We start from the raw sequence: 72,089 nt of genomic DNA, 5'->3' as shown, positions 1-72,089 counted from the left end.
GATTCCCTCGTGATTTCATGGATTCATTGGCTGCAAATGATTTCATTGTGACTTCAAGAAATGACTCCCTGAATGGGAATAACGAGATTTCTATGATTTCACTGATGTCAGCGATTTCAGTGATTTCATGGGTGACTCCAAATTGATTTCACCAGCAAGTGACACCATGATTTCAGGAGTTACTAGCTCCTCGAGGGGGAGTCTGGGGAAATTTGAAGGGCTTCGGTTAATGAGAATACCTGCACTGGTAGAAAATAAGTTTTTTAATAAGTTTCTTTGTAATTTATACAATTTTTTGCAATTTAGTTGAAATATTATTGCAATAGAACTGTTTGATTTTGTTTTGGTTATACACGGAGAGAAATTTTTTAGAAAAATTCTAGTGCTAGCACGGGAAAAGAGGCGCAAAGTGACGGCCAGGAAAAAATTCCAGTGCCGGCACTAGAAATTTTATTGGGGAAAACGTGAATTTTTCCCCGTATCTCTGTGAAAATGTCATAGAAATCCCCAGAAATTTTACCAGAAACACCAAGAAATTTTACCTTAACAACACTAGAATTTTTTACAGCCGGTGGATTGTGATTTTTTCCAGTATTCGGACTAGAATTTATCTAGAATTTCTCTCCGTGTAAAGAATAAATTATTGTCCTGATGAAGGACACCTTGTATGTCCAAAACGTTGGCAGAAATGGAAATCTTTTGGGATCTTCTGTTTTTTATAAATTGGAGTGATTAATAAAATCGTTTTAATGACCGTTAAAGGCTTTCTCAGGCTTTGAAATGATCTCAGGTTGGAGTTTTCTGGAAAGATTAAGAACGGTTGAATGAATTTACGTGCACTGGTAGAAGTTTCTTGAAATTTCAGCCACAGCGTCAGCTGAATTTTCGATGCTGTGAGGTTGAATTCAGTAGCGAAATGGTAAACTGGTTTAAGTCGATTTTGACTATTGACCAGTATTTAGTGAATATCACGGAATCGAAGGGAGATAGCTAAATTTTTGTTAACACCTTTTTTGTAGCACTCAATTTGCTCTAGAAAAAAGGTTATAACGAAAATTTCATTATCTTCTTTAATTCGGAGATATTCTTCAAAAACTCAACTAAGAGATAAGTCGACTTAAACCGTTTTACCACTTTGCTACCGAATTCAATTTCAAATAAAAGCGTTCACTGAGTTTCTCATTCGTCTTGAAAACTCAAGAAAATTGGGTTTTTCATGGTAAATAATGATTGAGTTTTCAATGAAAGCTTGAATTTCCATCAGGACTATGTGATGTTCAATTTTAAGGCCCGGGTGGATTATCTTTCGCTCGTAATCTTGGTTGTTTTTTTTATTTTGAAAATTTGAAATGATCTCCAATTGCTATTCAGTTTTAGTCATCAAACGCGACCCTGAGATTGGTTACTTCCGCGGGGATTCCCCGCCGTGTTGTTTAGGCTTTAGCGTTGCCGAATTCACTCTATACTGCCCGAGCGTATTTAGCGAGTTTTCGGCAACGTCGCACCATGGGTAATTTATTGAACATGGGAAAACAACTCATCTGTCCGAAATGATTTATTTTCTTTAGGAATTTTGGGCAATATGTTGTTCTAAATACTACTATAATTTTTTAGACGCTTCAATTGACAAAGTCAAATTTTTTTTAATTTTTCTGGTTAGTCGACTGTACTTAAAAAAATCCGACGCGCGGCGGAGGTTCCCTCATACGGGGACCAATCTAGGGTTAATTTCTATTAAAAACGCTCTCTGAAAATGTTCAGTTTTTTTTTACGTGGATACGTCTATGAAACAGTCCTTGTGTGGAGCGCCATCTATCGGAATTCTAGTAAATTCTAGATATTTCGAGGTAATTCGAGAAGTTTCTTGAAATTTTGAGAAAATTCAAGGAGTTTCTAGGAATTTACAAAATAAATTATCAAAGATACAGCCGCCTGCAATTTTCTCTACTTTTTTAAATTGTACAGTCATATTTTTTAGGGACTCCTGTGTGATCTAAAATTCAATGGAACTTGGCATATATTTTAAAGACATTATGAAGATGGAAAAACAATCGAGATAACGTGCGAAAGATAATCCACTCGGGCCTTCATTAAAAATTTACAGTTCCATATTATTAAATATTTAATTAATCATCAATTGGAAATTTATATTATCAATTATTTTACCATTTATAAATTTAGATTATTATATTTAAACCTTAATCAATGCAAGTCGGAAATTATTTTAATATTGAAGAATCGGAGGATTGATGACCATCCCTATTTTCTTCTAAACTAATATCGAGAATCATCCCCGTTCCCCTCCTACGTACTTCAAAATCCTATTCAACAATATCCTGTGTCCACCGAGAAAATAAATTATTTTTGCCAAATATTCATTTACTTGAGGGAAGGATTTATTTTTTAAAAATCGGATTTCTCAGTCGAGTCATTCCCAGGCGAGTCTGATTAGATTTCAATTATGATTATATTGTTCTAGAGGATGACTATGTTTCACATGACTTTGGATGAACTCCTCTAATAATTATTCATTTTTCCTAAATTTATTATTTTCCAGAGGGAAGGATTTCGATCAATTTCTTCATGTTGATTATTTTTCCAACCCAAATATCGGGCAATATAATTGGTCCATTCGACATCACGTGGTACAAGCTACAGGGTTTTCAACTGATAATTTTTTGATAATTTTCTCTGGTAGTTGCTATATAAAAAACAAAACATCATGCAGTCGAATTAACCCCTCGTCAAACTGACAGATTGAATTCAATTGTGATAATCCGAGGATTTTTATTCGAAATGAGTAGATTCGGAGTTCATTCCCTGAAAACCATTGATGAAAAAGTAAAAGGGAATATTCCCGTCAATACGGAGAAAACGAAGAAGACAATTTGGAATCAATTTACCAGTTTTTGTGATGAGAGAAACTACACATTGAGTGCTGACACACACATTAAATGCTGTTGTGTTAATTATACAATTTTCGTTTCTCAATTGTGAGTTTCGTCTCATGGTCCAATTATATTGCCCGACATTTGGATTGGAAAAATAATCCCCCGAATACCACACGAGTTTCAAAATTAATCGGGCATTTTCCTCAAGGTTCTCTGCATACAAATGAAGTCAAGTTTTTCAGGAAAAATCACTCGTGCTTCGCAACAAAATACCTGAATAATAATACCCGATAATATCCGAAAATACCCGATAATTTTGAAGTTCTTGTGGTATTACAAGTGATAATTATTGAAGGAGTTCACTCAAAATCATACCTAACATGATCATCTTCTAGAGCAATGTAATTGGCATAATTGAAACCTAATGAGGATTGCCTGAGAATGACTCGAATGGAGAAATATAGCATTGAAAGAATATTTATTATTTTTTATTTATTTATTCATCTTTTTCGTGTTACAAATGTTTTTCTTTGTTTTACACCTATGTAGTCCTCTTCCTCTCCTTAATAATTGGTTTGCTTCAGTTATATAAAAGTTATTCTATGTTAATTTTCTTTTGCCCTTTATTTTAACTCGGCTTGAAGGGGAGACTACTGTGAGTTTTAAAAGTCGTGGATTATTGGAGCTAGCTCACTTTTCATACGTTGAGGATCGATTATATAGATCTGAAAACGAATAATTAGTGCAAAAAAAAAATTTTTATTGCTCGTTTGCCCGAAAACGCTTAAAATACCAAAAACAATCCAGGGCCTCCAATTTTTGAGCTACGAAGGATTTTTTTTTTTCAAAATTTGCGGAAAAATATGTGGAATAACAATTACGAGCTATTTTTTCTTAATTCGACTCTTACATGGCTAAATTTTTTTTTTGTATTTTTTTACACAAATAGTGGATTTTTTATATGAAAAAAACCGAAATCAGCTGTATAGGAATCGCATTCCAAAAAACTGACTCGTAATTGTTGTTCCACACCTTTTTCCGAAAATTTTGAGAAAAAAATATCTTTTGTAGCTCAAAAATTAGAGGCCCTGGACTGTTTTTAGCATTTTAAGCGTTTTCGGGCAAACGAACAATAAAAACATTTTTTTTTGCACTAATTATTCGTTTTCAGATCTATATAATCAATGTTCAACGTATGAAAAGTCTCACTCCAATAACCCATGACTTAAAACTCATAGTGGTCTCCCCTTAAATTAGTAAATATCTAGTATCACTGTTAGTCCTCACGCATTGAAAAAATTAATACTTCTCTCAAGTAAATGGATATTTGGAAAAAATAATTTGTTTCCTCAGTGTCGCCACAAGACGTGGAACGCTATATAAACTCGGGCTTTCAATGAAAAATGAAAAAAAAAACAAATTGAATTAAAGTAAAATTAATTTATTAAATTGGAATTTAATCTACGGAAGAATCCATCAAATTCAGAAGTAAAATTGTGAAACGAAATGTCGGAATTTTGAAAAGGACCTTTCACTCCCCTCAGCCTTAAGGGTCGTCACGACAATTCTCCCTTCGCCCTTAAGTATGAAGATATTCATCAAAAACACCGCTGAATTGATTTTTCCATCAATCTAAGACTCGCGTTATGAATTCAGGCGCAGAAGTCTAAGCTTCCGGATGTCCTTGTGGAGCACAACTCAGTGATGCGAGGGGCAATTCCGTGTCTTCCGGTGCCACTAGCATGGTTCTGCCTCGTTTGGAACGTTCTCCTACCAGGAACTGGTTAGTAAAAATACAGGAAACAGTGCATTTTCGAAGCTTCGTTGGAAGAAATGAATGGGAAATAAATAATTTACATTATAACTGTAGTCGTTGAGATTGAGATTTATATAATAAGAGTCTAGGCTTTTGAGTGGTGTTGAAAGTCTTTATTCATTTTTAAAAAATAGAATTTTTTCATGTTCAATTGAATTTAACACTGATTTGATTCCATTCCTTTCTTCATTTTCATGATAAAAAAATTGATTGCAACAGCTTTGGGACAAGGAAATGAACAAATTTTGTTATGAACGGGTTTTTATGAAATTTATTTCCGAATTTATTATCAACCTGCTAGAAGACTTCAAAAATCAAAATGGATAATACAGTAGAGGCTTCGTATAAGATACCTCGCGCTCGGGGCCTACCCCCACTCTCGCCTTCGGCTCGGCCTGTAAACTACACATTCGTTGAAAACGAAATTCGTGCCCTTGTACTCTGATGTACTATTTACAATAACTTGAGTTCTACTCATCCGATTTCGAGTTATTAGGTATCAAAATTTTCCATTTTTCACCACGTATAAGAATGTTTCTTGTCCAAATTTTTTCCAATCTCTAGATGCTCGAAATAACGAATTTTTGAAAAAAAAAAGTTGAAAAACTTGAATTTGGCTAATTACGTCACGATTGATTATTTTATTTTTTTTCAGTAATTCCTATAATCAAAACAAAAATTTTGAGCCGTCATACATGTTGGGTTTCGTCTTAAATCCATTTTATTCCCAATTTTTTATTCTCAAAATTCCGCGAATTCTTGACTTGGATCATAAGAATCTTGAAGAATTGACTTGGATCATAAACATTATGGAGTAAATTTGAATATATACCTATATATTACATATTTTTTCGATACATAATTAAAGTCGTTCTAAGGTGTTTTCACTAAATTTTCGCAATTTTAAATAGAAAAAATTAAAAAAAAAATAGATCCTGGATGGAACCCAACATGTATGGCGGCTCAAAATTTTCTTTTTCATTATAAGAATCGGTGAAAAAAAAATTAAAATAACCGTGACGTAATTCGCAAAATTCAAGTTTTTCAACTTTTTTTTCGAAAATTCGTTATTTTGAGCATCTAAAGACTGGAAAAAATTTAAAAAAAAACATTCTTATAGGTGCTGAGAAATGGAAAATTTTGATTTCTAATAACTCGAAATCGGATGAGTAGAACTCGAGTTATTGTAAAGAAACGAAACAATTTGAAAAAAATCATATTTCCGAACTGGGCTGTCAAAAAAATCAGAAAAAATTTGAGAGGGTGAGGGTTAGCCGTTCACTCATTTGGCATGGAATACTTCATGTAAATTGATTAGTTATCGATATTCATTCAGTAAAAATGAAAATTTCATTGAATTCGGGTGCCACGAGCGAAGTATCTTATTTGAAACCCACTGATCTCTATTTTTCTCCTGTCTATGAGCGCACGTATTACAAAATAGTATATTTTGATTCCAGTGCGTAATAGTATATTTTCCACCAAGGGAAGGAAAATAAAGGAGTCGTGCCTTACCCACGCGCAGAATTACACATGGGTAAGGGTCCTTTATTTCCTCCCGTGGTGAGAACGTTATTTTTCGTCACGGCGTAGGCGGAAAGGCAGATTGTCCTTTTCGCCCGCCGTGGCGAAAAAGTGTTTTTTGACCCTTCGGAGGTGTGTCATATGACGGTTAGATGACGAGGCGTTCATGACGGCTGTCACAATTCCCCCTCCTCTTTCTGTGACCGTCACAACTTGTCAAGAAAAAATGACTATATATAGATGAAACTTTATTTTTTTCTCGGTCAATTTTCAGTTGAATTCCTTTTGTATTGGCCTAATCCGCATTTTGAAATGGAAATCACGTTTTTTTCCATCTATATAGATGAAACTATTTTGTTTTATTCACGACCGTCACAAATTGGAAATTAGTTATGACCGTCATTATGCAACTATATAGATAGTTTGACAACAATTTGGTTACAAATGATTTGTGACAATCATTTGTAGTTGGAAAATTTGTGCGTCACATGACCGTCATTCTTTGGTTATATGACGCGATCTAAAAAATGACGGTCATTTTGCATCTCTAGTGCCACCCTCCCAAAGGTCAAACATTTTTTCCACGAGTGTGGAAAGTGGGATTTTGCGCACGCGTAGCGTGCGTAAAATTTCACTTTACGCACAAGTGATGAAATAGCATGTTTCGTCAATAGACCGCAAAAAAACTTTTCTGGCGAATATGAGTTTGCAGCCCGAGCCGAAGGAGAGAGTTGCAATCATATGAGCTAGAACAGTTTTTTTAGGCCGTATGTCGAATGATTTGTTTTGTCATTGCGGTCGGAATGACGAAAAAAATGTTTTGAGTTCTCTCGTTTTTGGATAAACAACCTAAACCGTGAAATGGTCTTCACAGGTACTGTTTGGAGCGGTCTGTTTAATTTATGCGTCGGACAGCCTCGTTTCGCCCAGACTGCCAGTGGAAAGAGTCGATTCGGCGCTCTGATTGTCAACATCATTGTGGGAGCGAGCCAGGCTTTCACCGTATTATTTTGCCTCGTCGGCTGGGGGTGGAGCATCTGGTGGGCCGTTACGATGATTCGCTTAGCGAGTAAGTCATTAAAATGCTAGCCATTAAAATAAATCCCTGAAAAGTGGAAAAGCGGCTCTGGAAAATGTAAACGTGAAGTTTACATGGGGGAATTTTATACGAATTTCACGTTCTGTGTTTGTTTTAATGAAGGAAAGTGGAAGCGATTCAAAGCCGCTGAGGCAACGAATGGTGATCCGGAGGCTCGTGGTCCAGAGGGTGTCTTACCTGCGCCTGGTGTACCCACTCAAGCACTCAGAGGCGTGGAACGGGCTCGCTGAAGCCTTCAAGGAACAAAACAACAGAACAGAACAGAACAAAACATTTCACACTTCTTCCGTCAAGCTATTTCTATGCTTTTTTACGTGAATATAATATTTCTGTCGTGAAGTGGTAAAAGGAGATTCATTCGCAAAACCGTTTGTTCAGACCAAACAAATTTTTTCTGAATTCAAAAAATCGTTATTTGACTCGAAACAACTGCTGTACAGGATCAGTTGACGACAGATTATTTGGAAAATATCGTGGAAATGAAAATATTCATGAGAATTCATCACGAGATCTTTTTTTAGTATCTGGTACTTTCTGTAAAAAATCGTTTGCTCATGGATTTTTTTTCAAATTTCTTCGCTTTTGAGAGAGTCATTAAATACTAAGAGTAATGAAGGGGTGAAATGAGATGAGTCAATTCCGCTTCGAGACTAGTGCACATAGAAAAATGGTTTATTTGAATTACATAAATTTTATTTGAATTAAATAATTTGTAATTTTTTTTTATTGAATTAAATAGATTTTATTTGAATTAAATTATTTATTTATTTAATAAGTTATTTAATTCAAATAAAATTTATTCAATTCTAATAGAGGATTTACTTGATTCAAATAAAGTTTATTTAATTCAACTAAACCATTTTTCTAGGTTTATCGGTGATGAGGTCTCTAAGATAAATTGGATGAATTCGATGTTCCTTCGGTCGATGATTCCCAATTTGTTTGTTACCCGGCTGAAAAATTAAAATTGTTATTAACACTAGGCGTGGTATTCTGTCTTTGCGAAAAAAAATATATATATTTTTTCAATCAGTTGATTTATCGAAATTTTGCGTAAGATAAAAATTATCCTGGACTAGAGCGACATTTTCCGGCTTAATTTTTTTTTTCGTATGTACCATAGGTTGTGAGATAACGCAACCTATTAATTGTTCAATTGTTTTAAACAATTAAATTGTTAATAATAATTGAGAGGCCTCGAGAGCATGGAAAGCAGTTATTGAAATAGTCTTTTCGATATCTAGAAGTTGACGACAGCAGTTGTGCTACTTGGCTTATCCTACTCCATACAAGCCCACTCCGGAAAAATGTTGAGAGCGAAGATGATTACGAAAATTCATTGAGAACTTTTCTGTAGTCCTTCAAACTCCCTATAAAAAAGATCTTATAAACTTTCATTTTTCACTTTCTCATTTTCAAGATATTTTCAAAATAATGTCAGAGATGAAGTAGTAAAACGTAAAAGAACAAGTCAACTCTTCACATTTCGTTGAAGATTGACTTGTCTCCATAAAACGTGATGGAAAATGTCAAGTGGCACTTTTTGTTGGAAATTTTATCATCTCCAACAAAATTACTTTAACATGTCCCTCTTCATTGGGGGTCCTGCAGAATTTTTTATTGCTGAATAGAATAATTCAATGAAAAATATCAGACACGCACTTCCAAATTTTGATGAATAATGAAAAAATAATAAGTAACTTCTTGATTTTGAAAAATGAAAAAAATGCGTTTCTAACGTTTTCCATCGAACTTTCGTAGAGGGGGGTAGGCAAAATGGATATTTTTAACATTTTTCCAATACTAGCGAACGATTGGTTTATGCTATATTATTTCAGTCTATTTTTTCGGCTGTTCCGTCTTCAGGATTCGATTAATTTACTTCGATTCATTCTTATTCTTGGTATGTATATTTTTGGCAACTGTAAAACTGCATTTGTTACGGCCCTACCGACGAATAAACCCCTACAAATGTCTTTTCAAATAATGAAAGAATACCCATCAATTTGATTTCTAGTCTTGTCTTTTGATAGAATGATGAATGTAATGAATGTCATTGAATAGCAAAAATCACGAATTGGAGACTGAAGATTTTTAAAAAGGGATAATCGGTTAGAAAATGGAAAAATCTGTTTTTCTTCATTTCATTAGCGAAGTGGTAAAACGGTTCAAGCAGTGATCGGCATCAATCATTATTCCAGAAATATTAAGAAAATTATTTCCCCAAAATAACCGAATTCATTAGTTTATCATTGGAACTTAGAAAATAATAAATAATTGAGATTTTAAATTTTTTCAATAACTATTAGGTAAATAATTGGAAATTTTCAAAAAATATTAGAGATTATCAAATAATCATCATTCTTCCGAATTCGATTATTGATTGGTACAATAATTCGGAATTTAAATATTTGATTGTTGATTAATTTAATAATTGAAAATTGTTGAGTTCTATTACTTGATTATTTATGAAATTAATGGTAATGATAATTTATGATTATGCCTATCTCTGGGTTTAAGTCGACTTATCTCTTAGTTGACTTTTTGAAGAATATCCCCGAATCTAAAGGAGATAATGGAATCTTCGTAATAACCTTGTTTGAAGCGCAACTAAAATTCCAGAACATTCTGGTCGACTAGCTCGGCCTACTTCGAAAATCCCCGGGACCCTTCGGATCATCAGTCATAAGTGACCGGAACACGCACGAATCAGTTTAGGCTTAGCCTCTCACCGTATAAGTCTATCTCGAGCAAATCACCTGTAGACGTCGTATAGTATCAGTATAGTTCCGATCAGTACATCAACTCAGTTCATTTATTCAGTTTTATAAATTTAGCCTAGAGTCAATCAACGCAGTTGAATAATTATCAGTATAAATTCAGTAAATCAATTAACAACTTTTTGAGACATTCAACCGTGTATAAAGTGTACATATTTTCAGACTTTGGTGGCTGTTGGCCACCAATAAATTGTGACTTTAGAAAACTCAGTATTTTTTCTTTCACGGCTCATCCTACTTTAACTATCCTCTAACACCTCCCACAATCCACCCAATTTACAGATCCTCTCCTCAAACAAACCTTTTTTCTAGAGCAAATTGAGTGCTACAAAAAGGTCTTGATAAAAATTTAGCTGTCTCCCTTAGATCCCGAGATATTCACTAAAAACTGGCCAATAGTCAAAATCGACTTGAACCGTTTTACCACTTTGCTACTGATTTGTATCGGTGGAAACTTGAAATTACTGTTTTTTCTCCAAATATGGGAAGGATATGAATATTTTCAAGTTTTATGATCTCATTTTAACGAGAAGAAATTAAAAATGCGAAATAACGTCGGCGCATTTTTCAATGTCTCTGGAAAATTTTAAAATCGATATATTTTTTCGAATAATGAAAGAATACGCATAAATTCGATTTCTATCCTTCTTCTAATCCTAATGGCTTTATCCTCTCACTCTTGTAGAGGCAAGTGCCAATGATTTCTATCCTCATCTTCCGACAGAATAATTAGAAGAAATGACGAAAATTAAGAATTGGAGACTCAAAATTTTATGTGATTATTATTACACAATAATTCATAACTCAGTAACAAATTTATCAATTGAGGTGACTCTAGGTTCATCGCAAAGCAGAACAATTGTCCTGTCCACGAAAAAAATTATTCCATTTCCGCGAAAACTAACTGAGCCATTAACATTTCAAAAAGAGTCAAAAGTCTCCATTTTGTCCCACTTGTCCCTATTTCCTCATTTTATTCAGTAAAAAATCCTCGTCACAACCCAATTCTCTCGCTCTCGAGATGAATGCAAACTTAAGCGAATGAGATCTGATTAAATTATCAATTGATTTGAATAAACTCGTCCTCATTTAAAGCCTGAAAAAAAATCACTTCACTTGTAATTCATGAAAGTATCTCATCTCACCACTTCACGACTAATTCGTTGCTTTCAGTGAAAGCATCTCCTGTAAATAATCAAAGTGCCCTTGACTTTTTTTTACAATAATCTCAACAAAAAATACCAAGAAAACAAACACACGCTTGATATTATCATTTCCTAGTGAATGAAGAATGATGTATCGTGTAGGTAAATCTTGTAAATATTTGTTAAAAAAAAGGAATAAACGAAAAATTGAATAAATTCAGTTGCAGTTATCGAGAAAAACTCTTGAGTATGAATAATCATTCCTGTTGGTTATCATGTGGGTGTCAATTAATGAATATTAAGAGTATGTATTACATGTTTAATGATGTGATTTTTCTCCATTATGTTAATTATGCACAAGTATATATTGTTAATATAATATGAATGTTACAGTGTATATGTTGGTACGGTTGCATGTTCATAGTACTGATTATATCGTCTTTAAAACTTATTGTTTAGACACACAAGAATAATAGTTGTTCACTAGTCGCTAGCAGCTAAAGCTTCATTTGCATTTCGTCATTTATTTTTTGTCCTCACTTTTGTTGTTTCTCCCTTGACTATTTCATATTTTTGTTGAGTGTCACTGTGTAAATGTCCCTTCCATCATTGATATTCAATTAAATATTTGGCGAGTGAGTGTAACGAGTGGTTAATAAATGCCAGATGAATGGTCACAGAAATGTGTTAATTCGTAAATAATAAACAAATGCGGATAAATCAAATCATCAAATCAATGGGAAGTAAAAAGTTCACAACGATGATAAATAAGATAAGTGAATCAATCGAGGATTAACTTCACCTTTTTATGCTCATTCAAATTATTATATTGTATATATATATATATAATTTTTGTTCTTCGTAAGTTTTTACTTCATTCATGTATTTTTTAGTCACCTAATCCATAGGTATACATTTCTTTTAATTCTTGGCAAATCCGAAAAAAACTGTTTCCAAAATAGGAACAGATCATTGTGCTGACTATGTATAGAAGGTGCAATTCTCATTACCTCATCAGTATCTTTTTCTCTCTCTCATCATCATCTCCCTCGAGAACACAATTTCCTCAGTATTTCTTTAATCTCATTTTCAGTTTTTTATTCCTTCAAATCCCCCTCAATCTCTCGCTTCCTCTCGTAATTTATTCTCGCTCACTCGCTCAAGTATTTATTTCATTTAAATTTATTATTTTTACTTTTACGTTTTTTTTTTCATTTTTTTTTTTCATTACTTGAATTATTATTTTTTCTTCTCGTCTAGACGGTGGTACACTTGGTAGGGTGCTCAGGGCTGCTAGGCACAGATAATTGACTCGCAAATAACTCTTTAAACAACATTAGAGCGTACGACATCCAGTACAATGCAACGTACGTATATGTATTTATACAATTTGTTAATTTTTCATTTTCAAATTCATTAAAATTTTCATTTCAATTTTTGGGAGATGTATAAATATATATACATACACACATTAATCCAAAACTTTTTTTATTCGTAGAGTTAATTAATTATTATTAATGCATCGCGCAATTGTTAGTGAAGTGACTGTGTTTATGCTTTTTTTTTAAATCTCAGTAATGTCTGAAATTTCATTAAAATCATTCAGTGAATTTTAATTAATCATTTGTTCCTGCATTGTTGAAGTGTTTTTCTGTTCTCTTATCTCGTCATTATGAACTATATGTAATATGTATGAGCGAATTGTTATTGTACTAAATATAATTCTACCGCTTTTGAAATACATTCAAATTTATTACATACGTAGATATGTACTGCGGCACAATGGGCAATCATTTATTTTCACGTATTCTCATTGAATTTGTCAATTCCAACAAACTTAGAAACGTAAAACCACATTTACCAATTAATTAATCGAATCACTTTTGATGATGTGTATCATTGTAATGATCAGAGCCATCGGAATGGCTAATTATCACTAAAAATTAAATCACTATTATTTATTTAGCCCATTATAACACGGTACTTGGAGTTTTCATGTGTTGATTAATTATAATTTAATGTATAATATGTATTTTGTATAATCAACAAATTATCGTTACATCTAGTTTATCGTTTTGACGCAGCGATGGGAAGACAGAGCATAAGACCATTATTTTTTAATTTATTTCATTAAATCGGGGTCTGGGTTGTCGAGGATTCAAGGATATCTGGGAGAATAGGGGCTCGAGGACGGGGTTTTTTTATCTTAAGCTCAGGAACACTTCATTTTTATTCTCTTGCCTCACCAGGGACACCAATTATCCCCCGTTATATTCATAAAATGGTTCCTGAGGGGAACAACTACAACTCTTTTGATATTCACCTAAAAAATTTGGTGAATAACAACCTAACACCTAAGAACATTGATATGACACAAGGTAATTTCGGATTCTTACAACCTGATATGTAATGGGAAGGTGATTACAAGAGAAGGGGGGCGAGGGAGGGGTGGCAGGAGGGCATGTCACCGGTAATACTTGATTTTTGCTAAAGGCTAATGCGCTTATTGTTCTCGCAATTCTTGACCAATTTCTTATTTTTCTTCTCTCAATGTGTCTTCGTTATTTATTTACAAAACGTCTAAAGACGTTCAAGTGCATCACATTAAATTTTCCAATTGCCTCGGAGTATCAACAATTGTCAATTATTACGAGAAAAAAATTCTTCAGCAGTTCTACGCTTTTTACGCCCTCGTCTCTCACAGATTTAACAAAAAAAATGGGAACAAAACAATTTTTATGAATTGAACAAGAGTGATGCAGTAATAATGAGAATAATTGAATGATAACGTAACATAATGTAATGATAACGATATGTTTTCTATCGGCTAGTTAATTCTAGTTATTTTTAAAATCTAATACCGTATTTTCATTAAATTTTTAATCAACAAAAAATGAACTTCACGTTTCGGAAAGATCAATTGTAAGATTGTAATTGTCTCGCAATTTATCATAAAATTGGAAGTACTAAATAATAAATTTTGTCTTGTCCTACAATATCATTTGATGAAACTGTACCACTTGCATTCCATTGAATTTATCTTGCAAATATATACATACAGATGGGGATATGTATGAATTATAATTTTAAAGAAATTTCTCTTTCATCCCATTCGTTTATGTAATGCAATTATTGACATATTTTTTTTTTACTTTTTTCTGTTTTCTGTTTACAACCCTAATTCGCAGTACGTGGGTGTGTACCTTAATTACGTCGAGAAAAATCATGTCTTAAGGTAATCAATATGACATACTTCTAATATATATGTATATATAATTTTTTTTTTCGATACCACGTGTGGGATCGCACCTAATACAATTAAAATTTGATTTTGTACATAGTTTTTATTCCATTCACCGGGAGACGAGCTCATTAATACTGGAAGTAACTGGCGCGATATTATTTTTTAGTCAACAAACGACATAAATTTAATGATAAAACAAAGAATTCAGCAGATAATGAAAGAAACAAAGGACAATTACTACGGTACAACGTGGGTAATAATTAATGGCTGTGATTAAGCCTCGGCGCAGGTCTTTAACAATCGATTACGTTCTTCTACCGGTGAATGATATAGTCTTTACATGTTTACATTATCCCATTTTCTTTTTTCCTGAATTTACACGCTCTCATCACATCGTGACTCCCCCTTTCAGTAGGAGTTCACTTTGTCTTTTTCACTGATTTCTTTAGAGCAAATGCAAATTCAGTGGTATGATTTTTAATCATTATTTCGTCATTCTTTTCGTCCTAAAAGGATTTTTTTTAATTACGGAATCGTTGGAGAGACAATTGAGTTGCATGAATTGATTATTTTTGTCATTTTGCATAATCAAGGAATTTAAGTCAATTAAAATAATGAAATAATGAATCAATAGAAGAATTCCATGAAATCTCAATTGCACCGCAATGTCAAATCAATTTCATCCTCAACTCTCCCCAATGTATCAAAAATCATACATCAACACGAGCTCAACGGTTCGTTGTAATACGCACTACATTTTTATAATTCCTAATTTCATTTTCCTTAATTAATCGCACTGAATGTACAAGTAATGTTTATCAGAAAATAAGCGACAGTCTGGCGTGCAAGTTTTATTAACTTTTATGTACTCATTATTTTTTTTGTCCTTTCAATGTTTATTTTTTCTTTCATTATGTATCTTATTAATTGAATATATCGATGCGCATAATGAAAAGCGGGCTCTAATGTATATATTGGAGAGTGATTTTAATCACGAGGGCATCGTTATTTATTTCTCTTTAGTCTGGATTTTTTGTTCGGTTGATTTGCTTTTTTTTCTTCTACATTGCCTTTCTATCCGGCGAATGAAGACACCCACCCGTAAATCAAGGGGCTTTTAAGCCGGATTTCAGTGTACACGCAAATTGAAAATTCTTTTTTTTTGTTCGAGGAAAAAAAATAGATTTATGACCACATTTTTGACACAATTTGCAGTTTGTCTCGTGAACCTGGCGGATTTGTTTCACTTTAAAGTGTCACATTTGTTTTTTATCGATACGATACCAGGTGATAAATTGATTAAAAAGACTTTCGGTCTATTGGATTATTTCATAAATTGTTACAAAATATTTGTCGATTGATAAATTGATCAGTGATAAAAATTGATAGATATAAATATTGTCGAGCGAGTTGTAAGTCGAATGATTATTTTTTTTCATCATCTTTTACTTCGAAATACTCTTGCCAAATGTATATATCTCACAGCCGTATCCAAATAATGTTATTCCTACATTAAGATATGACTCGAAAATTGTCAATATGCGAAAAAGGGGTTTTTCGAATATTAATTTAATACCAATAATGATTTTCAAAAGTAATGATTAGTTTGAATAATTAACGAAAGAAAATCATGAGCGAACGAAATCAAACATGTCCATGAATTTCGATAAATTACTCAGGGACAGCCACATTATTCAAACGGTTGTGACGATACTCTCTTGATTGAATTCCCAAAACTCCTAAACACATCAATTTTACCTACAATTACTCGATATGATAGTTTCTTCATTTAATTTACATGATCTAATTTATTACTCTTCTCTTCTTTTACGCTTAATTCACTACGTCGACGTCAAATATTTTCTGTTCCGTTCCTCTTTCATTTCAAGTTTCACTCGCTACACTAGGATTTATGGGACTATCTCATGAAGATAATTACGAATGACAAAGAACCCTCAGATTATTTTTCGTGATATTTAACTCAATGCACACGAACTCAAGTCTATGAAGGGATGAAAATTATGCGGATTCAGTGGAGAAGTTGTTAAACTGGATGAATTAACTTGAGGATAAGATGCTCGCTGATTAATATCTCTGAATTTAAAAACGATTTCGAGATATTCATCGAGAACTCGTCATAAAGTGGAATTATAAAACAGGATAAGTCATGTGAATTCTATTGTCAGTTCTGTCCAGATATCTTTGAAAAAGGGAATAATGAGAATTTGAAAAGGACTTTTGTAGGGCCAAATTATTAATTAAATATTGATTGAAAGATTCCATCACCAACAACATAATTCGACTTGATTATGATTTGTCATTAAGCATTTCCCAAAAAAAAAATTCAATCATTTGGAAAAAAATTTCAACCATTTCTTGTATTCCAAGAAGTGAAGTGAATTCATTCTGTTATATTTCTGCACTGAATAATTCCATATTCAATTTATTGCACACGAACTGAAGTCAGTGAAGTGATGAAAAATATGTGAATTCAGGGGAAAAATTGTTAAACAGGATGAATTAACTTCAAGATAACTTCCTCACTGATTAATATCTCTGAGTTTCAAAACGGTTTCGAGATATGCATCAAGACCTCGTCATAAAGCGAAATTATAAAACAGGATAAGTCATGTGAATTCTACTGTTAATTCTTTTCAGATATCTTTGAAAATGAACGGAATAATGGGAATTTGATAAGACCTTTTGTAGAGAAAAATTATCAATTAAAAATTAATTGAAAGATTCTATCATCAACAACATCATAAATCAACTCGACTTGATTATGATTTGTCATTAAGCATTTCCCAATGTTGGAAAAAAAATTCAATCATTTCTTGTGTTCCAAGAAGTGAAGTGAATTCATTCTGTTATATTTCTGCACTGAAAAATTCCATATTCAATTTATTGCACACGAACTGAAGTCAGTGAAGTGATGAAAAATATGTGAATTCAGTGGAAAAGTTGTTAAACAGGATGAATTAACTTCAAGATAACTTCCTCACTGATTAATATCTCTCGAGACATGCATCAAGAATTCGTCATAAAGCGAAATTATAAAGCAGGATAAGTAATGTGAATTCTACTGTTAATTCTTTCCAGATATCTTTGAATGAAAAGAAAAAAATTATTAATTAAAAATTAAGTGAAAGATTCCATCATCACCAACATCATAAATCAGTTCGACTTGATTACGATTTCTCCATAAGTATTTCCCAATGTTGGAAAAAAAATTCAATCATTTCTTAAATTCCAAGATATTTCCTGGCAACAGATCTTCAAGTGAAGTGAATTCATCCTGTTATACTTCAGCACTGAATAATTCCATATTCAATTCAATGCACACGAACTGAAGTCAGCGAAGAGATGAAAATTACGAGGATTCAATGGAGAAGTTGTTGAATACGACGAACTAACTTGAGGACATTGCTCACCCATAAATATCGACCGAACTAAAAAAAGATTTCGAGATATTGTGAATTCCACTGTCAGTTCTTCCCAAATATCTTTGACACTAAAGAAAAATAATGGGCATTTACCAACAACTTTGGTAAACCAAAGTCATTAATTAAAAATTGATTCCAAGATTTTCTTTAAAAAAATCATAAATAAATTCGACTTCACTCTGATTTCTCAATTAATATCTCACAATGTTCGAAAAAAATTCAATAAATTTTGATATTCAAAGATATTTCTCAGAGAAATATCTTCAAGTGAAGTGAAATCATCCCGTCATACTCCCCCACTGAGAAATCCCGCTCAAACAACGAAAAGAACACAACACCATTACGACCAGAAATTCAAAGCGCCGGGGAGTCCGACGAAAAGTTAGAATCCCCCAATAAACCGAGAATTAAACCGTTTTTAGGCTACTTAAGCACTTTCCCCAGAACAATTCCATTAAATTGTAATATCGTGAGTTCATCGTTGAAGCTTCCTATGTACAATTCAGGGATAAGACGCAGGCCGCATTGCATGCACTCGATGTTTCCATTTGTTTGAATATCGATCGATTTTTGACCTGTCAATGACAGAGACTATTGTCTCACCAAATCGTTCTCAACACAATGCAAATCATTCTCGTTTATAGTACAACTTATTGGCTAGTTGTATCGTTACAAATATTGCCTCAAATATAAACACTTTTCTCTTAGTCTATTGAATCACTCGTTCGTTCTCACAATTGTTCATCCATTCACATTTTGATCAATCGAACATACAATCAGTGGACAATTAATTCGGGCCCTACGTTTATCGACCACGTGTGTGGCCACAAAATGACCCTCGCACTTTTATTATCTTACATTTACGTATGGCCGAGGAGTCAAGTCTAATATTTGTTCTCATAATTCTCATGTTTTCACAATCTGCAGGGGTAAAGTATGTCATGTAAGTTTCATTAGCTTGGTTCACGTTATTCGAAAATTATTCAGAGATGTAAATGAGGTAGTCCATGACAAATGAGTCAACGACTGACCCTCAACCTTTTGGAAATTGATCTCGATTTTTTCTACGATTGGGGGGCTAGAAAAAATATCTCTCAATTTTTTTCAGATTATGATTTTTTTGTTTTTTCTTTTTTTTCGATAACTCGAGTTCTATTCAGCCGATTTTAGTTTATGACGACTCAAAATTTTCTATTTTCTGCCATCCATAAGAAGATTTCGGGCAATTTTTTTTTCAATCGTTAGGTGCTCGTAATACCGAATTTTTAAAAAGAAAAAAAAAAGAAAAACTTGAATTTTCAAAATTATGTCACCTTTTATTTTTCTCATTTTTTTGAGTAACTCTTATAATCAAAACAAGCATTTTGAGCTGTTATACAAGTTGGGTTTCGTCCTGGATCTATTTTCTTTTTTCTTTTTTCTTTTTGAAATTCTGCGAATTTGGTAAAAACACCCCAAAACGACTTCGAGTATATAACATATAAATATACATTTAGATTCATATCATACTGTTTGTAATCAAAGTCAATCAACGCTATTTTGAGGTATTTTGACCAAATTCATTGAATTTCGAGTAGAAAAAATTGAAAATAAAAGAGATCTAGGACGAAACCTAACTTGTATAACGACTCAAAATACTTCTTCTGATTACAATACTTCTTCTAATTTACTGGGGGAAAAAAAAACAACAACTTTGAAAAATTCAAGTTTTCAACATTTTTTTTTTAAATTCGGTATTACGAGCACCTAGGAGTTGGCAAAAAAAATTACTCAAAATCTTCTTATAGCCGATAGAAAATGGAAAATTTTGACGTGTCATAAATAAAAATCGGATGAATAGAACGGAGTTATTACAAAAAAACGAAAAAACAAATAAAAAATCATATCCCTGAAATGGGCTGTTAAAAAAATCTGAAAAAATCGAGGGATTGTTTTTCTAGTCCCCCAATCGTAGAAAAATCGAGATCAATTTCCAAAAGACTAAGGGTCAGTAGCTGACTCATTTGACATGGAACACCTCAAACGTTAATCCCCCAATTTTTCTCTCTCTCTTTATCTCTCATTTTTTTTACATTTATTTTCATTTTATAAAAACATCCCTTGACCCGACAAAATATTGCCAAGGGATACTAATATATTATATCGTCAAGGTCATTGCGTGTTTTCAGTTAATTTGTTTTTTACTTTGTTTTCTCAATATAAAATTCAATTCACTGTTCCGCATGTCCGATAAATCGAGTACTCGTTTCATAATATAAATTTTTTGTTTGAACACTGCAGCCATTCTCTGGACTGAGCACCGAGTGACAAATTTTTAATTGTTCTTAATTAATTAGCAGTCGAGATTTCGTCAGTTTTGTTTGTTCAGGGGGAAATTAACACCGATTTTGTGACGAGTTTCATTATCACCCGGATCGATTGATCAATTAATCATCAGTGGATTGGATTTTTCATTCGATACGTTGTCGGATTGTATCGCCGAGTCTACATCGCCATCAGATAATTGCACAGTGAGAAAAAAAAATCCTAATAAAACCGAGAAAAAACCACGAGTAGTATAACCCGAGAAACAAGAGATGATTCGAAAAATCCACATTTATTATCCCGTTTTCAATCAACCAATCGTGCATTGAAATACTTCCAACAAAATAATTCCTCTGATTTGAGTATTCCCCCGGAAAACATTCCCCCGATGAAAACCCCAATAGCACTCGGCAGTTGTCCATTCGAGTCACGTGTCACAGACGCTGACTAAATATTAAAATATTCATTTCACCCAGGTTCACGGAAAAATCGAGATTAAAAAATCAGGAAACATTCGTTGTTTCGGATTCTATCGACAAAAGTTATTCGTGAGAGTGATTACCATTGATATGTATATTTAAAAAGACTCGCCACTTATCGTTTGGCAATTTCAGCCTCTAGTCCGTGACCACAGAGCCCGAAAAAAAACGTCAAGATATGAACGGGGACTCGACCCACTGGGCGGTTCTCTACGACGATTTTGGTCCAACCCTTTCCCTCTCTCTCTCTCGCTATCATATCCGCTCTTTCCCAAAAAAATGAAAAATAAACTGCAGAGAGGAAAGAAGAAAAAAAAGTATATCGAATATAAACGTTACTCTGTTTTACGCTTTCAGTTGCCTGTTGTTTATTCATCCATAGGGCCAGAATGTGGTCAGCGGTTGTGAGGATAATGGAAGTTGTGCACGTGGTAATGCCTGTGGTACAGCAAGTGGTGGTGGTGGTGGTGGTGGCGGCGGTGGATACAAACTCGGTGTTGTGATAAGAAGATGACAGGAAGGTGGTAGCTGTGCTTGCATCACTGGCGATATGGCAATGGCAGTTGCACCAGCTGTCGTTGAATGTACACTAGTATCATTTAATGCCGCCTGTGTTACCGTATTCATGCACAATTGATGAATATTGTAGTGTTGTTTGCGCTGACGTTGATTCTTGTAGTATATTTTTTGGCCCTGGATTACCTCGACGTTCTATTCACCGTCTTGCTGCATTTTCGAAACATGGCCATTGCCAGCTGAACTGTTTGGTGAATTTTGTCCAGCACCACCGCCGGGTGGAAAATTCGCGGGTATTGTGCGCGACGATGAGAAACACAATTTCATTATGTACGGAAATTTACCGTTACTGTTTTCAAGCGCTGTGTGATTGCACTCCATTATAGCAGCAACTGCTATACCAACGCTGCTGAATTCGATGAGACCCGATGACGATCTTTCGGACTTTAGGGGAAACAGTTTGACGGTCGTTGGGGCCTCTATTCCACGCTCAACGAACACACGGTTCACTGTGTCCTCGGTTAGATCTGGTGGTGTGTTGAAGAAGTGGACTATCTTCGAGGGGGGCTGTATCCTATTTTTGTTGGCCATTGCTGGATTTAGAAACCTTTGTTCAACATGAAACAAAGAAGTTTTTTATTGGTTTTAAATGGTATAAATGTAAGTTGGATTTTGAAGTTTTGAGGCCCGGGTGGATTATCTTTCGAACGTTATCTCGATTGTTTTTCCATATTCATAATGTATAATATATAGAGATGCGAAGGCGTCATGTGACCGTTCATAAAGTGGTCATGTGACCGTCATTTTTCTATGACGGTCACAATTGGCCGAAAAACTGTGACGGTCATTTTGCATCTTATAGATGAAACACTTTTTTGCTCATCTATTTTTTTTTTCTAATTAACTAGAACTCTTGACTTCGTTTATTTTGTTCCAAAGATGAAAAGTGGAATCATTCTCTTATGAGTATGCCAAAATATGTGTAAGCACATGTTTTATAATTTTATAATTAAAAAAAGCTGTTGTACAGTTGTACACATATATTTCGAGTCTTTCATAAGAACCTTATAATAAACGGTAATTGATAATCAATAATAAATTGAACGAATAAACGATGCCAATTATGTAGAAATTATATGACCATCACAAAAAGCAATATATTTATGACGGTCATTTTGCACCTATATAGATGGTTTGGTAACGGAAATTACTATTTTACTCTTTTGACGGTCAAAAAAAAACTCTTTTTTAATTCTTTGTGACGGTCACAAAAAATTTGTGACCGTCATTTGCCATTAGAAATTTCGGGACGTCACATGACCGTCACAAGACTGTCATTTTTTAGTCACATGACACATAGAATGACATTTAGAATTTCCTCGGGTCGAATTTTCCAAGTTTTTTCGTTTGATTTTCTTGATGAGAAGAAAAGAAAAATAGAATGAAAACAACTTGAGTCGAACTTGAAAATTTGAGTCGAGCAAATTCTATAGAAAAATCGAATTCTGTTGACTTTTTCTATTAAATGTTTTCTACTGAACATGTCAATAGAATCAGCCAAAAACTAATAGAAAGTTTGATAGAAATTCAATAGAATTTTCTAACGAATTCGATAGGTTTTTCTATGAAATTTTTTCGTGCGTGTAACGATCTGACAGCCATTGACTACTGTGACGAATGGCGACCTAACAGCCATTATATTAGATACATCAAATTATTAATTTGCAATTTCCTACCTGTTAAGTTTATTTCCCAAAATTATTCAAAAACGCTCTTTGAAAATGTTCAGCTTCTTTTCAAAGTTTTTTTGATTGTGCAATCTAAATTTTTGGAGACTCCAGGGCTATGTAAAATTGAATAGCAATTGGAAATCATTTCGGATTATCAAAATGAACAAAAACCAAGATCACGTTCGAAAGATAATCCACCCGGGCCTTAAATCTAAAATAAATTCTAAACGGAAGTTAAGGGGAGACTTCTATAAGTTTTAAAAGTCGCAGGCGGCTGGAGTGAGATTTCTCATGCATTGATTACTGCACGGATTATGTTTGTCTAAAAACGAATAATGGTGCAAAAAAGTTGGTTCTGTATTGTTAGTTTGCTCCGCACGCGCTTAAAATGTTAAAAATAGTCCCGGGCCTCCAGTTTTTGAACTAGAGATTTTTCCTTTTACTCCTCTTTTTAGAGGCGACTACTATGAGTTTTAAAAGTCACGCCGTATTGGAATGAAATTTCTTATACATTGAAGGTCGATTATATATGTCTAAAAACGAATAACCAGTGCAAAAAAACTAATTCTTCATTGTTCGTTTGCCCCGCAGACGTGTAAAATGTTAAAAATAGTCGAGGGCCTCCAATTTTTGAGCTACAGAGGGTTTTTTTTCAATTTTTGAAAAACTGTGTGCAATAACAACTACGAATTAGTTTTTTGAAAGTCAACTCCTACAAAGCTAATTTCGTTATTTTTAAAAATAAAAAATTGCAACATTCATGTAAAATAGCCCGAAAAATGTGTCTGAAAGAATCGAGAATATATTTTAAATATTTCAAGGATAATTTTTCTGTCTACTTCATGGGAAAGTGGTAATCGCTGTACAGGGTTGCCACTGAGCAAAGCACCCTAAAGTCAAACGAGAGACTATTGTTCGAACAAATAATTCGAAGGAACAATTTGATCGATTCATTTCTTACATTCACAAAAGCTAGAATTCACAAAGAAAATTATGAATGATGAATAATTATGTTTTTGGGAATTTCGAATTTATCTTTCGTTGTTTCATACTATTTTAAATGTGGGTTTGAAGCATAAATTTTTCATGGGAACTAGGGTGTTCTCTAGAGGCTTCGCCAAATATCTTTTTTCACTAGCACCATTAAATATTGACAAAGTGAGGATATTCAAGTACTTCTTACAGTTTGTAACGATCATCGAATTGCATGAGGAAAATTTAAGAAATTTACAAAAAGACCTTTTTTCTGTTTTACAGATAAATAATGAAAATCGTTGGAACTTTCGACGATTTCACTTCTTTTAGGAAGAACTAGATTTCGGAAAATTTTTAATGCGGAAAAATTTGTTATGATTCTGAAACGAAGGGATTTTCTGGGGAAAAACCGATTGTTTATAAATTAAAAATTTTCTATGAAGAAAAGTCATAAACTTGAAAATTTCCAATTGTTCAGATATTCCACGAATATCGATTCATTTTCATGTTCATCTTCATTTTCATAAATTAAATTGTAGATGATGGAAAATTGGAAAAATAATAACAACTCTCATTAGCTCGTCAGGGATGCGACATTTCGCTAATTATTTTAGCCTCATCAGACTCTAGAAAAAACCCATCGTTTGCTTGTTTATATTGATTTTTCACTAGAAGACTGATGAAGCCAAAATAATTAGCGACAGGTCGCATCCTTGCCGATCTAATCAGAGCAGTTATTTATTTCTCCAATTTCCCACGATCTTCAATTTAATTAGTCTATCCAGGCTAATCTAAACCTTCATCAAAAAATTATGGCGATAAACTGGTAAAATCATCGGCGTTGCACACAACCGCGTGTACTCGTAGCAACTTCAATAATCAATTGAACACTAAAAACAACGATAAAACTCCTCTAGATATCTCAGACAATTTCTTTCATTCATGAATAACTATTATTTTGAAAATTAATTAAACTAGCATGGTTCCGCGTTTTTAAAAAACTAATGAGAGACTCCTTAAGAGATGATGTATTTAGCTGAAAACATTAAGGTGTTTCATTTGTAAATCACTTAGAGGGGGTGAAATGAAAGGGGAATCTTATTGTTCTCGAGCCCTGATTCAATCGCTGAGCGCGAAATTTTCCAATTTTTAAGTAACTATTAAGGCCTGGGTGTACTATCTTTCGAAAGTTATCTCGATGTTTTTTCTTATCTTTCGTCATCTGAAATCGTCAATTAAGTCCTGCATCATGCAGAAGTTTTGAAAAATTATGAGTGAATAATAAAAAAAAAAGTAGCAAAAATTCTTAATTTTTTCAAAGAGCATTTTTAATTGATATTCAGAATAAGTTGAATAACAAGAAATTGAAAAATGTATCTGATTTACGGTGACAAATGGCGGCCTGTCACCCAATATCATGGAGGGGGAAGACTGATTTCGTAAATCTTTTCCCACACTCCACAAAGACATTTATTACGGAAAAGGCTCTTTGAAAAAAGTTGTAATATTTTGGAGAATTTTTTAATCACACTTTTATTACATAAAAATGGGAGATGACTACATACCACTTTTTTGAAAATTGAGATACCTAGCTGTCACTCCCCATGAGAAGTTAGTGTTTTGTTATCCACCATGGAAAATGACAGTTAATAGATAATTTGCCACGGCAAATCAGATATTTGCAATTTCCACTTTTTTCAACTCATTCTGAATCTCAATAAAAAACGCTCTTTGAAAAAGTTCGGAATTTTTCCTATTTTTTTAATCATTCTATCATAATTTTTGGGAATTTCTACATGATGTACCACTCAATTGACAATTTTGGATTACGAAAGATAGAAAAAATCCAGATAAGATTCAAAAGATAGTACACCCGGGCCTTAAGTGTACATTTGAATATTTTTTGAATATTGATTTTATTCATCAGGTCGATTGATTTTTTTCTCATCACCTACGGGTGTCAAATAATTTTTATTGGATGTTTTTCTGATTATTGAAATAATATTAAAATGCGTCTCGAGTTGGTAAACCTGTCGATAGTTTTCTCTCTCTCAGTTCCATGGTTCACCTTTCCCATGATGCTCACTGACATTCGAATCAGGCGCCTGCGCGTGAAGGCGTAATTGCCCCGAAACTCATAATTTTCCGAATCATTTGTTCAAATAACTTTTTTACGAAATCCGAAAAAAATCTAAAATTTATACGTGTTCTCAGGAAAGATTTGCTTTATCACCCACTAGTTTTTCCTCAATAGTTCATTATTTTTTTGGGTGCCATGGAAATTTTCCTAATTGAGAGTGGGGTAACCTCGGAGGTTATAGCTGGAACGATTACAAAAGGATCTAAATTTCATTATTTTTTTTCTTGAGACTGAGATCTGAAAGAAATGTGCAAAAATTCTCAATGCTATAGCATACTCAGAGATTTCTCGCATGAATTTTCCTATTTTTTTTCAATATTTTGGGCTTTTCACACGAAACACCTTAATTTTGTGAAATCAGATTTTTTCATCCCAATCTAACGGTTCAAGCTGGAGAATCAAATTTTGTTGAATTTAGTCAAATTTACTTAATTTAATTTTGAATAATAAAACCATCGCCAAATATTCGGTGACCCAGGGTTGAATGAGGCTCAAATGAGAGTTGTAATAATGTTTAACTACACATTTCGTATTGTTTCAACAATTGTAGTTAGAAAAATGACTGAAGTACTTGGATATCCTCGCGCCAACAATATGGCGTTCTGAGGTCAGTGACAAATATTTGTGACACGTCATAAGATCGTCATATTTTAACTAAATAGATCGTGGTCACTCCTCAATTTTATGACGTAAATTCTACGTGACCGTCATATTCCATCTAAATAGCAATAAAAATGTCACATTTTTCGAAGTCCCATAATGGCATCTCAATTTTATGATATTTTTTATGACAGATTCTACGTGACCATCATATTCCATCCAAATAGTAGTGACGATGTCAAGCTACTCAAATTAAGACAAAAAAATGATGTCACATGACTGTCATGTGACGGCCATTTTCAAATTCCAAGTTGCACTGTCAGAAAAAATTAATTTTATTGTAAATTAATGCGAGTCTGCGAGATTCTAGTGAGCTTGACATCTCGCTAGAATCTCAAAGTATTTCCGCGGAACAATATTCATTCTGATTCGAAATACGAAATGCTGAGTTCAATTATAATTTACTTCGAAACAATGTATGTTTGTGTTGATTGATAAGTTAAGAATTAATTTCTCATTTGTGAATAGTGGATGATCAAAACAAAGAACTACTGTCTCTTTGTTCGCATAAAACAAACATTTTTCAGGAGCAAAATACGAATGGGAGTATCGAATGATGAAGAAGTCATGCTAGAAATGACATTTCTTGCTTGCCCACAGAATACAATTCTTTTGGAAAGACGAAGTCTATTTTTAACATAAGTAAGACTTGTTTGAGAACTCTCTCGTTTTTCTCTCATTGTCGAAGAAAGTCTACCAAGAAATCTTTTCTCAAATATTTTGTTTTATTTTCCTAAATTCCAAGATTGCTATCACATCATTCTCATTTTATTCAAGAATTAATTCCTCATTCGCGATTAGTGAATGACCCAAATGAACAACTGTCTCTCTTTTCGCGTAAAACGAACATGTTTCGGACGCAGAATACGTATGAGAGTAGTAAATGACGAAGAAGTCGTATTAGAAATGAGATTTCTTGCTTGCACAAAGAGTACAAATTTTTTGGAACACTAATCAATTATTACGACAAAAAGTTTCCATTTCGATGTATACTTTACATGTTTGGCACAAAAATCCTTTTTTGGTCATAAAAAAAACGATTTTTTTGGCACAAGTAATATAATACTTGCCTGAGAACTCCGCCATTTTCCTCTCAGTACACTGAGCAGACAACAGTTTTTTTAGAAGTACGTTTCCTTGTATCATGAAATTCATGGCTTGAAAATTACCAAGCACACAATATGTCATACTAAGAAAAAAAATTTATACTTCTCCGAAAGACGAGGGCAATTGGTTCATATCAAGAAAACGAGTTCTCAAATCAATTCAAGTGGTTTTTGCATTAAAATATTTTAGAATTGAGGCTAAATGACTCAATTCTAAATTGAATTAATTAATTCAATGTTACTTTGTTTGAGAAATCGCTTTCTTGTCATCAAGAAATTGTCCTCGTCTTTAGGATAAGTACAAAATTTCTTGACGAAAGTTGTTTTTTTTTCTTAGTGCAAGATATTTTGGTCTTGAATGTAAAGTTGAAGTTCAGTAAGTTAAAGTTAAGGCTCGGGTGTACTATATTTCGAATGTTATCTCCATGTTTTTTTTCATCTTTCGTCATCTGCAATTGTCAATTAAGTCCTGCATCATGCAGAAGTGTTGAAAAATCATGAATGAATAATACAAAAAAAGTAGAAAAAATTCTCAATTTTTTCAAAGAGCATTTTTAAATTATATTCAGAATAAGTTGAATAACAAGAAATTGAAAAATGTATCTGATTTACGGTGACAAATGGCGGCCTGTCACCCAATATCATGCAGGGGGAAGACTGATTGCGTAAATATTTTCCCACACTGCACAGAGACATTTATTATGGAAAAGGTTCTTTGAAAAAAGTTGTAATATTTTGGAGAATTTTTTAATCACACTTTTATCACATAAAAATGGCAAATGGCTACATACCATTGTTTTGAAAATTGAGATACCTAGCTGTCACTTCCCATGAGGAGTTAGTGTTTTGTTATCCACCATGGAAAATGACAGCTAATAGATAATTTGCCACAGCAAATCAGATATTTGTAATTTCCACTTTTTTCAACTCATTCTGAATCTCAATTAAAAACGCTCTTTGAAAAAACTCTATTTTATAGAATTTTTTCTATTTTTTTCTCATTTTCTCACAACTTTTGGGAATTTCTACATGATGTACCACTCAATTGACAATTTTGGATTACGAAAGATAAAAAAAACTCCAGATAACATTCGAAACATAGTACACCCGGGCCTTAAGTTAAATTTAAGTAAAAAAGTTAAAGTTAAGTAAAGACGTACTTCTCAAAAAACTTTGCTTTTGTCAGTGTATGAATTATCCCCCACCAACTAAAATCCCCCTCACAATAAACCCCCTGAATTCAATCTCCACTCACCTATTATTTTTGCTTCCAGTAAAGTCTTTGAAACTAGCCGTCTTATCAGGTAGAATATACGGATTTGTGACGTCAGCGAGAAATGCCTGTTTAGAGAAGCCCAACTGCAACTTGCCCTCGGCGCCAATAGTGACGTTGTTCAAATTCTGCAAACACCTCTCCACAGCTATACTATCCCCCATTTGTATCATAGCACATCCCTCCTTGGTCTTCAGGAATTTCACCTTGGTCACATTACCATACAGACAGAAAAGATTAAATAGTTTATCCGTATTGACTTTATCAGACTGCAGTCCGTACACCATCATGACAGAGCCCTGTGCACTAGTTGGTGGATTTTGTCCAAGACTCGGTACATAACCGGGCCTAGCTGGTGTAGGATGAAGTGGTTCACGACCAGCAAAGTCACTCTTGATGCCATACCTCTCGACATATGGCTCAGCATACGTTGTTGGACCGTTGAAACTCTCCTCATAACGATCATGCCCAGCACCGGGTGGAAATGTCACTTGCGGTGTTGAACCTTTTCATAGAAATAAAAAAAACAAGTGGCGTATTGCACAGGTCTAAATCAAGTAGTTTTTCGCTAAAAATTAGCAATTTGCTTCCGAATGTATTAATCGAATTAATTTCTATCATTAATTTCAGATTAGTAGGGATTCTTCCTGAGGTTAACCTCGGAAAAATGTAATAATTTTTTTTAAAGGCCATTTGAGATCAATGTTTTGTAGGGAACTGAATTTATTTTAAATTAGACAGATTGAGAGATAACAAAATGAATGCAAAATTTGATATCACAAGAGTTCATGCTCCTGATACATCAATGTTGATGTCTCCTCGGTCGTTAGTAAATTATTTGAATTTTATTTTTCTCCTGAGTAGCTTCCCTTAAACTGGACTTGAGACCAGTATAACTTTTTTGCTAATGAATTAGCAATTTGTTTCTGAATGGTAAGTTGGGGAAGATATACCAGCCATGAAACTTTAATATGATCCCTAAATGTCCCAAATGTCTAACATAAGCTCCATACGCCCTGGGTAAACATCTATCAGGCGCCGACTAAATTAAAATTAAACCGGTTTACACTTCCACTGAACGTTGATGAAACCTAGACGAAACCTTGGTTAAACCCTGATTAACCTCTGACTAAATCACAACTAAACCCTGACTATACCCCGACAACTTCGAATCAACCTTGACTAAACTCCGACTAAATCCGGACTAAACCTTGACTAAACTCCGACTAAATCCCGATTAACCCCTGACCAAACCCTGGCTAAACTCCGAATAAACCTTGACTAAACTCCGACTAAATCCTGCCTAAACCATGATTAAACCTCGGTTAAATGCTTTTTAAAGCTATAATTCCAAATCAAATGATATGATCGCCACAATCTTTGAACTCGACCGAGATAACACCCAAACGAATATTTAAAGCCATAATTGAAAAGATTTCGATAATTATTTTTTGAATGATCGTCGAAAACCTAAATTTGGACATGATCTAAAAACAGCACATTCGAGCTCCTCCGACCAAAATAAGCCACCGTCCCACAAAAGACTGGAAATTTCAAATTTGACGAGTACAATGCGTCCATTCGGACGCAAAAGTCGAAAAGAGCCCACGGGTATGTCAACCCAACGCTAATGGAATACAGTTCTATTTTAGTTGGATAAATTATGTAAAATCCGGAAGAGGATTACCATATGGCTGTGGAGCTGCACCGTATCTCGGCTCAGCAAGAAGTGGCGCCGGCCTACCATTGCCACTCGGTTCTTTTTGGTGCCCACTTGAACCTAAAAACACACAATATACCATTTCGTTGAGAACATTACCATGAATTTTTCAACTTTTCCAGCATTTCCATTGTCCCATCTTACTCCTGCATCATTATCATTTCTCCCCCTCTCCCTCCCCCCGTGGAATATCTCTCGGTTATTCCATTGCCCTCTGGATGCATTTCCACTACTACTGACAAAGCAAGTAGCAAGTGTAGCAACCGCACCTAGAGCCCACCGGATCGATCCGCACTCCTATTCACTGCACTTGAATTCTAAACGCCCGTCGTTTCACTCCATCTCCCTCGTTCCCTGCTCCTTCGTGATAAAACACTATTTGTTCAAAGCCCATTTATTTCCACTCCTCTTATTTTTTCAGCCTTAACATTATCTAGTTACTGACTACTGGCTTCTTCCTTTTCTCTGTTCACTTCTGGCCTGTTTTTTCCTGAAAACTTTTTTCAAATATTTCTCTCTCTCTCTCTCTTTTTTTTTTCGTTTCTTTCTGGCAAAAAAGCAAGCGCATTTACTTACCGTTGTAGCTGTTGGACAATTATCCTTGGACAATAATGAATGAACAAATTTGTCTCTCGCCCCTTCTCAGTAGCACATCTGTCCAACATTGGAGAGTACGCAGGAGTACGGGGGTAGGGAGAGCAGCATTAGTCGTAGACCTGCCTAAGCCTCACTCACCGGCCCTGACTTGTCCCACATGTCAATCCATCATCGCCTCAAGTCAACAATGTGATGGCCGCATCTGCACACAGACAAACATTCCAACATAACATCACTGCCTTCCTGCAATCCTTCCCTCATTCGAATCATCCCTGCATTCCGTGCAAGTATTAATCCATGGCTTCTTTGGGAATCTTGCAATTTATTTTTAATCATCAGTTTGTTCTTCGTTTAATCCAGTGGCAAACGCATTAAACGTAACGAATCAATTTGGTCGTTCTCGTTGATTCTGTTTGTCTCGGGAAAGAGTTTTTTGATAAAATGTCAGACACTTTTGACGAGGATTCAGTAGCGAAGCGGCAAAACGATTTAATTCGATTTCGACTACTCGTCAGTTTTCAACGAATATCTCGAAATCTAAAAAAGATAGCTGAATTTTTGTCGTGACCTTTTTTGTAGAGCGAATTAAGGACTCGAGAAAAGGTCGTGATGAAAATTTCGGTATCTCCCTTAGATTCGCAGATATTCCTCGAAGACTCTACTAAGGGCTCAATCGACTTAGTCAACTCGGTCCTTAGCGGTTTTCGAGGAATATTTTCGAATCTAAGGGAGATAACGAAATTTTAGTAGAGACATTTTTTATAGCCCTCAATACGCTCTACAAAAAAGGTCCTGACAAAAATTTTGCCATCCCCCTTAAATTCCGAGATATTCAATGAACAGTGGCCAATGGTAAAAATCAACTTGAACTGTTTTACCGTTTCGATGCTGAATTTACGACAAAAAATTACAGACATTTTCCTTCAAAACTACTCGTTATCGAGATTATTGGATTCACGAAGACAATTCTATTGAAAATTACCCCTAAATTCTAGTAATCGTGGAGCGTATCGGTCTTTCGGGAATTTTTAGCTAAAGTATTGCATTTTTACTTGAGCTTTTGGTAAAAATTCCTCTACGTACGCAACACCATAATCAACATTTAGGGGTAAATTTCAATAAAATTTTCACTCCGTGTATTTAACAATATTGAAACTGACTCGTTACATTTCACCGAATTAAAGTGAGAATTTTCATATTGAATTGGATAATTCTTGAAAATAATTATCATTCTCTTGTGTTTCTTATTTCTTCAATTGAAAAACGTGTGAATGAACGGGATGTTAATGAATTCAATTGAATTAATCGATTTTGCAAAAAACTTTGGTCTCTAATATTTTAATTCAGAATAGATAAAAAATTTTTTACTTCTTTTGTTAAATAGGTTAAAGTCATATTAATGACGGGGCGATAGCAGTGGTCGATAGGTTGATTGATCGAATGTTTGTCTGTGAGTGCATTATTGGTAGCCTTTAACAATGGACAACAGTATATTTATTTGTCGGGAAATAGTTATTACGGATACAATCCTCTTTACTGTTGTTGTTTTCTTTATTCATAACGATTTGCACGATTATTTATTTGCGTGTGTGTAGTAATGAAGAATTATTTTCTCTCACGAGAAAAAATAAATCAATCATCTTTCTGTTTTATCTTTATCACTAATGTGCGCCAAATACTGATTGATTTATCATTTTGTCTATTGTTTGACAGTCGATGCTGGTGAATGGAGGGTCCGGCAGATCTACTCTCGTAGCGTTATGTGTAATAGTGAAAATTCTTGTGATTAATGTGGATCCCCCGTAATGTCAAATTAACATTTTTAACGTTCCCACTGTTTTTTGTCCTTTTGTTTTATCTGTGAGACATATTTTTTCAAGTTTCTCTCTTTAACTTTCACGTTTCGCTCGTCTGTTTTACTTCAGCTCCACTCTTCTCATTTCTCTTTTATCTATCTTCACGTAATGAATATATATTTTGGCTTTTTTGTTTTTGTATTCAACGGGTGGGCATGTTTTTCACGCCTCGGTCGGCTCCTCATCGAGCAGCTAAAGACAATCCTTGAAAGCGTGTCTCACTAAGTTAACTACAAAGTCATTGACAGGGGAGATGAGTAATGAGGACTCTCTTTCTCGTGAATGAGAAAGATAAAGAGAATAACGAATCTGAGCCGGGTGTGCCTGGTGTTACCCTGAGGGTTCTTGGTGTGTCCTAATGTTTTCACTTTAACACGCGTCGTAATCGGTTGTAAAAATGTGTCGAAGCTGAGGTTTTTCTTCCTGGGTTAGAGGAGGCGGCTGGCGTTGTGTTGTGTGTCATCCTCTCGGTTATGTAGATTATCGTGTCTCGTGAATGTCGTTGACATTTTTTTATACCGAGATTGTGCATCACCATTACCTACATGTGTGTTATCATTTTGTCCATTATGTGGTGCAGAGATATGCTCTAATGTGCTGATATTGTTACTGAGTCTGAAAGCTAAATGCATTTAGCAACGGCAAAATCCCAATAAATTTTATATCAAATATCATCTACACATTAATTCATGCGACATTGAGATGACTAAGATATTAAATATAACATTTATTTGAATGAAGTGTTTCGGTGGGGCGGGAGGAGGGGTAAGTTTAGAAGTTGTGGAGGAAGTGAAGTGTTCGGTGAATCGCGGGGACAGACAGTCGCCAAGAATCATTTCTGCGGGTGTGTGCATCGATCAAGGAAAGGCGAGAAAACGTAGATAGAGTGGTTGTTGCCCTGAAAACCAAGAATCTTATTCCAATTCACTTAGTATTCCCTGTGTCATGTCGATCATGTGACTCGCCCTTTCTTTTTTCCCATCGGAAATGCCTTTCAGTGTATCAAACAGATTTATATCAGAGTTGGTGGAGTGAGGGGCAACGAGTTTTATTTGATCATAAAAAAAGGTGAGGCTTGGGATTTTGGGATGACACCGGGGGAATAGTTCTCGGCCCGGGGGTTGGAAATAGACGAGATGGAAGGAGGGAGAATGGCAAGCTAAAAGTGATACCAGAATAGCGAACATTACTCTTTGGATGCAAACTGAACTTTGTCGGGGGTTATTGAGTAGCAAAAGTATGTATTAACTGTTGAGGTAAAAATTATTGAGGATGTCGTGGGGATTTTGCGCAACGGATTTTAAGAATGGTCGATAAAAATTTGCGTTTTTTTTTTTGTAAAAAAATAGCATTACGGATATCCAAGTACTTTGGCGATTTTTCTACCAGTGAAATGATTTTCTGCTTTGGTAGTACATTAGAGCTGTCATTTAAGCCCCATTTGACCCAAAGTTTCCGGAGATTTTACAATGATTTTATTATTTAAACTTTACAGGTCTGAATTTGAATCTCGATGTTGAATGCACGTATGAAAAAATCGTATAGAAATTTTCTGTACGGAATGCGTATAGAATTTCTGTAGGATTTTCGTATATGATATTCGGATATTTCTATGCGGATATTTTTTATACAAATTAATTCTATACGATTTCTATAGATTTGATCCTATACGACCTACTGCCACATGTATAGAAATGTTTCGCATGGAGTTGTGACATTTCTCTACGTTTTTCTCTGGAGCGTTTAGACATCTTTCAAATGAATACAAAAATTTATGTAAAAATTTATGTATAGAAATAATTCGTATAGAAATATCCGAATATCATATATGGAACTCCTATAGAATTTTTATACGCAATCCGTATAGAAAATTTCTACACGCTTTTATCATATGTGATGAAACGTCGACATATGAGATTTTTAGAGAATGTCTATCTGTACGTCCAAAATTCTGAGAATTTTTAAAATAAATTTTTGCAGAAAAAGGACTAAAGTGATGGATGAAAATCTGAACTTTTGGCTCATAATTGGTTTTATTTGGAAGCATATCCGGGCGAAATTTCAGCTCAATCGGCCCAGTAATTTTTGAGATACAGCGATTCCGAAAAATTTTTCTTTTCTCAATATTTCGAAAACTACTGCACCAAATGAACTTTTTTTGGCGTCAAAATATTCTTTATGATAATATCTATCGAACCACAGCATAATATGCCTAGCTAACTATTGCGAATCACCCAGTAGCCGACATTTATCATTTTTGTGATAAAACTGATGTGAACACGTTAACGCTTGAAAAGAATTGACATAGAAAGTTGACATTTGGTAGGATTCTAGCTCTTACTATATTACAGGCTGGGATTCCAGATGAGCGAAATCGAATGAGTAGTTTTAAAGATATTCAATTTTTTGTGCAAAACTATATTGTTCAATATCTCAAAAATTATTCATCTGATTTCAATTTTTTTTTAAATATTCGTCTTGATGTCTCCTATCTAGTTCTATCAAAATATATATACCAGTTCCTACAAAGTTTACGAGATATTGGCGTTTTTCTATTTTTCTTGTCTGAAAGTTGCTTTGATGTTCCATTACATAAGTGAAGGATGTGGTAAAGCCCCAAAATATTGAAGACTATTTAGTATAATCGAGTTGCACTCCTGTGTAAAATTTCAGATTGACCGATTCAATACATTTTGAAACAGAGCAGTTGACGCAAAAAACGTTTTTCGCATAAAATGACATATCGTTGTTCCATCATTCATTTTCGCATGGAACCATTTCTTAAAAATGAGGTCGTGTAGATGTGCCTATCCCACTGGATAAAACTTAAATTTAATTCTCAATTTTCGACGGTCAAACTTTTCGAGGAAACGTTTTCAATAAAAATTTCCACTTTTCAATTAAAAAATGAAATTTCTACGGATCTATTCGGAAGCTGATTACCAATGGAATTGGTAGAAATAAAAAATGAAAAAGATAAATAACGCATCAAGTAACAGCCACATGCCTTCTGACGGAAAGGTTCGGCCCCCTGCTTGTTCTAACATAATTATTGTACTTGAAATTTCATAACATGATTATTGTATTCAATTTTTCGATCCTGTAATTGACCTTAATACAAATTAAATACGAATGAAACTGAATGCAAATGAGCCCACTTTACCACGTCATCAGCCTGAATAGCTATTGACAACTTGAATAAACAATGAACCTCATCAACGAACTCTAATGGAGTTCTGAGTATAAGTGGGTAATTTGTTCCCTGCCTCAAAGGTACAAATAAAACAGGGCAATTCAATGCGATGATCAAACAAATGATGACTCTACAAAATTTTAGAATGATTGGCAAACAATTGTCTTTTTTTTAAACAGCATCAAATGAGTGGTGAAGTAATACGATCACCAGAGTCGACTCAACTCCCGCATAAATTTTCAAATAAAACCTCCAAATCTAAGCGATAAAGCAAAATTGTTATCGAGATCTTCGCAGTGCTCATTTTCCTGAGATATCTCGCAGGAAATTGCGATAAAATGCGACCGAGAAAGTTCGTTTCTATGGCGTAATGTGTATAAGCGAGTAATTCACCTCCGCACACACTGTTAAAAAATTACTCTTGAAATTTCAACTGGAAAAGCTTGAAATTTTCAACAACGACAAAGTTACATCAAATTTCTGTGTATTTCTTCTGTTACTTTCGTAAATGTTCGAGTAATTCTCGATCTTGAGGTCCGTGGGGCACTGAAAAACCTTGAACATTTTGAAAATTCAGGTAACGACTTTTCTGAATTCTCAAGTCTTAAGTCTTAACTACTTTAAGCATTCCAAAGTATCAACTGGGTCTATGAAAATCACAAATTGAGACCATCCAAAGTCTGAACTTGAAACTTTCACAAGGCTTGCATTGAGATCTCAACATCTTAAATCGAGACTTTCGAAACTCTCAATTAAAGGGTTAACAAAATGGCGTTAATTTTCCAAATTTTTCAACAAATTTCCTCCCGAAAGGTATTGATATTTTTACAAATCGACGCACATTAATCTCCGCAATGATAGAATGATTCATTTATTCCAAACAAGATTCGTTAACTATTGACGAATGGTAGAGTTGAATATGACCAAATGAGTATTCGTTAATAGTTAATGAATGGTTCACTTGAATGGCGAAAGTCAAGTTAAACAAGGCTCCTCAAATATACATTCGTTAACTATTAACGAATGAATATTTGGTGAGACCGAATAGACCCTAACCTCCAACCAAAATTCATCCGTTAACAATAACTAATCCGTTCTATCAGTGCAAGAGACGATTATGAAGATCCATATGCTCTGTGTTTGAAAAATATTAATAACTTTGTTCAGAAAAGTTGTTTGAAAATTTCCAGGAAACGTTGGCCTTCTGTTAACCCTTAAGAATTTCAGGCTTGAAATTAAGACTTGAAAGTCGTATCTTAAGATCTTTGAAATCCTCAAATAAGGCCTTATTTTTGGGTCCATGAAGAACTTAGCAAAATTGGAGGAACAGTGAATTTATTTTGGTCGGTATTCGCGATCAAGCCTCCTAGGCTCAGTCGGCGGACCAAAATGGTTGTAAAACTACGTTAGGTTAAAAACCGACCAAGATGATCCTTTTTTGGTCGCCAAATACGACTTTTACTATGAAATTGAAGAGTATAAGCCGCTGAGTCTAAACAGCAGTCGGTCTCGCATCGGATAATAATTCAACGCATTCAACTTTAGCCTTCTTATCGTTGTTTGGTATGTCTAAAATATATTTGAGGAAAAAAAATCAAGCATCACATGATGTAGAAAACTGTTGTACAACCGAAAAATCCCGCAGCGCCAGGGACTTACTTTTCAACCCGATAGGTCTTTAACCGACTATCTGTGAATGCATCAAGCCAAAAACCGACCTAATTTTGCGACTCGGGCAATGAACACGCAATTTTTTTATCTCGCCGCAGTCCCGAAAGACGCAGTATCGTCTCCTTTGTTGATGACCCCGAGTCAACCTATCTCCGCATTTTTATGTATAAAATACCGAGACCAGACAGACCGAACCTGAAGCTGAGATTCACCATTAAAGAAACGAAAAACGTGACACCGAGCTGAGATAAATTGTCTCATAGTCAGAATGGGAGGAGACAATACTGTGCACAGACATGTCTTTCAAGACTGAGACGAAACCAAAGATTCCCATTGAGACCAAGACGATCTCTCCAAAGTGAAAAGCTGTTCATCTCTCGTGTACACCTCTGATTTTACCTCCATTTTCGAGAATTTCAAGAGAAACAGAAATAATTAACACTCCGTTGGTCCCGCTATGAGCGCCGCGCCACACTTTTTCCGATTTTCTAAATTACACTGCAGTAAAGCCTCAGAAAATTTTGAAAAAAATTTGACATCTCATTTTGAATTATCTAGAAGCCCTACCAATGAAAATATCCACCAAAAATATTATAAGTAGTTGGATTTTCAAATTTTTATTCCGGAACTCCGGGTCGTGTACCGTGTATAAAGCGATTTTTCAGAAAACGTGGCAACTTTTGAGCATCAATATATAATTAAGGGTAACACTGAACATGAAAAATCTCACGAGACTTGTTCAAGTATACGCTCTACAATCTTGAGCGTATACTTGACCAGGTTCCGTGAGATCTAGAGTCTAGATCACTGTTGTTTGTTCAGAATTTTCCTAGATCTTTCAAATATATCATTATGTCGATTTATGCTGGTGTGGCTCGCCGCCTACGGCGCGACCAACGGAGTGTTAATGAAAAAAACATATGTACAAGTTTTTGGATAGCCGATTCTTCCAAAAGTAATTTTAAGGCAGTTATCGGGCACCTGAAAGACCCAGTTTTCCGACGTGTAATTTGAATGGAGATTGGCTATCCGGAAACAACCGAAAAGAGTTATTTTGCTCAACATTTTTTCTGAATTTTGGCAAGAATTGTGATTTTTAAAAGAACAGCATCGAATTGTTAGTGAAGAGGGAAGATAATTCGAGATGACTCAGCTCCTAGTTCAAGTTTCGAAATAATACTTTGAAAGGACGTAGTAAAATTCAGATCTCCTTTCAGATTCGATTTTCCTTTCATAAAATCGGTAGGGACCATGTCCCTCTATTAGACTCTGCGATATCTCGCAACAAAGGAAAATGGTGGGCAATCCAATTACTTCCTTTCACGTTTCATCGGACCAAATGACTATCGAGAATTTTAATAAACAATGAGCATCAGTGTTATGAGTTTTGCGTCATTCCAATTGACCTGGTGGAATGGTTCATTTGGTCAGTAGTTGACCTAGTGTTGAAGTGAAACTGAAAAACAATTTCCGTAAAAATAACAAAATATTCATAGGTGAATGATGGAAAGGAGAGACGTACTCGTGTACTCGAAGGTGGAAACTAGATTTGTTGGAGATTCTGTGCTGGCGCAGAGTGCAGTTTTTATTCAAAACAGTTGTTGAACTTTTTACAGTACTTTTCATAATACTTTGAAAAGACGAAGTAAAATTCAGATTTCTTTCCAGATTTGATTTTCCTCTAATAAAATCCGTAGGGACATGTCGCTGTCGTTATTAGACTCTGAGATATCTCGCAACAAATGAAAATGGTGGACAATCAAATTCAGTAGTGAAGTGGTAAAACGGTACAAGTTAATTTTAACTATTGGGCAGTTTTCAATCAATATCTTGAGATCTAAGGGAGATAGTCAAATTTTCGTTATAACCTTTTTTGTAGAGCCGATTGAGAGCGACAACAAATGTAATTACGGAAGTTTCGCTATCTCCCTTAGATTCGGAAATATTCCTCAAAAATTCAACTGGGAGATAAGTCGACTTAAACCGTTTTACCACTTCGCTACTGAATTACTTCATTTCACATTTCATCGGACCAAAAGACTATCGAGAATGTGAATAAACAACGAGCGTCATTAATGAACTCTCATATGACGTTATGAGTTACAGCAGACAATTCGCTTCCCAAGAGGATAAAAAAAAATGAATCATAGGGGGCAATTTTTCGTGATGACCGAGGAAAAATGGGATATTGGGGTGAATGAGAGGTATATTTTGACTCTCCACGGCCATTTAATCCCCTGAGGAATAGTCCGTCCATCACACCTTCTTTATTTATTTGCTCGATAGTCCATTTGGATTATACTGAATTGGAATCGTGACAGAAATGCCTCCTATATCGTCTCCTACCAATGAAAAAAAATGAATTTCTTTCGGACACGGTATGAAATAACCCACGACATCTTTAATGGGCAATTATTCTTCTCGAATGTAGCAGTGAAGTGGTAAAACGTAATAACGTGTATTCGCCATTTTGTTAAATATTCAATTATCTTGCCGACGAGTGGCTCCGTGTGACTCCAAATGCCAAGAGTGATTTTTTGTCGCAGGTCTACCCTAAACTTACTCGCTGCCAAGATTAATTCATAATAAACAAAACTATCGAAGTTGACGCATTACGTTTTAGTTCTAAAATAGATTTCATTCGGATTAAAAGGTTTGAGTCGTAAATTACAAGTGCCACATATTATCTGATGTAATAAATCTGAGTGAGTGGATTTCAATGCAAAAAAAATGAGAATTTTGTGTTAAGGATGTTTAAACTATCAAGTGGACAACTCAGCTGAAAAGAAACATAAAATTGTCCAAATAAATCATTCATGTTACAAATTATTTTTCTCATCAGTGTAGAAGTGTTATGGTCTACTTTTCCAGTCTCGAAAAGAATAATTAAAGAAAATGTTCATGAATAATGGAGGAGTTGTGACTGCGGTGCTAACTGTCGAATTTTGATCGGGCAACATCGCACGCTTCGGCTAGTAGTGGGGTTGTAACCGTGAGATGAATGTTTGTGTGTGTTATACGTGTCCATATGCTTCCAGCACTGAATTATCGTCACCGACTTTACCGACCTCGATCAGCTGTTGTGCGGTGTTGTCGCGTTGCTCGACTCGTAATAGCGGTCAAATTTTTTTTAGAGGAATTCGAAAATCAATCGAAGATATCACGCCTACAGGGCCCGGTCCCCTACTCGTTCTCGCCGACGATAGATTCTTCATAGTCTAAAGTAAATGGCTTGAGGTTTTTTGCAATATCTTGAGTGTTTAACCCCTGCAACATCTCGATCAAATTTCACACGGTCACGTTTCTTCCCTAAGCGTAAAGTTACAAGAAGTGATTTTCAGAAATTTATTTCTCAGTAGGATGCCCTGATGGAAGGATTAAGATTGTTACTAACGTGTGGCTCAAATATGAATCTGGCATATGAGATAATATCAAAATTATGGTGAAGAATGTGGTTTGGCTAAACATCTTGGATCATTTTCTTTTTTGATAGAGTGAACAATATCCATTTTGATTTTTCGATATTTTTCTGGAAAGGAGTCACTTTGACAAAGTAATGAAATAACTTGCAATTGAGGTAGGAGAAGGAATTAAGGATGTACTACACCCCTTTCGGCCAAAATTCACGTTTTTTTCATTTTTCTGATAAATTATTGATCGGATTGACGCAAAATAATATACCGTTTTTGTGTTTTACCATTATTGACTGACTCACGAAGTCTCATGGTAGTGCAATCATTTTCCTGCATTTTTTCGAAAGTTTTGTGAATTTCTGAAAAGTTTTAGAAAAAACGCAGGAAAATGACTGCACGATCATGAAATTTTGTGAGACATTAAGTAATGATAAAACGCAAGAACGGTATAGTTTTTCACGTAAATCCGATCAACAATTTACCAGAAAAGTTCAAAAAACGTGAATTTTGGCGAAAAGGGTGTAAATACATCCTTAAACGTGGAATTTTACACTTTTCTACGTTTTTAGGGGATTTCTGATGACGCGAGGTGGTGAAGTAAATGGAACCATGCTCAGTCGAAAGGACGGAATATTTCGGTCCGAAGTACATATTGAAAACTCGAAAATGTTTTTCTAACTCTTCCGAAACACAATTTCGTCAAAAGCTCAAAAATATAAAGGATTGATTTTTTGTACAAAAGATCGTTTAATGTCTTTAGGCTTTTTGAAATGTTGATAAACGTATATTTAAAAAACTCAATAAAACCGTACCGATAATTGGCGAAATCACCTATATAAGGAGAAAAAAGATGGTGAAAATTACCTCATGAACATGAAATTTCCTCAGCAATCCCTGGAAATTTTATTAGAAATCCCTAGAAATTTTACCCTAACAGCACTAGAATTTTTCATTCCCGTTCCCAGTACTAGGTTTTTTCTAAAGAATTTCTCTCCGTGCCCGATCACCTATCGTACCATAAAATTTGCCGCGATTTTCTAGGCAATCTTTATCCAACTGTTCTCTCCGTATTGAACGCTTTTAAAACAAAAAAAAAATTCAATGAAGCGAATATCCCAGGAAAGCTAGGGGGACAAGTAGTCTCCAATAATTGTCGAACGATGCACATCCGTCCCATGACATCCTCAATAAAAAAATCTGTACAATAATAATGACAATAAATCGTAAAACTCACCCAAACTTGGTGTTGTGTAGTCCCAACTCTCTGCATCATTCTTGTAAACATTAAGCTTAGTCGGCTGCAACAAAATATTCGAGTCATCGTAATCCATCCAAAATACGGGATAAATCATGTTTTATAGTGATATGAATCCAACGCGTACAATAAATGTCATCCACATATATTCATAAAATTGTCAACGCGGGAAAATCGTGAAACAGAGATGGAGAATTGCAGTCAACGATAAAATAGTATATACCCGTTTGATGTGTGATATAAAGAGAGGCGCACCGAGTGGCGGACAAATTGCCATGTGACACTCATGTGGTTTACGAAACGTGTGGGATGGATATTCGGTGGTGGATAAATTAAGGAATATTTGTCGTTCAAAAATCCCCCCCCCCCCCCAACATCTCTCTAAAATCATCTACAGCGCATTTTGAGTGGAATAAAACCAGTGGGAGGCCTGGAAGCCACCCTGTCACATCAATGTCAAGTCTCTAAAATACTTGTGTAACTGCAGCTATATCCGTTCCACATCTATAGCGATCGTTTTTCTATGCATATCGTTGGATCGCATAGTATTTTGTTGTTTGAGAGAGCTCACACCTTAAGGGGAGACTACTATGAGTTTTAAAAGTCGTGGGTTATTGGAGTGAGATTTTTCATACGTTGAAGATCGATTATATAGATCTGAAAACGAATAATTAGTGCAAAAAAAAATTTGTTTATTGTTCGTTTGCCCGAAAGGGTAACCCCTGAAGGGTGCCAAGTGAATTTGGCGATGACCTTGAAAATTGACATTCACCAACAAAGTTTTATTTTTTTAAATTAATAGTATTAGACAGATGGTGAACATCGGTGACAATTTCAAAATTTTAGAACTTATGGATATCGAGAAATTAAATAAACAAAATCAGTCTTATACACGGCCTCTTATGGAGTTTTGATTAAATTGAACGTTTCAACCCCCTAGGAACTCAAGAAAAAGTTGAAAAAATTTGAAGATATGGGGAATGATGTGTTCAATGTGATGGCGACAAAAAACAATGGGGTACCGGGGTGAATAAGAGAGATATTTCAACCCGCCGTACTCATTTGATCCCATGCTTTCTCGAGGTTCGTCACGCGAAATAGACGATTTTCCGCATTTATTTTCTCGATGTCTAGTTCCGGTTGCGGGTTTGAAATTTCGTCGGATGGATGAATACATATTTCTCCAATGATGGAGGGAAAGAAAAAAATTTTTTTGAGTCTTTTTTCAAATTCACTTGGCACCCTTAAAATGCTAAAAACAGTCCAGGGCCTCCAATTTTTGAGTTACAGAACATTTTTTTCTTCAAAATGTTCGGAAAAATGTGTGGAACAACAATTACGAGCCATTTTTTGGAATTCGATTCCTACACAGCTGATTTCGTTTTTTTTAATGTAAAAAAATTCATTATTTGTGTAAAAAAAATACGAAAAAAGCAAATTTAGCCATGTGAGAGGCGAATTAAAAAAAAACTAGCTCGTAATTGTTATTCCAAATATTTTTCCGAAAATTAAAAAAAAAAAAAATCCTTCGTAGCTCAAAAATTGGAGGCCTTGGACTGTTTTTTTGCATTTTAAGCGTTTTCGGGCAAACGAACAATAAAAAAATTTTTTTTTTGCACTAATTATTCGTTTTCAGATCTATATAATTGATCTTCAACGTATGAAAAGTCTCAATCCAATAACCCACGACTTCTAAAACTCACAGTAATCTCCCCTTAAGGGGAGACGGAACCCCTTTGTCTACATCAAATCTTAAAACTGTGCTTTCTCCTACAATTATTAATTCCTAACTACGAAATTACTTTATCGACTCGATTATCGCATTGTTGAGTCAATGAAGTAGTTTAATGAATAAAAAATAATAATTGCAGGAGAAAACACAATTCTAAAGATTCATATAAACGCAGGGATTCTGTTTCCTCTTAAGGGGTAACAGAAGGCCGCCGTTTCCTCGAAATTTTCAAACAAATTTCTTGCTCAAAGTTACTAATATTTTTCAAACTCAACGCACATTGATCTTCATCATCGCCTCCTGGAGATTAATGTGCTTTGATTTGTAAAAATCTCGATAACTTTCGGCAAGAATTTTTCCATTTGTTCGGAAATTTGGAAAATTATCGGTATTCTGTTATCCCTTACGGAATGTCGAACATTCCTGACAATATGAACTCCATCCCATAACAATAACACATAAATTACATAAATTACAATGAACAATGTTTAATTCAACTATTTGATTATTTATGACTCGACTAATGACCGTAATCCAAATGACAAAATTGTGTGTTACATTTCTTTTTTGTAAATGATTGAGTTTGTTCGAACTTTTTGAAACCGTATTTTGTTACATGAAATGTTGGAATTTTTAGTAAGATTCTGAATTCTGAACGTTTTTTTTATTTTACTGACTTTGAGACCCTTTTTCGGGTCCCATTCGACACTCTATCTAAGCATATGCATGCGGCTGTATTCTTCACTGTACCATACATTAAGAGAAAAAATTTCTTATGACAAAGATGATTTCCTTGATACAAGAAAATATTCTCTTGTGAATTTCTAGAATCGTGCAATCTCCTGATAAATGAGTTTGTGTTTACACTGAGAGAAAGAAGTCGTTCAACAGGATGAGATTCTTTCGTCCCCAGAGAATTTTTAAAGTGTTGACGTAAGTCTTCCCATAAATTAATATAGTTTGCGTTATATCTAGAATTTACAAAAGATCGTATGATTTAGGTGACTCTGGGCGATTTAAGTGACCAGCCGCGCATATTCTAATTCTAATTCTATATCTAGAATTTAATGGATTGTGAGAATTCATACTTTTCTGATCTGATCACTCATCATCTCCAACTGAGGAGGTCTTGTTTCGATTGCATGATGAACACTTTCATTATCAATTCAAGTACATAGAAAATTGATATCAAGTGTTGTGCTCTTCCTGCAAGATTTTATCAAAGTAATCAAAGTCCTGATGAAAAAAAAATTTCTAGCTCTAACGCAAACTACATTTACAATTTATGAAAAAGACATCATTTTTAGTCTTGAGAACGCTTAGAAATTCTCTCGAGACAAGAGAGTCTCATCCTGTTGGAAAACTTTTTTTCTTTCCGTCTGATAATGAAATTATTTATCGGGAGATTTTACGATGGTTCAAATTGACAAGAGAATATTTTCTTGTACCATGTAAACCTTTGTTCAAAGTTGTTTTATCCCTCAGTGTATTCATAGAAGTAGAGTAGGTAGTGTTTTCAGTGTGTACGTAGGAGTTGCATAGGAAACCACAGGAAACCCAGGCCGGTAGAGGCGGTTACTCTATTAGCAACCTCCCGCTGGCCGGAGCCTCAGGTTGAAAAATTCGGTTCCACTTGGGATCGAACTTCCAACCTTCCGCAAACTAGACTTCCGTCTAGCCAACTCGGTCACTGACGTCATTAAATTTGAAAAGTCTCCTTGCGATTTAAAAAAAAATTCTAGAGAGGACAATTAATTGTTTGGAAACTATCAATGAAAAAGGAGAAATCTTCAAAGCCTAGTCACTTCTCAATTCTCGACTGAACATTCTTCAAAAACCACATGGTGTTGTACAGTTTGATGAAGCTCACATTTGAAGAAATGTCGAACATACCTGGAAATATGAACTCCCATCCCCGTAACAATAACACATAAATTACACACTGATAGAACGGATTAGTTATTGTTAACGAATGGATTTTGGTTGGAGGTTAGGGTCTATTCGGTCCCACCACATGTCCATTCGTTAATAGTTAACGAATGTATATTTGAGGAGCCTTGTTTGCCTTGACTTTCGCCATTCAAGTGAACCATTTGTTAACTATTAACGAATATTCATTTGGTCATATTCAACTCTACCATTCGTTAATAGTTAACGAATCTCGTTTGGAATAAATGAATCATTCTATTAGTGCAGTGAGCAGTCTTCCAGTTCGCTATTCAATTCTTTATATCTCCACTAATAACCGCAATACAAATGACAAAATTACGTTTTTGCGATATCTGCCTCAAAAGTCCACTTTTCGAAACGGTTTAGTGTGCGTAAAGTAGTTGTTTTCCGCACGGCGTGTGTAAAGTTTACGACTGGGCGTACAGTAAATTCTCGTGCGTAAAGTTTCGCTTTAGGCACTCGAAATTCGCTTTACCCACGCTCTTAAACTTTACGCACTCGTTCACAAAAACAACTACACTACCCCCACTACCATTCCGAACAGTGAACTCGGCAGGTAACACAAAAAATAGGATGTGTTACACGTGCGTGTGAAAAAGTGGAACTTTACGCACTAGTAATACAATATACCATTGACATTTCTATTGCGTAAATAATTGAATTTTATCGAGCTTTTTGTTGTTTATGTTGCTACATACAATGTTTGCATTTCTGCCAAAATTCTCAATTTTGAACGTCTCCTTGCGATTTCCAAAAAATGATTTTCCGAGTGGGAAATTAACTGTTTGGTATTTTTCAATGAAAAAGGTGAAATCTTCAAAAATAGTCATTTCTCAATTTTCGACCAAGGGCGAAATAACGATTTGTTAAAAATCGGCAAGGGCAGAAAAATATGACGGTCATGTGAGTTATATTGCGTATTTTACTATCAACTGGCATATGACAAGAAACTAGTTAGATGTAACGTGACTCATAAATTTTTTTATATGATACGTGCGTGTAACCGCATGGGTTTCAGTTGACTATAGTCAACTGAAACCCGAAATAACGCATGACGCGCATGCGCATCACCTATTAAAAGAGAATAACAAGGAAGTCTAACCTCCGAATAGTGAATACATGGAATGACTGAAAAATGAAAAGGTGATTTTCGAAGCAGATAAAATGAGCCAAAATCGTATAATTCCTGATAGTGATGAAGAGTTAGGCAGTGAGGAGAATTTATTTACTGATGAGGAGGAGTTTATTGGTGATGTGACATTTGAAGAAAATGGAAATAAAATATTCTCCGATTTTTCAATTACGTTTTGTATCATATTTTTTTATAATTATAACTTTCTTTTTTTTGCGAATTCTTAATGATTTTTAAAAATTGTATTTTGTAATTATTATAATTAATTTTTTTCTATTAAAAATACTTTACAAGTTTTTTGAACTACATATTTAATGAATATAATTAATTTTTTCTTCAGAAGTTCCGCATAATTTTTAAATCACACTTTTTTATAATTATTTTTTAAAATAAATGTGATCTTTTTTCTTCAGTGGGGGGGGGCTTCGCCCCCTGGACCCCCTTTTCTCGGGGGGGGCTTCGCCCTCCCACTCCCCCCCCCTCCGCCCCCAGACTTCATCAAGCACTTATCATATAAAATAGTATACGCAACACGTGCGGACAACAGGCGGTCGGAGTAACCGCCTGCTTTCCGCACTAGTTGCGTAATGTACTATTGTCACAAATTTTTAAATTGCACCGGTTTTTCATTGCGACGATTAATTTATTGCCAATGCAGCCATCGCCCGAGAGACTTTAGCCAGAGAATGTTAAATGTGGAGTGAATTTTTCAGTTGAAAATGTCGAGAAATATTCGGTTTGAAAATGATGTGCAATGTTTAAATCGACATTAAAGGGAAAATCGTGTTGAAAAATTGGTGTATTTCAGCTCGACCAGGGCTTCAACCTTTCAATCGATGAGTGTTGTCTGAAATAATATTTATTTATTTATCTCAACAGTTCGACCGTTCCCAGTGAGAGAAATGACGCTAAATCAACACAGCTACCACTTTTTTTTTCTTTATTAAATCGAAATGCGTCTGACACTCATGTTGACGCTTTCTGGTTATAGATCGATGGCGATCACCATGAAGACATTTTTGAATTTCGAGCTAGTATCACCTAGGGTGCAACAAATTAGATGGAGTGTGACGGCCACATAGTAAAACAGTCACGTTAGGACGTGAACACGTCTTTTATTGGAAGTCATTCGCAAAGTTATCGCGATTTGTATAAAAATTTCGAGAAAATTCTCCGGTTTTATAAAGAAAACATTGAGAAAATGCTTCGGCTTTACAGAAAATTTGTGAAAATTTTCGGATTTTCTGGAACATCGGCACATTTTGTAAAAAATTTAATTCAGTTCATAAGACACGGATACGTTGACGCAGCCGGACATGAATAACAATCTAGAGTCTAAGTTGTTATTCATGTGCGGGTGCGCCGACATGTCCGTGTCTTGTGAACTGAATAAAATATACTATATCCCAAGACAATCGGACCCAAAACTTAGTCCCTATGGATTTCCAGAAAAAATTCTAAATGATTTAATTTATTGCATTCTCATAAGTTATTGAGTTTTTCTATCCTCATGTGTTGTTGATGCAGGCAGCAATAACTGTTTAAATAAAATAAGAAATTAGTTGTTAATAAATTTGTTGAATCAAATAAGAGCTGCTTTTACGAAATTTTCATTTTTTAGAGTTGAATATCGCAAAAACTATGTAGTACAAAATTTTACAAAAAATTCACCGTATTCGGAATTTATCCATTTATCACGGATTAGTTTTTTAAGAACATTTATAAACATTTTCTTTGAAAAACATAAGGACAATCTTCAGAAAAACGTGTTTTGTAAGGATATACCTTAAGTATAACTACTGAATCAAGGATACAGCCGCTTAGGATTTTTTTGACACATGCCGACAGATTGTCATAGTTGTTTCTGTCACATGACCGTCTCTAACATGATATAATTTTTTCGCAGCGCTGTTCTGACTAAACATCCTTCAAAAAACAGACTTTAATTGGTTTCTGATTTTCAGAATGTTTCTTAACGATTCAGAATGAAGAATCAAATGTAAAGCTTTCAAGTTTCAACAATGAAATGATTGCAAAAACCAGAGTAATTTAGGGTCAATGTGGGTCTGTCACATCAACGTCAGGTTCCTGAAATACTTGTGTCGCTTCAGCTATACCCGTTCCAACTAAACAGCCATTGTTTTTACAACCATAGCAAGGAATGGAACCTGTTCCAACTTTTGAGAACCCCATTTTTTACATGAAGTCAATTCCTACTAAAATTGTGAATGTGAAAAAAGTTATTTTTAGAGTGAAAAATTAATTATTTGCAGGTTATTAATGAGAAAAGTAAAACCTTTAAAAATTATAATTTTCAATTTACGAATGAATAGTCTTCTAAAAGCGGGCTTCGATTTTTTAATGACTTTCAGATTGTTTTTTAACAGTTGAAAATGTGGAATCAAGTTTAAAGCGTCCGAGTTTCAACAATTAAGTAATTTTAAAGTACTGAGAATTTTAGCGCCGAATGTGTGTCTGTCACATCAACGTCATGTCTCTGAAATACTTGTGCCGCTTCAGCCATACCCGTTCCAACTACACTGATAGAATGATTCATTTATTCCAAACGAGATTCGTTAACTATTAACGAATGGTAGAGTTGAATATGACCAAATGAATATTCGTTAATAGTTAACGAATGGTTCACTTGAATGGCGAAAGTCAAGTCAAACAAGGCTCCTCAAATATACATTCGTTAACTATTAACGAATGAACATTTGGTGGGACCGAATAGACCCTAACCTCCAACCAAAATCCATTCGTTAACAATAACTAATCCGTTTTATCAGTGTATACAGCGATTGTTTTTACAACCATAGCGTGGAATGGAATCTGTTCCAACTTCTGAGAATCTCATTTTTTACATAAAATCGATTCCTGCTAAAATTGTGAATTTCAAAAAGCTTATTTTTAGAGTGAAAAATTAATTATTTGCAAATCAGTAGCGAAGCGGTAAACCGGTTTAAGTCGATTTTGACTTTTGGCCATTTTTTGACAAATATCTCGGAATCTAAGAGAGATAGCAAAATTTTGCTCATTACCTTTTTTATAACCCTCAGTTGACTCTACAAAAAAGGTCATGACAAAAATTTTTCTATCTCTTTTAGATTCCCAGATATTCGTCAAAAACTGGCCAATAGTCAAAATCGACTTAACCCGGTTTACCGCTTCGCTACAGAAATTATTGATAAGAAAAGTGAAACCTGTAAAAATTGTAATTTTTCAATTAAGGAATGAATTGCCTTCAAAAAGCGGTTTTCGATTTTTTAATGACTTTCAGATTGTTTTTTAACGGCTGAAAATGTGGAATCAAGTTTAAAGCGTCCGAGTTTCAATAATTAAGTAATTTTAAAGTACTGAGGATTTCAACGCCGAATGTGTGTCTGTCACATCAACGTCAGGTCTCTGAAATACTTGTGTAGCTACAGCTCTATCCGTTCCGCATCTACAGCGATAGTTTCTCCAAATATATCGCTGTACCACAGGGTATTGTCTAGTTTGAGAAAGCTCGTATTTTCATAAATGGTGAACACACCTAAAAATATGAACTTCCCCCACAATGATAACCCATAAATCACAATGACTACTATTCCATCTCACCATTAGATCATTAATGACTTCACTAGTAACCACAGCGTAAACTAGAAAATTACCTTCTTTTCACATTTTTTTGTAATTTATAGAATTTATTCGAACTTTTGGAAACCTTATTCCTTTACATGTAATGAATTTTTTTGAAATTACTAAAAATTTCATCTCAAATTCTGGGATTTGGAAATCTTCTTACGGTTTCGAAGGCATTATGTTTAAAGTAGAATTGTTTGTAAATCATCAATGAAAAGGGTAAAATCTTCAAAAATGGTAATTTTTCAATTCTCCACTAAATATGGAATTGAATTTAAAGCTTCCGAGTTTCAGCAGTAGAATAATTGCAAAATACTGAGTAACTTAGGGCCGAGTGTGTGTCTGTCACATCAACATCATGTCCCTGAAATGTTTGTGCAGCTACAGCTTTATTCGTTCCACATCGACAGCGATAGTTTTTCCAAATATATCGTTGTATCACACGTTATTGTGTAGTTTGAGAAAGCTCGCATTTTCATAAATGTGGACGTCCGCATGAAAAGGGACCACTTTGTCGATTCTATTTTCCGAGATATTCACGTTTTTCTCTTGCCAACTCCCATTTAAACCCATGTTAAATTATTTTTTCGATCGTCTATAGCGTCGTCACTCTTTACGCTATCAAGTTCATTTTTGGCTCTAAATTTGCAGAATCGGATCAAGATTATCGGCATATACATAACTCCAATAGTGCCAAAGTGGTACCTTTTTATGCGGACGTCCACATATGGTGAACACACCTAATAGTATATTACGCAACAAGTGCGTAATGGGTTTTTTGGCCCGTGGGAAGTTGTAAAACGAGCCGAAGGCGAGTTTTACATTCCCACGAGTCAAAAAACACCATTACGCACGAGTTTCGTATACTATTTTATGCCATAGGGCTCAGAATCCGCGATTCTACCGAGCGAAGCGAGGTTAGAATCGCGTGATTCTGGGCACCTATGACATAAAAATATGAATTTCCCCCACGATAATAACCCATAAATCACAATGACTACTATTTCATCCGACTATTAGATCATTTATGACTCCACTAGTAACCCCAATGTAAATTACAAAATTCCATTTTTAAAAATTTGTGTTAAAAATAACGTAATTTCTGTCGTGAAGTGGTAAACTAGGATGAGTGCAAATTTTTTGAAAAATTTTTTATTTCTTGAATCGAAAGTTCTTTTAAACATCGTCAAATTTTTTAATTCTCCTGAAAAAGTTCCATTTTTGTACTTATCCTAGTTTAACACTTCGCTACAGATTTGTTCGAACTTCCGTACACCTTATTATTTTACATGCAATTGATATTGTAAATGATTTCTGCTAAAATTCTGAATTTTGAGAATCCTCTTACGATTTCTAAAACATTATAATTGTTTGTAAATCATGAAGGAAACAGATAAAATCTTCATAAATAGTAATTTTTCAATTCTCGACTGAATATGGAATCAATGAATAATTTAATAACTTAGGGTCGAATGTTTGCCCGTCACATCAACGTCATGTCTCTGAAATGCTTGTGTAGCTAAGGCTCTATCCGTTCCACATCTACAGCGATAGTTTTTCCAAACAGATCGTTGTATCACATGGTATTATGTTATTTAAGAAAGCTCATATTTTCATAAATGTCGAACGCACCTGAGCATATGAACTCCCCCCACAACAATAACCCATAAATCACAATGAGTACTATTTCACCCCACTATTAGATCATTTATGACTCGACTAGTAACCTCAATATAAATTACAAAATTACATTCTTCTGAAATTTGTTTTAGGAATAATTTAATTTGTTCGAAATTTTGCAAACGTCATTATTTTACACGTAATTGATTTCTGTTAAAATTCAGAATTTTGAAAATCTTCTTACGATTTCGAAAACAATATTTTTAAAGGTGGAAATTAATTGTTTGTAAATCATGAATGAAAAAGGTGAAATCTTCAGAAATAGTAATTTTTCAATTCTCGACTCAATTTGGAATCAATGGATAATTTAATAACTTAGGGTCGAATGTTTGCCCGTCACATCAACGTCATGTCTCTGAAATGCTTGTGTAGCTAAGGCTCTGTCCGTTCCACATTTAAAGCGATAGTTATCCCAAACAGATCGTTGTATCACATGGTATTATGTAATTTAAGAAAGCTCATATTTTCATAAATGTCGAATGCACCTGAACATCTGAACTCACCCCACAACAATAACCCATAAACCACAATGAGTACTATTTCATCCCACTATCAGATCATTTACGACTCAACCAATAATCGCAATATAAATTACAAAATTACATTCTTTTTCAATTTGTTTTACAAATAATGTAATTTATTCGAACTTTTGTAATCCTCATTATTTTACATTTAATTGATTTCTGATAAAATTGAGAATTTGGAAAATACTCTCAAGATTTCGAAAACAATATTTTTGAAAGTGTAAATTAATTGTGTAAATCATCATGAATGAAAAAGCTGAAATCTTCATAAATAGTAATTTTTTCTATCTCGTCTAAATATAGAATCAATGGAATAATTCAATAACTTAGGGTCGAATGTTTGTCCGTCACATCAACGTCATGTCTCTGAAATGTTTGTGCAGCGAAAGAACATGGTATTATGTAATTTAAGAAAGCTCATATTTTTATAAATGTCGAATGCACCTGAACATATGAACTCCCCTCGCAACAATAACCCATAAACCACAATGAGTACTATTTCATCCCACTGCCAGATCATTTACGACTCAACTAATAACCGCAATACATCACGAATGTTGTTATTAGTCATGTTAAACGCTGAGAATTATGACAGACATTTTAATCTTATCAAACGGTATGTGCAATCTAAAGAGAGGTAACAACTGTGGTAAGCATTCCCCTGTCTCTCCTCCATCCGCATTGAGTCCCTGACTCACAAGTAAAGAAAATCCCTCAAGTGGCGATGGAATCATCCAAAACCTATTTTTGGCAGTGGCACTCGGCTACGAGATTTCGGCCTCGCCAAAACCACTAAATCGCCCGTTGCGTTAGATGCCAAGCCGAGAAAGAGCATTAAACGTGGAGTATTAATTCAAACGGTTGGCGTACGCTGAAAGACGAGCGAGCACCAGTTTTACCTCTTCTACTGCACACTCGATCGATAATTCTCGACCTGCGTGTCTCTATCTCTATTTCTATTTGCACTATTTCAAAATGTTTTAATACCGTGGGATAACGTATTAATGAGATTATTCATGGCTTGTTATTCGAGGGGCGAGAGGTTTGTGCTTACCTTGGCAAAGTCAATTTTTAATGTACAACAGCCGGAGTATATGTCAGCACCGTGGAGTGTCTCTTTGGCCCGTGTCGCTGACTCAACTGAGTCAAACGTGATTACATAGAAATTGTATCGTTAAGGATCATAAATATTGACATGTACATTTGTCAGTGGACAATGGTGCTGCATGATTCATAAAACGACAGAACGAGAAAAGTCCATTTGCCTCCATATTCAGGTTTGATGAATAGCTTTAAGGGGAGGCGCAGCTTGGGAAAAAAAACTTTTTCGTTTTTCGATAGAAAAAAAAACTTTGAAAATACGATTTCCGCGTGATTTTTCCTCAGGTATCCGATTTTGTAGGTCGAATTCGAATTTTTTCTAATTGAAAAATCAACTTAAAAAATCTATAACGTATTTTTTTCGAAATAGTTTTTGCTTCCGAATGCATTGTATTCGCCAAATATGGAATTTCCATTTATTGTGTGACGATGACTAATTTTGGTCTCAGGAGTTCGAATTTGCTGATTTTACATCATGTCCGTATGTATGTATGTATGTGAGCTTTTGTTTTTTAAATTTAGTTTTTCGACGATCATTAAAAAAATAATCATCCAAGTCTTTTCAATTATGGCTTAAAATATTCGTTTGGATGTTATTTCGGTCGAGTTCGAAGAGAGTGGAGATCGCATCATTTGCTTTGGAATTACAGCCTTAAAATGCATTTAATCGAGGTTTAATCATAGTTTAGTCGGAGATTAATCAAGGTTTAACCAAGGTGTCGTCAAAATTTAATCAATGTTCAGTGGACGTTTAAACCAGTTCAATTTTAATTTCATCGGCGTCTGTTAGATGTTTAACCAGGGCATATGGAGGTCATGTTAGACATTTGGGAAATTTAGGGACAATATTAAGGTTTCATGGCTAATATATCTTCTTCCCCAATTTACCATTCAGAAGCAAATTGCTAATTTATTAGCAAAAAAGTTATACTGAAATCAAGTCCAGTTTAAGAAAAACTATTCAGGAGCAAAATAAAATTTAAATAATTTACTTACGACTGAGGAGGGAACAACATTGATGTGACAGGAGCATGAACTCTTGTGATATTAAATTTTGCATTCATTTTGTTGTCACTCAATGTCTAATTTAAAATAAAATCAGCTGACTAAATAAATTGATCTTAAATTGTCTTTAAAGCAAACTATTGAATTTTCCTGAGGTTAAACTTCAGGAACGATCCATACTAATCTGAAATTAATGACGGAAAACCGAATATGCACCTTTTTGTTTTAAGTCGATTAATCCATTCGGAAACAAATTGCTAATGTTTAGCAAAAAAACTATAATTGATTTAGGCTTGTACAATGGACCACTTGTTTAAATATGATCACAAATTTCCGCTCTTTAATTATGAAAAATATGGGAGAAGATACAGTTTGAGGTCCATTGCACTGAGAGAAATTTCAATGGGAATTTCAACTACAAGGGAATTGTCAAAAAAATAATAGTTACGGTAACAATAAACATTGTAGATTCAACTATTACATTAAAGTGAAAATTATATCATAATGTTGATAACACTATTTGACATGATAAATCGAACGATGAATCCTAGTTTAATCTACAAAGTTTATTGTTACTGTAAGTATAATTTCTTTGACAATTCCTCTGTAGTTAAAATTACCATGGAAATTTTTCTCAGTGTGGTCAACCTGAAAAAAGTCGTTATTTTCAATGGATCGATTATATTTTTGAACATAAGTTATAAGTATCAATTAGAATGAGTGAATTAAAAAAAAATGAAAAACGAATCGAAACAATACGGAAAGAATGAACCTATTCGAATTTTTGGGAGGAAGTACGCTGGCCGATTTCGGATTCCTGAAAGGAGCCCTCTCAACTATGGAGTAAAAAAGGCTAGGTAGGTGCATGGGCACCATTAGTCATCGAGTTAGTAATCATCAATGAAGTTTATACATATTTGGGCAAGAAAAAATTTTTTTTTTCAAATATTAATAAAAATTTTGATAAACGAATAAATTTAAAAATGCGTCGTCTCCCGAATTTTTCATAATTAAGGAACGAAAATTTCAGATCATACTCACAAGACTATTTCGAAAAAAAAACACGGCAGAGATTTCTGTCAAGTTGATTTTACGATTGAAAAAAATTCGATTCTCCACTTTTGAGTGGCAGGAGACAATTATGACCTAGAAAATCGAATTCCTGAGGAAAAATCGCGCGGGAAATAATATTTTCAATGTTTTTTCTCGAAAAACTAAAAAGTTTTTTCCCGGGGTGAACCTCCCCCTAAACATGAGGGAGATAGAGAACTTTGCGAGAGGAACTTTTTTGTCGAGCCTAACAAGAACTGAAAAAAAGTCTTCATAGAAATTTCGTCATCTCCATTCAACTTCAGGATATTAACCAAAAAGTCATGTGTGAACTAGATGGATTTCTCTCGCTGCAACCATTCTGCCCTGAATTATAGATTTTTTTTAATTTATGAAAAGGATATTCAACCATGGCTTGCACTCCATTCTTCTTGAATATTACTATGCGCTGTACCTGGCCACATGGCGCGCTGATTGCATGCAGCACTTCCTGCAAAGTGAAATGACAATTAGCATACATGAATACATAATTAATTATCGTTATTCCCCATTTCTCCACTATTTATTCTTTTACATTTGCACTGTACAGCCTCGGATGTAACGCAAAAAAATGAAAATCGTTTAATCTATTTCGAGAGATTGAACATTCTCGATTTGCTCTATCTCATTCCTGGCGCGTCGCTTGACCTCGCTCAACTCGTTCTCAATCTCGCTGTGACGACGTCTTCTTTTGTCTTAGCAATAAACTATGTCACGCATCAACGTCAATGCGGTATTTACGGCATTTAAACACCATGAAAATTATACAGACATGAGGAATTTAATTACTCAAAATTTAAATGCACGAGGATTAAATGGTAAATTTGATATATGGGGTACTTTGAGATATATGCCTGTCAAAATAAACACTTGAGATTGTCGTATCGCAATTTATATCAGGAGAAGAAATTTTCATCATTCACACTTACAACTGTGATGGGGTAGACTGGATTTATTATTGTGAACAGGAGTACGTGATTTGGCTTGTTATTGTCTTCCCTGGAATTAAGAGGAATTCATTATTAGTTTTGTATTCACAATGTGTGAAGTGGTAAAACGTAACACAAAGTATTCCATTCAATTCGATTTATTTTACTTGATGTTACAGAAGTATTCCTTATTTAACATCTGCAGCGTTTCACGTATGAAAGAATTTCGTGGAAAAACCTGGCGCTTTCTCGAAGAAATCTGTTGATTTTCTATTGGAACTCTCAACTCAGTCGCGAAGTGGTAAACGGTTAAAGTCGATTTTGGGTATCAGTCGCTTTCCAATGAATACCTCGGCATGTAAGGCAGATGGCAAAATTTTGGTCATAACGTTTTTTGTAGCCCTCAATTCAGCAGCGAAGTGGTCAAGCGGTTTAAGTCGATTTTGGCTATTGGCCAGCTGTCAATGAATATCTCGAAACCTAACGGAGATAGCAAAATTTTTCTCAGAACCTTTTTAGTAGCACTCAATTCGCTCTACAAAAAAGGTCACTTTTGACTTTTTTGAAATGTTAATGAGGGGTTGAAATGTTGATAAAATTTAATAATTTTTCTTTCAATACAAAGAACAATTCTTTCTCTTTGTGACGAGCCTAAACTGAGCTCAATTGATGAATTTGTTTCTGACTTATGAATAATTTTAAAAAAGTCTAAAGTGTTCATTTTACCCCACCCTCCCCTAAATTAGGAAATGTTTCTGGAAAACTCAACTAAAGACTAAATTGACTTAAGCCGTTTGACCACTGCGCTACTGAATTGGCTCCACAAGGAAGATTGTTTCGAAAAATTTGCTATCTCGTTTCGCTACTCAACTCTCTCGAGCGTTTTCAAACTGATATTTGTTTATAGAAATTTTTTTGTAGATTTTGATTTTTTTGTGTAACTCATTTTAAGATTAAGATTTTTTTCTCTAAAAATTGAGAAATATGAGAAAGTTTTTATAGAGCAGTCTATCAAGTTTTCTATTAAATATCTCTTTAAGATATCCAAGTATCTTCTATAGTTTGGTACCACGGATGAAAAAATTCAACAGGAAAACCTATCGAATTCGTTAGAAAATTCTACTGAATTTCTATTTTTAGCCGATTCTATTAAAATGTTCAATAGAAAATATTCAGTAGAAAAAGTCAATAGAATTCAATTTTTCTCTATAACTTATTCTATTGAGATATTTTCTATAGAATTTCCTCAGCTCAAATTTTCTCAGTTTTTTCGTTTGATTTTCTTGATGAGAAGAAAAGAAAAATGGAATGAAAAAAACTTATTAAATTTGAGTCGAGCAAATTCTATAGAAAATATATGAAAAGAATAAGTTACGTAGAAAAATCGAATTCTGTTGACTTTTTCTATTGAACATGTCAATAGAATCAGCCAAAAACTAATAGAAAGTTCAATAGAAATTTAATAGAATTTTCTAACGAATTCGATAGGTTTTTCTATTAAATTTTTTCGTGCGTGACAGACCGCACTATAGATTCAATCATTTTCAAACATGAAATTTGTCAATTAAATCGCATGAAAAAAATTTGAAAAAAATTATGAATATTCAGGGTCATTTAAATTACATTTTGCACAGAATTATTCTTACTTTAAACATTCGTTGCCTAGAAATAAATACATGAAATTGTTTAAACTTTCGAAAACCTTATTTTTTTAGGCATTCAATCAATTTCTGGTAAAATTCTAAATATGAATAAATTTCTTACAATTCCGAACAAATGATTTTTATAGTGGAAAATTGATTGTTTATAAATTATCTTCCTCAAAAAGTAAACTTTCTATTTTTCTTTCAGATATTTCAAGTGTTTTCTAACGGTTCAATATTGAGATTCAAATTAAGACTTACAAAGTTTAAATAATAAAATCATTGTAAAATGTCCGGAAACTTGGGGTCCGAATGAGCTCAAATGAAAGCTCTAATATTCAACTACAGAATTAGAGAAGCATTTCAGTGGAGAAAAAATAGCCAAAGTACTTGGATATCCTTAACCCTTCAGAACTCGCGCTCAGCCACCGACCTTCGTTACTCGCGTGGTGAGCGCTGCGCCGTCCGTGCTTTCAGTAACGCAGCGTTGTCACGTTCATAGGTACGCGCCGAGCGTGCGGCGAGCGGGAAACAGCAACAGCGGAATTGAAAATTTTACATCCTTCGTTACTCGCACTGGGCGGCACGGCGCCGCTTTTGCGTATGAGCCTCAACAATTTATTATTTTTCGAAGCCTTGATGGATTTTCAGCGGATAAGAACCTTGCTAATCCATTCTAAATGATTCAAGCTAGGCATTCTAATTTTTTCAATTTTTTGAAAGCTCAATTTTGCAAGAGGCAAGCGAAAATTTGAAAAAGGCGGCGCGGCGCTTATAGCGCGAGTTCTGAAGGGTTAAGGAAAAGTGACGATGAAGTTGTGTAATGTTCAATAGAATTGACGTAAAAAATAAATTGAATTTATTGAGAGAGTTTTAATAGAACTCCAATAAGATTTTTGTAGTTTCAATGGACATTCAACGGAATTTCTTAAGAAAGCGGTGGTTTTTCTATTAAATCTTGTTATACGTACCTTAAAAAAATCGTAAAAAATGCATTATCAACATTTTGTAAAAATTTACATTCTTCTTACATTCCTTTGGTCTAAAGAAAGGAAATGATTTTTAGTTGGCAGTTTGTAAACTCTCAATGAAAAAATGAAATCTTCAAAAAGTGAACTTTTTTTTTAATTTTGAAACGTTTTCTAACGGTGGAAAATGTAGAAACAAATTCGAAGCCCCCAAGTTTTAATCACAAAATAATTGCAAAATGCTGAGTAACTTGAAGTCAATTGAGGATTAAATAAAAACCTCTATATGCGACTACAAATGTTGAAAATTATTTCAACAAAAAAAATCATTCCCTTAACGAGGAAATATTGAATGTCAGTCGCTCTTGTTCGGAATTTTTCATTCACGATAATTTCATTTTACATTATCCCCTACAATCCAAAAAGAAATACAAGAAGAGGGAACTAAAACAGACTCAGTAATCATCAATAACTCAAGACCGCCGAGGTAAAATGTCCAAAGTATTTTTTCATTTTCAAGGAATAGTTTGAAGCTTAAAAGTCACGCTTGATTTATGAAATTCGCACCATTCTTCCAGAAAATATTGACGATTGAAGGTCCGTTCTACCCACTCCCCTCTTCCCCCAACCCAACAAAAATAACATCTCCAAGCTACTACGTTTTACAACTTCACTTCTGAATCAACAACACCTAATTCAAATTAACGTTACATACCTCTTGCGTCTGGGCTCCTCCCCATACCCACTGTACTCGTGATTCTGTAATCCAGAAAGCATAAAATCAGTCGAAACAACGGCATTCCACGGATCATAAGGAAATGTCGCAGCACAAATTTACGAGTGAACAGGAATGAGGGAGAATTACGAGATAAAACAAAACTTTGTGTGTCCTGAATAAACTATTCTCAACATAAATAAACAATTGCCAACAAAACCCCCCGAACAAACTTTCCCAGCAAAAACTTTTCATAAGAATAACAATCCAACAATACGAGAGAGAATAATGGGACAAAAAAAATTGAGATAACGTAATGAAGAAGCTGCAGTAACAGCCAAGGAAAATGTGAAAGTGGGGAGGAAGCAACAGGAAAGTCAAAGGCTGATGTTGATGGGTAAGTGGGTGGTTTGAAAAGACGGCCGGAGAGGTTGTCAGGGGGGCCGGCAGGGGGTGAGGGCGGGGGAGGGGTTCATGGAAGCAAAAAGGGTTGTCTAGCCGTTGCCACTGGCGGCAACTGGCGTGTTGCCAAGCACGCGCCAATAAAGAGATTAGCAACGAAAACAATGTTTACGTTTTATTGCCCCGCCACGATAAACGAAAAAGCATTAACTAGTCAACGGTTAAGTTTGTTCGCAAGTCATGTCTTTTATTTGTTAAAAATACGAGACTCAAAGGCCCCCCTCCCCCGGTCCCAAAGTACACATTTCCATTGAGCTTAAACTAGGGAGATGCCTTTTACCACCGCAACGGAGTGTCTATATGCCAGCAGTTAAATCGGGTGAACTTAACCATGACGTGACCTACGACTCTCACTGAATTTTCACCTTATTCCGTTTTCTTGGGGAGCTTGTATTGACTTGGAATCAGCAAATATGATAAGATGCGTACAGATCAACCTAGATGATTTGCGGAGTACAATGACATTTTGCAATGGGATGTTTCTCACAAATACAAAATGCAGCTGACAGTTATTGTTCGGTGGAGAACAGTGTTATGGAGCGATACGATTGGCTTCGTGTACCCTATCAAGTAGCAAAGTCCAAACTGTAATGAAGAACAATAATGTTCTGGGGATTTTATCTGAAAGTTCTCGCGTTTCGTGGGCCTTCATAAATGTTAATAGCTTCGGCGGAGGGAGAGAGACGTAAAAATGGCAAATGTATACAGATCTTGAGTGAAATGAAGTCGGAGATTTCAGAAGTTTTGACTATACTTGTAAAAATGAGAGCGTATTTCTGCAAATCTTGACAAACAATCTTATTTCTGTCCTCGGATTTTTCGTGATACATATGTTGTTTCACTTTCTACGTCTTATCGTTAAAAAAAATCCAGACAATGAGATTTTTGCTGCATTCGCAATTTTGTTTTTTCGTTATTTTTAAATGTCGCGAATGTCGAGACAAAAATTACTATCAACTCCCGAAATTTTCGGTAAACTTGTTGGAAATTTTTATCAAGTCACAGTTTCGATGGAATTTCATTATAAAAAAATCAAAATTTTTTGAAGAACAAAAAATGAAAGTTTAAATTTCAGCTGAAAAATTATCAACTTTTGATAATTAATCAATATTTCAAACGCTGATGATTGCACATTTATTTATTTAGGAAGATCTGTTGAATCTGTTGACGATATTCATGTTTTTGTGATTGAAAACTCAAATACACTGTTGGAAAAAATTTCTGATATTGCAGATTTCACTGAAAATTCAAAGGAATTCCATATTTTTTAGCAGCAGAAAAGTGCAAATTTTTCAAATTATTCGAATTGTCCACGGAAATATGAATATTCGTTACCAAATTAAGCTGAATTACAAGAGTATATTTACGAGAATATATTATGGGAATATATTTTCGAGAACGTTTTTACCTGAATTTTTCGAATTTTTATACTTATTTTCAATAACATCTTTCGGTTATCTTATCTTTTGTAAGAATATAGGCAAAATCTGTGCTTGTGTTTGGAATTTCACAGTGTTGTTTCCTTGTGCGTATGAATTTGTGTCAAACCATTTGTAATCAAGACTTGCTGTTTATTGTGGATGTGGTATTTTGCATTGTGATTCGTTCGGTTTTTTTCCATTTTGCTTCCGAATGAAAGCTTTGTAATCGTTCAAATTTAAAGTAGCTCTACCCTTACGGTAAATTCAAAGATTATTCAAAACTGCAAAAAAATTGCAGAAAACCCGATTAGATTCAGAACTCTAATTTTTTTTTTCAATTTAATTATCGTTTTGGTTTTTCAAAGAAGAAATCCTATTCTAAAAAGAACATACACTTAAAGTCGATAACTATCGATATCTCGCAAGTTTGTCACGCTTATTCCTCATTGGTTCCAGTCGTCTGAGGCGGCACATTTAATTCATGATTAATTTAATTTTGAGATTTTCAATTATGATTGTTACAATTACAGCGCGCTGTAGCGCGCGTTCGGTCTCGTGTTTAAAAATCACGATTTAACCCAGTGTTTTACGTGAAAATCAACATTTCCATTGTAATCAAAGATTAAAATCTGAATTTTTTTTCATTAGGTGTAAAAAAAACAAGAATTTTTGTGACACCTCATAAAAAATAATCCACCGTTTTGCAACCAAGTTTTATTATTTATTTATAAGAGGGAAATGTTTGAAAAAATACCAATATTTTGCGAAATTTAATTTAGATAATACTGACTGTGTATGAATTTTTTCAAATTTTTTCCGTGCAATTTAGTTGAAAAATTTAAAAACTGAAAATATCCAAAAGTACAGCGTAGCCCGGCCGAAGGGTAGAGGTACTTTAAGTTTCCCAATTTTTGTAGCAGGGTAACTAAATATATGGTCCAAAAAGTCTGAATAAGCGATTTGTAGAAGGTGTCTGTATGTATGTATGTATTATATATATGTATGTGTGTGTGGACTATTTTCAATTTTTTTTGTTGCAATTTTCTCTATGCGTTGAAAGTTTAAAAGTTTTTTTTCAAGTTTTTCAAAGTTTAGCTTGTTCGATTTTTTTTCCTTCAAGTTTTCTTGAAGGTACAAGACGGTACAAGTCAATTTTGACTATTGCCCAATTTTCAATGAATAATTCGAAATCTAACGGAGATAGAAAAATTTTTGTTATAACCTTTTTTGTAGAGCCGATTGAGTGCTACAACAAGTGTAATTACGAAATTTTCGCTATCTCCCTTAGATTCTGCAATATTCCTCAAAAACTCAACTGGAAGATGAGTCGACTTAAACCGTTTTACCACTTCGCTACGGAATTAATGTAGTTAACAGTTTTCAAGTTTCAAATCCAAAACATTTTAATCCTAAAACCACTTATAGTCGTACTGGAGAGATTGTAGTCTTCGGTTCTTATTCCCCCACCATTAGGCTATATGGGAGGCTAAGACTAGAATCTCTCCAGTACGACTATACTTGACTTGATTCGAGAAGTCGCTTTCTTGTTGTGAACAAATTGCGTCTCACCTTTCGGATAAAGTATAAAATCTCTTGACGAGAGGTTTCTTTTCTCAGTGTGAAATATTTTCTTCTTGTCAATTTTCAAATCAGAAGTTTCTCGAGACAAGTAAAGATGTATATCTCAAAAAAATAGTTTTTCTCAGTGGTAACTCTTCTGAAAATCTTTACATCTGTGTAGGTAGTACACTGTTAGGATTTTTTTTTAATTTCATGGCAAATGTGGTAGTAATTCTCATGAAAGCGACATTAAATCCGATTTAGGGGGCAACTGGTTATAAAATTTTAAGTTTTACTTACAATTCAAGGAAATTTATGAGTTTTCAGTGAAAGTAAGACGGAAATCTCGCAGCTTGATTGCATTTTTAATGAAACATAAATATTCAGAAACAAAATGATATGAGTTTTCAATTTTTCCTTGAATTTTCCTGATTTTTCCGAATTTTCACGGAATAACTGAACTGAAAAATCAACTATTCTATTGATTTTCAATACGTTGGAACATTAAATTCTTTTTGGATCTTTATTAGAATTGCATTCACTGCATAACGGCCTGGACATGCAGAAACTCAGTTGAAATATACTCCAGGACTTTCAAATCCCATTTCATGATACAAATAATAATACTATTAATACTTTCCATGATACATATATTGTTTCACTTTTTACGTCTTATCGTTAAAGAAAATCCCAACTATCAGACGTAATTTATCATGTATTTTACGGCATCCAGTTTCTTTATTTTCTTATTTTTAGAATGAACTTTTTTTGTGAATGTCGTCGACCCCAAGATGAATGAGTACCATCAGCTCCCGAAATTTCTGATATTTCTGGGAAATTTTTCTCAGCTGACGTTCCACTGAAGTTTGAGGGAATTTCCTCATTAATATGGAACGATTTTATGAGAGAAATAATGGGAACTGTAAAGTTCAGTAATTTGGTACTGAATCTTCATATTTTGATTGAAAATTCAAGTGAGTTGGGAAATTATCCTCTTTCTGCTGCATTTCAAATTTCATCATTTTTTCCCTTCCAAATTAAACTCAATGTGGCTCTCCTAAAAACTACAACTTAATAATGCATAAAATATACTTCAGGACTGTTGCAGTCCCTTTGACACACCAATATTTTTCATGATACATATATTGTTCCACTTTCTACGTCTTAACGTTAAAAAAAAATCCCAGCAGTCACATGTAATTTCTCCTGCAGTTTACGTTTTCCAATTTCCTTATTTTGTTATTTTTAAAGTAAACGTTTTTGTGAATGTCATTGGCCCAAAACGAATGATTACCATTAACTCCCGAAATTTTAGGTACATTTATAAGAAAATTTTATCAGCTAACAATTCAACTGAACTTTCAGGGAATTCGTCATTGAAATTGAAGGATTTTATGAAAAAAATGACGAAAACATCCTAGAGTTTTCAACCGATTGGAAATTCAGCGGAATTTGGGAACTTTTCTTCTTTCTGCTCCATTTCAAATTTCACCATTCTTTCCCTTCTAAATTAAACTCAATGTTACTCTCCTAACAATTTCCACTAAACGATGCATGAAGTATACTCCAAAACTATTCCATTCCTTTTCATATATCAATATTTTTCATGATACATATATTGTTTCACTTTCTACGTCTTAACGTTAAAAAAAATCCCAGCAGTCACATGTAATTTCTCCTGCAGTTTACGTTTTCCAATTTCCTTATTTTGTTATTTTGAAAGTAAACGTTTTTGTGAATTTCATTGGCCCAAGACGAATGATTATCACTAACTCCCGAAATTTCAGATACACTTATGAGGAATTTTTATCAGTTGACAGTTGAACTGAACATTCAAGAAATTTCGTCATTGAAATTGAACGATTTTATAAAGAAAAAAGAAAATAATCTAGAGTTTTCAACCAATTGGAAATTCAGCGTAATTTGGTACTGAATCTTCATCTGAGTAGATCTACACCAAATCGTCTCAATTTTTTCCTGAAAAGATGACGATTAGACAACAATTATCAAAAAAAATTGAAAAATATTAATAATTGAAAGGATTATGATTTTTTGAAAATTTCCAGTTTTCTTCAATGATTTTTTTTTCAAATTGGCCCCGATATCTCAGCGGGTATGACGGCTCATTTTGAAGGGTTTTCATAGCTTGAAACTCCGCTGAGATATTGGGACCAATTTGAAAAAAAATCATGGACAAAAACTTGAAATATTCAAAAAATGGTTTCAATATGGGATGTCATGTTGGAAAATCGTCCTTATGTGCAGCGCCATCTATCGGAATTCTAGAAAATTCTAGACATTTCGTGGTAATTCGAGAAGTTTCTTCAAATTTCGAAAAAGTTCAAGGAGTTTCTAGAATTTTCGAGGAAATTCAGGGACTTTCTAAAAAATTTGAGGGAATGCATGAAATTTCTAGAGAAATTCAAGAAGGATAGACCATGGACGTATCCACGTACAATTAGAGCTGTATTGAAGATACAGCCCCCTGCAATTTTTTTTTTCAAAATTTCTGTCTAATTGCCATTTTTCCAGAACAAAATTCAGACGAAAATCCCCAGCATCAACTTTTGTAGCCTGCTGATTTGGCGTGGGCCTGCCCATAATTTGATTAAAAATTCAAGAAAGTTGGAAAATTTTCCTCTTTCTCCTGCATTCCAAATTTCCTCATTTTTCCCTTCTAAATCAAACTCCATGTGGCTTTCCTAAAAATTACCACAAAACAATACATGAAGTATACTCCAAAACAGTTCCATTCCCTTTCATATCCCACTATTTTTCATGACATATATTGTTTCGCTTTCTACGTCTCAACTTAAAAAAACACCCCAGCAATCACATGTAATTTCTCCCGCATTTTACTGTTTCCAATTTCCTCATTTTGTTATTTTCAAAGTAAACGTTTTTGTGAATGTCGTTGGCCCCAAGACAAACGATTACGATCACCAGTAAGAATACCCGATTATAAGGAAGCGGAAGGGTACATTAATTGAGGAAGTGCAATGATGCGCGTGCGCCACGCATTTAATTCCTACAACCTGTATTTTCTATCCTCCTGCCAAATAGCCCGAGAAATCCCTGCGGCGCATGTGCCTTCACTCCATGGACACGTTAAACGATATATTTTCGGGTGAGCTTGGGTGGCTTGACACATCCTCCCAAATTTTGTAATTGCAATCTCCGGAATTTCTGACTCAACTTACTCATCACTTCCCAGGAATGAGATGAATAATAAAAATATAAGGTGAACAAGCAGGATAAATTCACGATTTAGCAGGGAAATTACTCTCCGAGTTGATTATTTTTACTCCGCGGTAAAGGGGAAGAGGAGGGAAGGGATGGAATGAGGGTAATGAAAGCGAAACGAGAAGATAATGGAGAAGGAATGAGCTTAGTCTATTGATAGCCCATAAGGTGATGGATCCTCTTTGGGTCATTTAGGTGAGTCTTGACAACTGGGTTAAGACTTGAAATTCAAGAAGTTGTGCAAAATCCCCAAAGAAATTCCCCGACTCACTATTCCCCATTTAATCACCATCATTTTCGAATTATGCATTACGTTCTTATTCCCCGCGTTTGTTCAATTCAAGGGTAGAGGTGCAAGGCCGCTCCGGAATCGATCGATCCACCGCTGAATAAAAAGCCAAAGAAATAAGCGAAATGGTAAAAGAACCCGAGAGCAAAAAACGAGAGACCAAGCGAAATAAGCTCAAGTAACACTTGAGTTATTCACCCAAATTTTCGTTGAATTTTCATTCAAGATTAACGACGAAATTAAGAGTAGATTAATTTCACTTGGTACTTGAACCAAAATTAAATATAGAATTTCATCGGTTATACCCAACGCGCATGCATTGTATCATCCTACGGCCAATTAGATTATTTATAAATACCTAAATATATCTGTAATGCATTACGCATTCCTGTAATTTATATTGCAACGCAATTTAGTGTACGAATCTGTTTTTTTTCAATCGAGTGAATTACTCGGCGAACACGTGCTCGATATTTTCGGATGGAATTTGGCGCGGAGAGAAAAAAAACACAGAAATTAATTGAAACGGGGCAGAATGGGTGGGTTAAAATCGTCCAAATCTCTCGAACCGTCGAAAGAATTCGATTTTAAACGACAGTGTTAGAAAATTACTCTTGAAATTTCAAGTGAAAAAGATTGAAGTTTCTAACAACGACTAAGTTACGTGAAATTTCTGGATGTTTCTTCATTGACAAATCAGTTAATTTTGTGAATATTCTAGCAATTCTCAGAGAATTAATAGTCTTGACAATTTGTCAGTATAAACATTCAAATTCCTCCAAGACATATCACGTTTTTCAGCAATTTTAACAATCAAAAATAAAAACAACTGTAAATTTTCACTAATTCAAGTAATTCTGGATTTTCAGGTCCATACGGCACTGAATTTTCAATTGATTTAAAATCGAATTGTCTGTAATATTCAATTTTGACGATGAGTTTGGAAATTCGAGCTTTTATGGAAAAACCAATGATTATTTAACATGAAAAACCTAATTTTCTTGAATTTTCAGGATGAATGAGGAATTTAGTGCGCTGTTTGAAAAAAAAAAGAAATTTCATGGACAGTTGGTAATATTCCAACCGCCAGTATGGACATTCAAATTCCTCCTATTCCTCCAGGCCATTACGCAGTTTTCAGCAATTGTAACAATCAAAAATAAAAGCAAATATAAATTTCCACTAATTCAAGTAATTCTGGATTTTCAGGTCCATACGGCAATGAATTCTCAATTTATTGAAAGTTGAATTGTATGTGATGTTCAATTTTCACGATGAGTTTGGAAATTCGAGCTTTTATGGAAAAATCAATGATTATTTAACATGAAAAACCCAATTTTCTTGAATTTTCAGGATGAATGAGAAATTTAGTGCACTGTTTGAAAAAAAAATGAAATTTCATGGACAGTTGACTAGTAATTTTCAAGACAGTGACACTAAATCCGATTTAGAGGAAAAAATATTCATGAAATTTCCGGTTTCACTGAAAATTTAGTAAAATTCCAGAATTTTAAGCAGCACAAAAACGAGAATTCCTTCATTTATTTGAATTTCCGATGTAATGTGAATATTCAGTGTCAAATTATATAGAACTTTCAGTGAAATCTAAAATTTCATGATTTTTTCCCCCTGGAATCGCATTCAATATCGCTGTCCTAAAAATTCCAAAATAGGGGATTGTGGGGTAAAATGGACACTTTTTAATTTTTTTGAAATGTTCATGACCTGTTGAATTGTTCACGAAACGGAATAATGTTATTTCTCAATTGAAAGGGCAATTATTCCCTTTTGTGATTAGCTTAGACTGAGCTCAACTGATAATTTTGTTCCTGAGTTATGAATATTTAAAAAAAAATCAAACGTGTCCATTTTACCCCAGTCTCCCCTATATTTACCCCAGTCTCCCCTATATTTACCGAAAGTTTCTGATTTTCTACGCGGAGAGAATTTTTCAGTAAAAATTACGGAACTCACAGTTCGCTCACCGATTAGGGAATCGACTCAGAAAATTTAAGTCAAAGTATCGAAATTTTTCACAAGAGATTCAGATAAAAATGACGGAACGCTCCGAAAAAATTCTGTGACAGTTCCGCAAAATTTCCTACAACCACATTTCGCTCGTGAATTACAGAAAAGATACGCAATTTTTACTAAATATCTCTCTCCGTGTATTTATTTTCAGGGAAAATTGCAGCTGAAATTTCCAGTTCTCTCTAATTTCTCCTCGAAATTCTGAATTTCAGTGCCGAAATTCCTTGAAATTTCCGCAGTAATTAAATTCGATAAAAATTTCCAAAAATTGTCCCGCAAATTTCAGACAAAAGTGTTCAACAGTGTTCACACTTTCCTTCTAAATTGAATTCCACCTCACATCGAAAATTCCGATGCCGCTGACTGAAATTTCGACAAATCTTAAACAGCCCCGAAAAAAGAGGAACTTCATAATATTGCGTTGCAGACAATCAAGCCCCCATTCTGCCCCGTGCTCAGAGAGTGCCATCGCAAGAGCGAAGCAACCGGCTTCGCGAAATAATCAATATACCTCCATGACAAGAGCAACGGTGGGGCAGCGGCTGCCACGCAGGGATAACAGGTTGTCGATAATTTTCTCTCCCCTTTACACTGAAAAACAAAAAAATCGATCCTCCCATTGAATCTGCCCCCGCAATTCCAAAACCACCGTGAAGACACTCCCGGGGGGGGGAGTGTCTGGCAGGTCCAACAAACGATGAGTGGCCCCGTTGTATTAAATCAGAGACGATTGCGAATAGAAGACGCCGTGGTCTCGTAAACGTTTGCGAGTACCGTTGAGTCGAGTTGGTTTTACGGTACAGACAGTCTGGCGACTATTTACCCACAAATCAAGTAAATCAGAGCACTGTACTTGAAGTGAAACGTTGAACGTTACTAACGAGTCCACGAGTTAGAGCTTTCCCCCGGGCGATTGAGTTGTCTATTATTCTTCGTAAATATCGTCCGCGACTTGTTATCAGTGCTCTTAGGATGCACCCCAGGCCCCCATGGGCATTAACTAACCAAAGGGGGCGCCAAAGAAATGGCGACGCGCGATAAAACCCGCCGAATGTTGGTTATCCCCCGGAATTCCCACCAAAACACTGGCTCCGCTGCCCGCGACTTCCAGTGAATAATTAAGTCCACCAATACCCGCACTTAATTAACGAGAGAAAAGGAAAGCCGAATGATTGATGAGGAAAAATGTCGGAAGTTGGAATTAATGAGTGAGAGGAGGGCGAATGACAAGAGGGCATTAATAACGCCCGGGGTTGATTTCAGCGGGGGAATTTACTGTCACGAGTGGCTCGTTAAATCACCTTGAATAAATAAATATTACTCACTCTGTGGCCAGCCTCCTCGAGCCGCTGCCTCTTGGAGTGAGGTCCGTCGCCGTTGAATGCCATCCTCCAACAATTCTTCACTCTTTACCGAAACAGCGAGAACGTGATAACCGACAGTGCAGTGACAATAACCACACGATAGCCCGGGGTTAGCTTGCAGCACTTGAATTTTTACGGTTAATCACAGCAACAGTGAAGCACGTTAGTTTATGACTCGTTCCCGGTGAGATAAAAACTACGGGTTATGGTGTATTTGACCGCCCTCTCCACCGGGGTTTTTCAAGCTTGATTTCAGTGTCCCGAGTGGACACGGAGCTGCCGAAGCTGCTCCGTTTTATTATTATTTTTTCTATTGTTTTTCTTAGTTTGCTCGTTGCGTCGGGTTCACCGAGCCACTTCCACACTAGGACTGTTCAGTCTGACGCTGACAGGTCGCCCACTGCACGTCCTTCCGGGGGTTAAAAGAAAAAACTTTTTGATATTTATTCGGCGGGGCGGGAGGGGGGGAGATAAAAACGAAGTTTAACCGACTGTGTGCGACTCCTGACTCCTCGCTGTCCCCTCTCACACAGACGAATGGCCACTACGGCCGCTTGAATCGGCGAAAACGTCGAAGCGAGATGCCTCGCGGGAGCTACGCGGAGGGGGGAGTAGGGAGGGGAATCGGTGTTGTTTTAGGTGTGTGTGCGGTGGGCATATGCGTTGTGAATCGGGGGTGGCTGCGGTGGGCGAGAGCAACGAATGAACGCCGAGACGGGTGCACGAACGAACGGAACCGCACGAGCGGCGCGACGAACGCACGGACGAGGGTGAATGCTTGGCGACAGGGTTGCCAG

General features: G+C 34.8%; 2 protein-coding genes across 2 annotated transcripts in view; one reads left to right on the top strand and one right to left on the bottom strand.

Annotated features, from left to right (window-relative positions):
- The window catches only part of LOC107038761 (serine/arginine repetitive matrix protein 1), a 28,221-nt gene extending 20,243 nt beyond the window's left edge, over nucleotides 1–7,978 (top strand). The window contains exons 5-7 of the mRNA XM_015258015.1: nucleotides 4,548–4,674; nucleotides 7,106–7,300; nucleotides 7,433–7,978. Coding sequence (XP_015113501.1) covers nucleotides 4,548–4,674; nucleotides 7,106–7,300; nucleotides 7,433–7,560 — 450 coding nt within the window. The 3' untranslated portion in view covers nucleotides 7,561–7,978. The remainder of the gene's footprint in view (nucleotides 1–4,547; nucleotides 4,675–7,105; nucleotides 7,301–7,432) is intronic.
- An 11,912-nt stretch (nucleotides 7,979–19,890) lies between these two features.
- LOC107038793 (heterogeneous nuclear ribonucleoprotein L) lies at nucleotides 19,891–71,836 on the bottom strand. The gene is made up of 9 exons (XM_015258072.1): nucleotides 71,254–71,836; nucleotides 60,923–60,966; nucleotides 57,597–57,666; nucleotides 57,033–57,118; nucleotides 54,527–54,623; nucleotides 42,810–42,873; nucleotides 30,813–30,905; nucleotides 29,108–29,630; nucleotides 19,891–21,848 (listed from the first exon to the last, which is right to left on the bottom strand). Exons 1-9 carry the CDS (start codon nucleotides 71,314–71,316, stop codon nucleotides 21,437–21,439), a joined length of 1,452 nt encoding a protein of 483 aa, XP_015113558.1. The 5' UTR covers nucleotides 71,317–71,836; the 3' UTR covers nucleotides 19,891–21,436.
- Between the last annotated feature and the right edge of the window lie 253 nt (nucleotides 71,837–72,089).

Source organism: Diachasma alloeum, unplaced genomic scaffold (genome assembly GCF_001412515.2).
Source record: "Diachasma alloeum isolate Michigan unplaced genomic scaffold, Dall2.0 Dall_scaffold_00288, whole genome shotgun sequence".
In the NCBI taxonomy this organism is placed as follows: Eukaryota; Metazoa; Arthropoda; class Insecta; order Hymenoptera; family Braconidae; genus Diachasma; species Diachasma alloeum.
The sequence above is the reverse complement of the archived record's forward strand: the minus strand, read 5'-3'. Positions and strand labels throughout refer to the sequence as shown.

Bases quoted from the DNA above. Each gene is read 5' to 3' on its own strand.
- LOC107038793 (XM_015258072.1), bottom strand. From the start codon at position 71,316: ATGGCATTCAACGGCGACGGACCTCACTCCAAGAGGCAGCGGCTCGAG. The intron at 54,624-57,032 runs ATATCCTTTTCA...CTATGTAATCAC, and splicing joins GGAGTGCAAGCCATGGTTGA to GTTTGACTCAGTTGAGTCAG. The intron at 29,631-30,812 runs GTAATCCTCTTC...TTCTATGAAAAG, and splicing joins TGCAGCTCCACAGCCATATG to GTTCAACACCGCAAGTGACA.